Genomic DNA, 72,089 nt, shown 5'->3' on the forward strand with positions numbered 1-72,089 from the left:
CTGGAGATGAGAATAGCAATTCTTCTTCTTTGGGATTCATGAAAATTTAACATCTCCTTTTTTGTCAATCTTGTTCAGTTCTCTATTCACAGACATTTAAAAACAACTATATTGTAGTTGTTTTGATTGAATGTAATTAATATTTTCATCAATTAAATTTTATTCCACAAATGTTTACTGAGCTCTCACTGAGTACCAGGACTTGTGCTGGGTACAGCCACTGTTCCCAAGTGGCTTCAGTAAAGAAGGAAGCAACACAGTAACAATGCCTCAGATTATAACCACAAGGAGTTGGCAACAAATTGTTGAGGGAATGAAAGGGTGGGTGACATCAGTTCTGACTGGAGAAGGTGCCATAAACATTTAAGAAGAGTCTTAGAAAATGAATGAGCATTCATCAGTTCAAGTAAAGGAGAAGGCCATTTTGTGAAACAGGAAAAAATGGTCAGAGGTACTGGATATGACACAGCATAATGAATAGTTCTAGGGAAGTACAGCATAGGTAGGAAGAGTATAGATATAGAATGTCAGGCAGGATGTGGAAGCTATGAAGCGCGAAGCCAGACTCTCATGGCTCTATTCTAAACAGGTTGGACAATATCTTATGAGTAACAGAGGGCCAAAGTGATATCTAAGCAGAGGTGTACTGTTAGTAACTAGCTTTTAGGAAGATAATCCATGAGATATGGAGGATAGGCAATGGGGCAGGGAAAAGAGCAGATAGAGGCAAAGTCAGCAAGTGATGACAAAAAGACCAGTCCACCAGTAGGGAAGCTGTTTAGTTTATAAGCTTTGAATAGAAATCTAAAAATTACATGCATGCTTTGGCCTGTGCTCTGGGAGAAAACAACGGCTTCAGAGCAATAAAATCTGCTTTATTATTATTTTTTGAGTTAGAGTCTCATTATGTTGCCTAGCCGGTCTCAAAATGCTGGGCTCAAAAGATCCTTCTGCATAGCTGGGACTATAGCATTGAACCACTACGCCTAGCCCTTTTAGTTCTAACTAGATTACTTTCTACTTGACATTTTCTTTCAATTGTACTGAAACATCTATGAACTTTGTCTGATTTTGGTGTAATTCTAAAAGATTATATACCACAATAAAATAAAATCACATTCAATATAAAAGCATTACACAGAAAGATATTTTATTATTTTTAAGGGAAATGCACAGTCAAAGTAAAACTGTTATGGAAATTTATGGGTCAAATGATATTTTGTGGAAATATATAAAGAAAAAAATGATTGCAGGCAAAACGGTAAATTGACACAAGTACAATTGTAAATTAAAACATCTCTACCTTGCTACAGAACAAGTTAGGCAAATAGCAAAGACTCAGGGCATTAACCTGCTCTAGTTAAGATTACCAACAACTTTCATACCGCAAAATCCAATAGTGGATTCTTAGTCTTTAACTTATCTGAGTTCTCTCAGTAGCATTTGATGCGATCAGTCTCTTTTCCTTGAAACATTTTTCTCACTTGGTATCCAGACTCTCTTCCAACCTCATCAGCTGTTTCACCTCAATCTTCTTTGCTGTGTCCTAACTCTTTGACCCCTAAATGTTGGAGTGTCCCAAAACTGTTCTTCCTTGACCTAAATTCACTCTCTAGGTAATCTCTTCCAGACTCAGACTCATTAAATGCCATCTAGATGTTGACAACACAGGTTTATAGCTCAAGCTTGGATTTCTTCCTCAACTTCCAGGCTCTTATGTGAGCTTCCTCTCTCACATCTCCATGCTGATCACGTATAGACAACACAAGCTTAGCACATTACAAATTGAATGAATCTACTCCTTGTCCCAAACTTGCACCTCTGTCTTGTCAATCTGTCTGTTTTTATGAGCCAGACATTTTGGATTTATTGATGACCCCTCTCTCTTTCTTGCATATCACCCACACATTCAAGCTATGAGAAAAGCTTGTCAGCTCTACCTTTAAAGAGTATCCAGAATTTGACTGTTTCTCAATACTTCTTGTACCAGTCACAATCATATACCTCACTGGGGTTATTGCAATAGATTCGTAATTGGTCTTTTTACAAGTGCTCTTGCTCCACCCTCAATCCTATTCTTAAAAGTGAACATTATGTCACTTTTCCACTCAAAACCTTCTAGTGACTTCCCACATCTCTCAAAGTTAAATACAAAGTCTGTCAAATGACCCTACATGAAAATGTAGCAGGAGCAGCAGGGAACAAACCTCTTGAACACCGAACTAAGGAAGGTAATGGCTTTTTATTTGGCCAGGAGCTGTGGGGGGGCTACAGCCTCATTCACCAAGCTTCCCAAGCTGCAGCTTCTCTCCCCTTTTATAGGCTTACAATACTAAAGGGGAAACTGAGGTGGAACTATGTCATTGTCCTTTTGCTGGATGTCCAACCTTACAATCTTTTGGCTTTATTGATTTGCTAATTCATATGCAGGGAGGAGGGCTTACAGAAACAAGACAAAAACAACAAGCTGTTTGTTGGCAGAGGTGTTTCCAGGAGGGAGCCTGATCTGCGGAGACATGGGGACATGTGTGAACCAGTGCCAGGATCCAGCTGGCAGAGATAGCATTTATTTGCAGTTCTTTCGAGGTTAACAGATAGCAGAGATGCTGGGAAGTAAAGAAGGAGTAATTTTCTCAGCTCTTTGGTATTTTATTTTATTTTATTTTTCCTTCTTCACCCTCCTTCCCATCTGAAAGGGGTGGGGAGAGGTGAAATTGAAGCAGGTGAGGGGGTCTCCCCTCTCACCCCCGCTTTGAGAATTTTACTTACCCCCCTCTTTTTTGTGAGAATTCTCACTCTTACCTTCAGCCTCATTGTTGGGGTTTTCTGGCGAAACAGATTGGTAGTGGTTCATGTAATAGGACTGTGCTGACATTTTTTCTTGAACCATAGCAGTAATAAATCCTTTTACTACTTGAAGGAGCAAGGGCATTAAGCAGGGGAGCAATATGCATGCCCCTATTATTAGTAACACACTTATGATAATGGTCTTGAGCCCTCCAAACATTGATTTGGAAACCAATTTCCAAACATTGATTCAGGGTCAAACCTATGCCAGACCTGTATGGGTACTTGTGCGAATTTTGTTATGTCCCTTATAATATTTTTAACCACCTGACCCTGGTTATCTATTTGCAGGCAACAGTTAGTTAAGTTAATTTTTCCACATACCCCTCCTTCAGCAGCCAGTAAGTTATTTAAAGCCAGTTTAGTCTGGTAGATGACATTCCTCATTTTGGTCTCCTGCTGTGCCAGGGCGATTAGAGCCTGGCCATTTTGTTGATCAGGATTTTTAGGATAGCTTGCAATCGAATAAATCAATTAAGCATGTAGGTTGGAGTGCGACAGCCCCACAAACCATTCTTTGCCCACGTGGCTGGCCCATAGTATTGTATTATTCTTTAAGGGGGCCATTCATTATCTTTCCAGTCACTTATAACTAGACTTTGCTTGTCTTGTGAAGAATAGACAGGAAAACCTAACAACTCCCCAGTCTTTATGGGTAATAGAAAGAGGGCTCGATGGTGCCAAGGACACAACTGCCCATCCACTGGTTTGGCAGTTTGGTGTAGTCCCTGTGCCTGCATATCCAGTACAAGCCAGGAGGCGCTACCCAGTCCCAGTGGAGTTATGGATGGGTTCAGCCTGCCTGTAGGTGGGAAACTCTTGGAAAGGGTTGGTCTTGGTTTTATTTAAACTCCACCAAGTGACTGTTTTACTTGTCCCAAACAGTCCAGCTTTCCCACCGGGACTGCTATACCCCTTCCTATTCTGGCCAGACAATATTGTCCAATGATGGAGGTTTTTAAGATTCAGAAGCTGTTACTGAGGTCCTTTTGCACATAGGTTGTATTAGGGACAGGGTCAGCAGGCATAAGCTCGTGTGCTTCCCATGGCCACCGGTCCCCCATAGTAGTTCCTCCACACAAAACAAGAATGCACTTTTAAAGTTTTGGCCACATTCTCAGCTAATTGAAAGAACAAGTTTCTTTCTTTCTGGAACTGGTTTATTTAATATATTACAAAAAGTTTGAAACACCAGGTAGGGTGATTGTCTCTGGATATTTCCCTGAATTAGAATATTAACCATGGGGTCTGGTCGTTTTCCATCAATTCCCATTATTACAGATTCCCCTTTCCTCCAACGAGGATCCAGAGGATTGGTGATTGTTAATTTTAATGGATTACAATGGCCAGAGGTGCAGGAGGAGTTACTCCTCCCCTTTTGGAGACGGACTGGGTTATTTTTATTTTTCCAAGTGGCCCAGATGACACATGACCAGTAGTTACAACTACCACTGCACGGCCATCAGTTATGACAGATGTATTTATGTTCTGCCATATAGCTTCTTTCTCAACCAAGAGAGCCACATCCTAGACCTTTTTTGTTACTATTGACAGTGGCATAAGCATTGAATTTTATGGTGACCTGCTTAGGTATTTTTTTTCCTCAACTTTGTGATTACTTATACCCCTAAAAAGGGACCAGTTCTTAGCCTTATTTCAAATATGGTGGACATGGTCGGTTCAGATGGGTTATAACATACATTAGGTTGGTTGTTTCCTAGGCTGAACACTCTGTACTGGGTTGCATTATATATTCAAGTTCCTTTGAGGGTTCCGGTACATTTATGATAACTGTAGAACAAGAGAATTGTCGTAACCTTTTGTTCTACCTTAGGAACCTTATGTATGCACTGGGAACAATCATTAGATGGGGGATTTACATTTACCGGGGTAGCAAAGATACACGTCCATAGGAGGAGTACCTGTCCCATGGAGGCAGTCCTCATGTTTTTGCTGTGCATAGACCAGTCAGCTTCTGGGGTGTGCCTGGAGCAGGGCTTGTTGTCTTGGTTTTCCTTAAGGTGATTTTACATGGGTTCTGGGGATTTGGCTTTGTTCCCAGGTGTCTGGTGCTTCCGGTTTCACATGGCTGTGATGGATCCGCACAGGAACTCCCTTGGCTTTCACAGTGGTTGGAGTTGTTAGAATGACTGTTTGGGGTCCTTTTTACCTTGGTTGTAGGGGGGCCACGTTCCAGTCCTTGACTCAAACTTGGTCACCTGGTGAGAAGGGGTGAACTGGGGAGAATAAGCTGACAGAGCATCTTTCATTAAGCCATTCGTACACCTTCTCTGCCACCTTTTCCAAAGCCTGTAATTGCTGACATAATTCAGGTTCCCCTAATACCTGATGAGTCCCTGGGAGTCCCTGGTGAATGGGGAGAGGCCTATGATACAGGATCTCATAGGGGAATATCCAGTTTTTTTAGAAGGTGTACATCTAATCATAAACAAAACCATAGGAAGGACCTGTATCCACTTTAACCCCATCTCCTGCCACACTTTCCCTAAGCTATTCTTTATAATTTGGTTTATTTGCTCCACTTTGCCTGAACTCTGAGGCCAGTAGATGGCATGTAGTTTCCAGTTTATTCCTAGCATTCTTGCTGTACTTTGCACCAGGTTACCTACAAATGCAAGCCTGTTGTCTGAGCCTACTCACAAAGGCAGTCCAAATCTAGGAATGATGTCTTTCAAAAGAGTATGAATCCCTTTACTGGTCTTCTCAGTCCATGTCGGGTAGGCTTCTACCCACCTGGAGTAAGTATATACAAGAACCAGCAGATATTGGTTACCTCTACACCTAGGCATCTTGGTGAAATCTGCTTGCAAGTCTTCAAAAGGAGCACTCCCATAAGCCTGGATTCCTGGTGGGACCGTAGGTCCTTGTTTGGCATTGTGCTGTCTGCATGTTACACACCATTGTGACACTGTTTTTGTTAGTGCAGATAAATGGGAGATGCAAAAATACCAGCCTAACAATTTTTTTAATGGTTTCTTGACCAAGGTGGGAGGTTTTATGGACAGCTAAGATCACTGCAGGTCCTAACAGCTGTGGCACTGCTACCCATCTGTCTGGCAGGCATATTCATCCTCCCTTTATTTCCTTTTCGCCTTCAGTTTGGAGAAATTTTTTTTTTCCCTTTGAGTAAACTGGCACCAAGTCTGGGACCTGGGGCAGTAGTGGGGCTGTGACTGGTCAGGGAAGCAAAAATGTAGCAGGAGCAGTGGGGAACAAACCTCTAGAACACTGAACTGAGGAAGGAAGTGGCTTTTTATTTGGCTGGGAGCTGCGGGGGACTACAGTCTCATTCATTGAGCTCCCTGAGCTGCAACTTCTCTCCCCTTTTATAGGCTTACAACTCTAAAGGGGAAACTGCGGTGGAACTGTCATTGTCCATTTGCTGGATGTCTGACCTTACAATCTTTTGGCTTTATTGATTTGCCAATTCATATGCCGCATGGGTGGGGACCAGCAAGGGAGGGGGACTTACAGAGACAAGACAAAAGCAACAAGCTGTTTGTTGGCAGAGGTGTTTCCAGGAGGGAGCCTGGTCCATGGAGATGTGTGGGCATGACCCAGTGCTGGGCTCCAGCCGGCAGAGATAGCATTCATTTGCAGCTCTTTCAAGGTTAACAAATAGCAGAGATGCTGGGAACTAAAGAGGAAGTCATTTTCCCGGCTCTTTGGTATTTTATTTCATTTTATTTTTCCTTCTTCACCCTCCTTCCCATCTGGAAGGTGGGGGAAGAGGTGAAATTGAAGAAGGCGAGGGAATCTCCCCTCTCAATAATATCTTTCTGACCTTTTTTGTTATTCCTTTGCTTAGGCACAGAGGTCTACTTGCTGTTCTTCAAATTACCAGTCAATGTCCTGCTCAGGATTTTGCCTTCATGAACCTTCTGGCTTGGAAGACCGTCAGATATGTGTGAGGCTCACTTCATCACCAAATTCAAGCTTCTACTCATAGTCATATGCTAAATCATAGTGTTTTTCTTGACTACCTTATAATTCAGAACCACCATTTCCAGTCCCCACATCATGTATCACCATCTGACAAACACTGGATTTTACTTGTTTATTATATATCTACACTCATTAGAGTGTAAGCTCCATGAGGACAGTGACTTTTGTCTGCTTTGTTCACTTCTGCTATCCTCAGCATATAGAACAGTGCCTGAAACATAGTAGGCATTCTAGAAATATTTGTTTGAATATGTGGAGGAATACTACATGCCATAGGCTATATCTTTTTATAAGGTGATGAAACTAGAAGGGGTTGCTAACTCCCTCTAATAAAATCCACATTAGAGAGAGAAAAAAAGCACAGGCCCAAGAAATTAACAAAAAACATAAGATACTACTGAGGATGTTAAAGACTCGTGTGTGTGTGTGTGTGTGTGTGTGTGTGTGTGTGTGTGGTGTGGAATGAAAATTAGGGAGTGGTGGCACTCTCGGATAGCTGGCTTGAAAGAGGGTGTATAGGTTTGGGGGATAGAGTTTAACTTGTGTTTTTGTCTATACACTAAATTACCAAGATGATTGCCACTTGCTTCACTGCCACTGTGAAGCATAAATAAGAAGCAGTAGTTCAAATTGCTTGGTGCCCACAGGATAATATTGGGATAAGGCTAAACTCCAGCTGGAGCAAATGACTGGTGAAAACAGGTGAGTACAGACCAGGTACTGTTAAAAATTAAGTGTTACGATATCTTTCATGCCTACTTTCCCAGGACTCGTGGATTACTATATAAGGAATTTGTCTCCTCCAATGATGCTGCTTTCAAAGACTTAAGGAAGAGTCCAGAGAATTGCTCCATAGTATGGAATTAAATTAATAATCAATAACAGTAAGATCTTTAGAAAGTCCCCAAACATGCATCAACTAAATAACATGCTTCTAAACATTTATCAATCAGAAATCAAATGCATATTTAAAATATTTTTGTCTGAATGAAAATGAAAAACTTATCAGAGTTTGCAGAATGTCACTAAAGCAGTGACATTTAAATTAAAGGAAATTTATAATGCTAAAGGTTTATGTGTTATAGAAAAGAAGGAAGATTTCAAATCAATGACATTAGCTTTTTTCCTATGAATCTAGAAATGAAAGAGCAAATTAAAAACAAACTAGTCAGGAGAAAGAAGGTAACAAAGATCAAAGCAGAATTAATATAATAGAAAACAGAAGAAATCAATAGATAAAATCAATGTAACCAAATGCTGATTCTTTGTGATCTATACTATTAATCAACCTCTATAAGATCACTCAGGGAAATAATTACCAATGTTGGGAATGAAAGAGGTGATAGTATTACAAGTATTAAAATAATAAGAAGAAAATATTGTGAAAAAAACACAAAGTCAGTAAGTTCAATGACATATGAAAAAGACAGATTCCTTTAAAGGCACAACCTACCAAAGCTCATGCAAGAAAAAATAGTTAACATGGTTATTTATGTATTAAGGAAATTGAAATTTTAGTTAAAATTATCCCCACAAATAAAACTCCAGACTTCATGGTGAATTCTATTAACATTTAAGGAAAAATAATATTAATTCTATACCAACTCTTCCAAAAACAGTGAAGAGTTGAAAATATTTTTTGATTTATTCTATGAGGCCAGCATTACCCTGATACTAAAATAAGACAAAGATAATGCATAAAAATAAAACAATGAACCAATATTCCTTATGAACAGTGGTCAGCAAACATTTTCTGTAAAAGGTCCAACAAGTATTTTAGGTTTTGCAGGCCATGTACAGTCATCATCGTCTCTTTCTCCTCCCCATCCTCCTCCCCTCCCCATTCTCCTCTTCTTCCTCCTCCTCCTCTTCCTCCTTCTCCCTCTTCCTCTTCCTCCTTCTCCCTCTTCCTCCTCTTCCTCCTCCTCTTTCTTCTTCTTCTTATTCCTGTTCCTCCCCCTCCTACTCTTCCCCCTCCTTTTCCCTCTTCCCCTCTCCTCCTCCCCCTTCTCCTGTTCCCCCTCCTCCTCACCCTTCTCCTGTTCCCCCTCCTCCTCCCCCTTCTCCTGTTCCCCCTCCTCCTCTTCCCTTCTCCTCCTCTCTTCTCCCCTTCCCTCCTTCTCCTCCTCCCTCTTCTTCTCTTTCTCCCTCTCCCTCACCTTCTCTTTCTCCCTCTCCCTCACCTTCTCTTTCTTTCTTCTTCTTGTTCTTTCTTCTTCATTCTCCTCCTCCTCCTCTTCTCCTTCTTCCCTTTCTTCTCTTTCTCTTGGCCTTTCTCCTTCTCTTTAATTCTCTTCTTTTTTAATACTTTAGTATGTAAAAACCTTTTTAAGGTCATAAACCATAAAAAAAAGAACCACAAACTGAATTTAGCATGTGGGTCATAGTACCTTGACTCCTGCACATGAACATAGATATAAAAATTCTAAACAAAATTTAACAAATTGAATCTGACAAAATGCCAGAAAAAAAATCTATTATAACTAAGTGAGGTTTATTTCATAAATACAGGGTTGTTTAACATTGGAAAAATCAATAAATATAATTCAACATGTATATTAATTAAAACAATTCATGATGCTCTCAATAGATACAGAAAACACACTGACAAAATTCAATATTTATTCCTGATAAAAACTGTCAGCAAACTAAAATCAGAATGGGACTTCGTAAACCTGATAAAGGGCATGAATGAAAACCTATAGCTAAGGTTATTTTTATTTGTAAAAGACTGAATGCTTTTCCCTAAAGAAAGGAGAAGAGATAAGGTCATTTGCTTTCATCACTTCTATTGAACATTGTACTAGAGGTTTTACCAATAAATCATGCAAGAAAAAGAAACAAAAGGCATCTAGAATGGCAATAAAAAACTAAAATCATCTTCATTTGAAGATAGCATAATTTTCTGTGTAGAAAATCCAATGGAATCTACAAAAAAACTAATAGAACTAATTAGAAGTTTAGGAAGTTTGCAGAATAATATATGAAAGTCAATTGTATATTATATACTAGCAATAAACAGCTGAAAATTTAATTTTAAAAATATAGTGAGATAAAAATATGTCCTGCTTAGAGATAAGTGTTATAAAATATGTGAACAAACTTGTGTACTACAAACTATTTCTGAGGAAGATTTAAAAGGACATTTAGAAAGGGTGAGTTATCTCTTGTTCAGGTTGAAAAACTTAATAACGTCAAAATGTAAATTCTTTTTAGGTTGATCTGTAGATTTAATGCAATCTCAATCAGAACCACCAAATTTCTTTCTAGAAATTAATAAACTGACTGTAAAAGTCATATGGAAATGTAAATGATCTAGGATAACCAAAACAGCCTTAAAAAAGAAAAAGAAAATTGAAGGGCTAACACTACCCTAAGACACATTTGTAATCAGACTCTCAAAGGTCAAGGACAAAGGGAGCAGCCTAAAAGCAGCAAGAGAAAATAAGCAAATAACATAAGAGAGATGCTATACACCTGGCAGCTGACATCTACATAAAAACCTTGCAGGCCAGGAGGGAGTGGGATGATATATTCAAAGTATTGAAGGGAAAAAACTTTTAACCAAGAATACCTTATACATAAAAACTATTATTTAGCAATAAGGGAGAGATAAAAACTTGCCCAGGACAACAAAAACTTGCACATTTCTGCAGAGCATAGGGGCTGGTCCTACCCAATCTGGAAGTCATAACAGCAACTTGACCCAGCCTCAGAGCTCATCTTAAGCTGCTGCCCAGGAAGTTAGGCGAATTTCAATTATGCATTTCTATAGCTCATAGGCTTTGTTTATGTCTGTCCCAAGTAGCAAATCTGTCTAAACACAGGGCCCAGTGTCCTGTCCAGTGGAAGAACACAAACAGCAGTACTACCTGGACAGGAAATACAGCCTACAAACCTGCCTGGTCATAGATGATAGCAATGTCTATCCCTCAGTTCTCTTTAACTGAAGTTTCTAGCAAGTAGTCACACAGAAAATGGAGCCCAGTTAGCAGCCCCATCTAATGTCAGAACAAAAGTACAATCCAGTTAGAGAACTAACAGCAAGCTCTCCCTGCCTGTGGTCATTACCAGTTGGCCCATTCAGAATCCCAGGCTAGACTAAAGAGTGAAATTCTTTCCATACCAAAGACCACCTATAATGTCCAAAGCAGCTGGCTGCTTTTTCAAAAGTATATAATACAAACACACAAGGGTTAGGAAGTATCAAGGAATTATGAACACCATGAGAAAGAACTAATTAAGCTCTGTGGAAAATTTCAGAATCAGAATAGAGTCACATGCATTAAATACTCTGAAAAATAGAGCTGAGAAGGCCATGAAGAGATGGTTTACATGTATGAATGTGTAATAACAAGACTATAACAAAATATTCTGCAAAAATCACAAACTTGCACAAAGGCCATCACAATCTTACACAAAAGATACTTCTGTGAGGACATCTTCCCAGTATAAATTCACTGTAAAAGTAAGCACATAGTCAAATTTAGAATATTCTCATACTGGAATGATGGTATGTAAATCAATGATATTTTTATTATGGAGGTTAAAAGTCAAAACTGTTAACTACAACTACAATAATTTGTGAAGAGATATACATTGTGAGAAGATGTAGAATATGACATCAGAAACAAATTATGTGTGTGGAAGTGAAAGTGTAGAGTTTTTGCATGCAATAAAAATTAAGTTGTTATCAACTTCAAATAGTCTGTTTAAAGTATATGTTTATATAAGCCACATGGTAACCACAAAACAACAACCTATGGTAAATACACAAAAGAGAAAAAGAATGGAATCAAAGTCTATTATTACAGAAAGTCATCAAACCACAAAGGAAGACAGCAAGAGTGAAAGAAAAGAACAAAAGATCTACAAAAAAACCAGAAACCAATGAACAAAATGGTAATAGAAAGTCCTTATCCATCAATAATTACTAGAATGTAAAAAGATTAAATTTGTAATAAAAAATGTAGTGTCTGAATGGATAAGAAACAACAAGACTACATGCTGCCTACAAATGATTGACTTCACTTTTAAGGACACACATGGACAGAAAGTAAATGGGGAGGAGAGGTATTTCATGCAAATGGAAAACAAAAAAGCAGGGGTAGTTACACTTATATCAGACAAAATAGACTTTAAATAAAAAACTGTAAAAAGAGACAAAAAATTATTATATAATGATAAAAATGTCAGTTTGTCAAGAAGAAATAAAAAATGATAAATATATACCCAACATAAGAGCACCTGAATTAATGAAGTAAAATTAATAGATCTGAAAGTAGAGCTAGGCTGAAATACAATACTAGTAGGGAACCTTACAACTCCACTTTCTGCAATGGACAAATTATACAGACAGAAATAAGAAAACACTGGATTTGAGCCACATGTTCAGAACATTTGGGCCTAACACACATATATAGAACATTCCATCCAGCAGCAACAGAATACACATTCTTCTCAAATGCATATGGAACATCTCCAGGATAGATCATACCTTAGATCATGAAACAAGTCTTAACAAATTTAAGATTTGAATCCTAATTTTTTTCTGTATCTTTTCTGACCACAATTATACAAATAATATCTAGTATCATTTCTGACTGTGGTATAAAACTAAAAATCAATAGCAGGAGAAATCTTGGAAAAGTAACAAATATGTAGAAATTAAACAACGTGTTTCTGAACAAAGCTGATCATCAAGAATGAAAGAGAAATTAAAACATGTCTTGAGACAAAAATGAAAACACAATATACAGTACTTATAGGTTGCAGCAAAAGCAGTTCTAACAGGAAAATTTGTAGGACTAAATGCCTACATCAAGAAACAAAAGAAATCTCTCATATAAATAATGTCACATATCAAGGAACTAGAAAAAGAAGGACAAATTGAGCCCAATGTTAGTAGAAGAAAGAAAATCAACATCAGAGCAGAAATAACAGGAATAGAGACTAGAAAAAGATTAAAAGAATAAAAAAACTAAAAGCTAAGTTTTTAAAAAGATAAAATCAACAAATCTTTAGCTAGACTAAGAAAAAGAAGAGTCAAATAAGCAAAATCAAAAAGTAAACAGGAGATATAAAATTGGTAACCACAGAAATACAAAGAATAAAATACTATGAACAATTTTATGCCAAACAATTCAATAACATAGAGAAATGTATACATTCCTAAAACATATAACCTACCAAGACAGAATCATGAAGAAACAGAATATCTGCAAAGACCAATTATGAATAAAGAGATTGAATCAGTAATGTAGAAGTCTCCAATTAAAGAAAGTTCAGCACTGAATAGCTTCATAGTTGAAAGCTACCAAACACTTAAGGAATAACTCATCTTAATCCTTCTCAAACTCTTCCAAAATATAAAGGAGGAGGAAATACTTTCAATCTCATTTTATAAGGCCAGAATTACCCTGATTCTACAGCCAGATAAGGATCCTACAAGAAAATAAATTTATAGTCCAATATCCCTGATAAATATAAATGCAAAAATCCTCAACAAAACACTAGTGAACCATATTCAATAGCACCATGAAACAATAATTCATTATGATCAAGTAGAATTTATCCCTGGAATGAAAGAATATTTCAACATATGCAAATTACTAAATGAGATACACCACACACTACAGAATAATGGACAAAACCCATATTATCATCTTAATAGACACAGAAAAAGCATCTGATAAAATTTAACATCCATACATGGCATAAGCTCTCAACCAACAAAGTAGGTATAGAAGTAATGTACCTCAAAACAATAAAGACCATATGTGAAAAGTCCACAGATAACATTACCTCAACAGTGAAAAATGGAAAGCTTTGTATCTAATATCAGGAACAAGACAACAAAGCCCACTCTCACCATACCTATTGAACATACAAATCAGGCAAGAAAGAGAAATAAGAGGTATTCAAATAGCAAAATAAGTAAAGTTGTTTTTCTATCCTACAACTTTACAAAATTCATTTATTATTTCTAACAATTTTTCAGTGGAGTGTTTGGGGGATTTCTGTATGCAAGATTATGTTGTCACATATAATCATATATAACTAACATTTGCTGAAAATTACAAAATGCTTATGAAGAAAACACAGATAAATTAATAGATCTGAAGTAGAATTAATAGATCTGAAAGTGGAGCTAGCCTGCAATACAATACTAGTAGGGAACTTTACAACTCCACTTTCTGCAATGGACAGATTATCCAGACAGAAATAAGAAAACACTGGATTTGAAGCACATGCTCAGAACATAAGGGCCTAACACACATATACAGAACATTCCATGAGAAGTTTTCAGTTTGAGAAAGATATCTCACATTCATGAATTGGAAGAATTAATATTGTTAAAATGTTCATACAACACAAAGTAATCTACAGATTAAATGTAATCTCTATTCAAATGGTCTTTTTCACAAAAAAGAAAAAAAACCTTGCAATTTATATAAATCTATAAAAGAGTTTGAATAGCCTAAACAATGTTAAATATAAAGGACAAAGCTGCAGGAACTGCACTATCTGACTACAAAATATATTTCAAAGCCATAGTAATCAAAACATTTGATACTGTCCAAAACAAAAACAAGACAAAACAATAAAACAGACACATCAACCAGTTGAACAGAACAGAGAACTTAGAAATAAACCCATGCATTATGCTCTGTTGATTTTTGACAAAGATGTTACGAATACACAATGGAAAACTGACTGTCTTCATTCACACGCAAAAGAATTAAATTAGACCCTTACTTTACACCACACACAAAAATTAACTTAAAATGGTTAAATACTTTAATGTAAGATCTAAAATTATAAAGTTACTGGAAGAAAACATAGGGAAAAATCTTCAAAACATTGTTCTGGGTAATGATTTTTTGGACTTGATCCTGGAAAACAGACAATAAAAGCAAAAATAGACAAACGGGGTTGTGTCAAACTATAAATCTGCACAGCAAAGAAACAATGAACAGAGTGAAGAGACAACCTATGGACTGGGAGGAAATACTTGTAAACCATATATGTGATAAGTTATACATCTTTATGTATACATATTTTGGATATCCTTATATATCTAAAATATATAAGGAACTGAAATAACTCAATAGAAAAAATCCCAAATAACCCAATTAAAAAGGGGCAAAATGCCTAAACAGGAATTTCTCAAAAGAGCATATACATATGACCAAGAAGTATATAAAAAAGGATCAACACCTCTAATCATCGGACAAACAAAAATTACAACCACATGAGATATTATCTCACAACTGTTATGATGACTATTATCAAAAAGAAAAAAGATGATAAGTGTTGGCAAGGTTGGGCAGAAAAGGATCTGGAGATATGAAGAATAGCATGGAATTTCTCAAAAAAGCAAAAATAGAATTACCATATGATCTAGCGATCCCTCTTCTAGTTATATATACAAAGGAAATGAAATCAGTATGTTGAAGAGTTATCTGCCCTCCTATATTCAGTGCAACATTATTCACAATAACTAAGATGGAAGCAACCTTACTGCTGTTCAACATATAAATGAATAAAGAAATTGTGGGATAGGATACTATTCAGCCTTAAAAAAAGAAGAAAATTTTTCATCTGAGACAACATGAAGAAATCTAAAAGACATTATGCTAAGTAAGCCAGTTGCAAAGAGGCAAATACCGTGTGATCTCACTCACGGGTTAAATCTGAAATAAGCTGAACTCATAGAACTAGAGAGTAGAATGATAGTTACCAGAGGATAGGGGTGGGGGAAATTAGTTTTTGAGATCTATTGCACAGCATGGTGACTACAGTTAATAATAATGTATTGCATATTTCAAAATTTCTAATAGGAATTTTCAAATGTTTTTCCATTTGTGTCTTCTCTAATTTTTTTTTGAGCAGTGTTTTGTAGTTCTCCTTGTAGAGATCTTTTACATCGAGCCGGGTGCGGTGGCTTATGCCTGTAGTCCTAGCACTTTGGGAGACCGAGGTGGGTGGATCACCTGAGGTCAGGAGTTCAAGACCAGCTTGGCCCTGATGGTGAAACCTCATCTTAAAAAATAAAAAATAAATAAAAATAAAATAAAAGAGATCTTTTACATCTCTGGTTAGCTGTATTTTCAAGTATTTTATTTTATTTTTGGCACTTGTGAATGGGATTGCATTCCTGATTTGTCTGTCAGCTTGACTACTGTTGGTTTATAGAAATGCTAGTGATTTTTGCATATTGATATGGTATCCTGAGACTTTGCTGAACTTGTTTATCAGCTTAAGGAGCTTTTGGGTTGACACTATAGTCCTTCCTAGATAGTGGACCATGTTATCTGCAAACAGGGATAGTTTGACTTCCTCTCTTTCCATTTGGATAACATTTATTTTTTTTTCTCTTGCCTGATTGCTCTGGCCAGGACTTCCAATACTATATTGAATAGGAGTGGTGAAAGAGGGCATCCTTGTCTTTGTAGGTTTTCAAGGAGAATATGCCCAACATCTGTTCATTCAGTATGATGTTGGTTGTGGGTTTGTCATAGATGGCTCTTATTATCTTGAGGTATGTTCCTTCAATACCTAGTTTATTGAGAGTTTTTAATATAAAGGAGAGTTAAATTTTATCAGAAGCCTTTTCTGCATTACTGAGATAATCATGTTGTTTTTGTCTTTAGTTCTGTTTATATGACGAATCACATTTGTTAATTTTTGTGTGTTGAACTAACCTTTTATCCCAGGGATAAAGCCTACTTGATTATGCTGAATAAGCTTTTTGATATGCTACTGGATCCAGTTTGCCAGTACTATGTTGAGGATTGTTGCATCAATGTTCATTAAGGATACCGGCCTGAAGTTTTTGTTGTTTTTGTTCTTGTGTCTCTGCCAGGTTTTGCTAGCAGGATGATGCTGGCCTCATAGAATGAGTTAGATAGGAGTCCTCTTCTTTGTACATCTGGTAGAAATTGGCTGTGAGTCTGTCTGGTACTGGTTTTTGGTTGGTAGGCTATTTATTACTGATTGAATTTTGAAGCTCATTATTGTTCTGTTCAGGGATTCAATTTCTTCCTGTCTCAGTCTTTGGAGACTATGTTTCCAGGAGTTTATCCTATTTTTCTAGATTTTCTAGTTTGTGTGCACAGAGGTGTTCATAATATTTTATGAGATTTATTTGTATTTCTGTGGAGTCAGTGATAATATCATCTTTGTTGTTTCTAACTGTGTTTATTTGGACATTTTTTTTTTTAAAGAAAAAGGAAGAAAGAAAGAGAGAAAGAAAAAAAAGATTGAAGAAGAGGAAGAAAAAGGAAGAGAAAGAGGGAGAGAGAATGGGAATATTCCTTTATTGCCCAGGCTAGAATGCAGTCTAAAAATGGGAATTGAAAACCTCTTTTATGCCAATAATTGTGCTTAACAATGGAGACAGGAAGGAATAAGGGAAGAAAATAACAAACAAGCAACCAACCAATATTTCATTTAAACCTATGAAATGCTATGCAATTATTGAGGAGTGATTTACTTCCAATTATGTAGTCACTTTTGGAATAGGTGTGATATGGTACTGATAAGAATGTATGTCTTGTGTATTTGAAGTGGAGAGTTCTATACATGTTTATTAAGTTTACTTGTTCCGGGTCTGAATTCAAGTCCTGGATATCCTTGTTAATTTTCTATCTCATTGATCAGTCTAATATTGACAATGTGATGTTACAGTCTCCCACTATTATTGTGTGGGAGGCTAAGTCTCTTTCTAAGTCATTAAGAACTTGTCTTATGTATCTGGGTGCTCCTGTATTGGGTGCATGTGTATATAGGATCGTTAGCTCTTCTTGTTACATTGATCCTTTTACCATTATGTAATATCCTTCTTTGCCTCTTTTGATCTTTGTTGCTTTAAAGTCTATTTTATCAGAGGTGAGAATTGCAACTCCTGCTTTTTATTTATTTATTTATGTTTGCTCTCCATTTGGTTGGTAAATCTTCCTCTGTCCCTTTGAGTCTTTGTGTATCATTGCATGTGAGATGGGTCTGGATACAGCATATCGATGGGTTTTGGCTTTTTATCCAGTTAATAATATATATGAGTTTAATACTGCCATTTGATGCTAGCTGGATATATTTTTGGAAAGGCTGATACTGGTCATTCGTTTATATGTGTAGTGCGTCTTTCAGAAGCTTCTGCAAAGCAGGCCTGGTGATGGTAAAATCTCTAAGTACTTGCTTGTTTGTAAAAGATTTTATTTGTCCTTTGCTTTTGAAGCTCAGTTTGGCTGGATATGAAATTCTGGGTTGAAAGTTCTTTTCTTTAAGGATGTTGAATATTGGCCCCCACTCTTCCCTGGCTTGTAGGGTTTCCGCTGAAAGATCTGCTATAAGTCTGATAGGCTTCCCTTTGTGGGTAACCTGACCTTTCTCTCTAGCTGCTCTTAGTATTTTCTCCTTCATTTCAACCCTAGTGAATCTGACGATTATGTGTCTTGGGGTTGGTCTTCTTGAGGAATATCTTTGTGGTGTTCTCTGTATTACCTGGAGTTGAATATTGTCCTGTCTTACTAGGTTGGGAAAGTTTTCCTGAATAATCTCCTGAAGAGTATTTTCCAACTTGGATTCATTCTCTTCATCACATTCAGGTACACCTATCAAATGTAGATTAGGTCTTTTCACATAATCCCGTATTTCTTGGAGACTTTGCTCATTCTTTTTTATCCTTTTTTCTCTAATCTTGACTTCTCGTTTTATTTCATTAAGTTGGTCTTTGAACTCTGATATCCTTTTTTCTGCTTGATCAATTCGACTGTTAAAACTTGTGCATTCTTTGCGAAGTTCTCGTGTTGTGTTTTTCAGCTCCATTAATTCACCTATATTCCTCTCCAAATTGTCTATTCTCGTTAGCATTTTGTCAAACCTTTTTTCAAAGTTCTTAGTTTCTTTGCATTGGGTTAGAACAAGTTCTTTTAATTCACAGAAGTTTCTTATTATCCACCTTCTGAAGTCTACTTCTGTTAATGGAACGCACTCATTCTCTATCAGGGCTTGTTCCGTTGCTGATGAGGAACTGTGATCACCTGTAGAGGGAGAGGCATTCTGATTTTGGGTATTCTCAGCCTTTTTACACTGGTTTCTTCCAATCATTGTAAATTTATCCACCTGTCATTTTTGTGATTTCCGACTTTCAAATTAGGTTTCTGAGTGGACGTCGAACTTGTTGATTCCCAGTGCTGAAATCTGAGCAATCCACTGCGCCGGCCAAAACAGCAGTGTTAAGATTGATGGTGCTTTTCTGCCCGGGAATTGGCCAAAAGGGGACCCAGTCCTGCTCACTCTGCACCAAGAACTGCCACGCTGAGGCACCAGCAAAAGTGCTGCGCTGGCCACAAGAGTCGTGCTAGCGACCCTTGGGGCTCCTCCGCTGGGAATCTCCTGGTCCGTGAGCAACAAAAATTCCTCTGAAAGTGTGGCGTCCTCTCATTCTCTGCACTTTCACTAGGAGCTACTATCCCGAGCTGCTAGTGGTCAGCCATCTTGGGTCTCTCTCCATTTTCTTTTTTTTCCCTTTATTAGTGTAGTTAGTTAGTGGTCTATTTTATTACATTTTTCAGAAAACAGACTCCTGGGATCATTGATACTTTAAACAGTTTTTCATGTTTCAGTATCATTCAGTTCAGCTTTAATTTGGTTATTTCTTGTATTCTGCTAGCTTTGGGGTTGATTTGCTCTTGATTCTTTAGTTCTTTTAGTTGTGCTGTTAGGTTGTTAAATTGAGATCTTTCTAATTTTTAATGTGGGCATTTTCGTGCTATAAAATTTCCTCTTAATACTACCTTAGCTCTGCTCCAGAGATTCTGGTATGTTATGTCTGTGTTTTCATAAGTTTCAAATAACTTATTGATTTCTGCCTCCATTTATCCAAAAGTCATTCAGGAGCAGGTTATTCGATTTCTATGTAATTGTATGATTTTGACTGAATTTCTTAGTCCTGATTTCTAATTGAAAGTGCCATGTCAGAGAGAGTGGTTGTTATGATTTCAGTTCTTTGCATTTGTTGAGCAGTATTTTGTGTTAGATTATGTGGCTGATTTTAGAGTATGTGCCCCGTTTGGTGATAAGAATGCATATTCTGTTCTTTTAGGGTGGAGAGCTCTGTAGATGTCTATCAGGTCCATTTGATCCAGGGCTGAGTTCAGGTTCTGAATACCTTTGTTAGTTTTCTGCATTGATGATCTGTCTAATACTGTCAGTGGAGGAGTGATAAAGTCTCCCACTATTATTGTATGGGAGTCTGCATCTCTTTGAAGGTAATAAGAACTTGTTTTAAGAATCTAAGTGCTCTTGTGTTGGATGCATCTAGATATTTAGGACGGTTGGATATTCTTGTTGAATTGAATCTTTTGCCATTATGTAATGCCCTTCTTTGTTTTTTTTTTTTTCTTTGTTTAAAGTCTGTTTTGTCTGAAATTAGGATTGCAACCCATGCTTTTTTTCTGTTTTCCATTTGCTTGGTAGATTTTTCTTTGTCCCTTCCTTTTGAGCCCATGTGTGTCATTGCATGTGAGATAGATCTCTTAAAGACAGCATACCAATTGTCTTGGTTCTTTATCCAGCTCTAAATCCTGTACCTACCTGTTAATTGGGTCATGTAGCCTGTTTACACTCAGAGTAAGTATTGTTATGTGTAGATTTGATCCTGTCATCATGATGTTAGCTGGTTATTTTGCAGACTTGTTTAGGTGGTTGCTTTATAGTGTTATTAGTCTCTGTATTTAAGTGTGTGTGTGTGTGTGTGTGTATGTGTGTGTTTAATAGTGGCTGGTAATCATCTTTCCTTTCCATATTTAGTGCTTTCTTCAGGAGCTCTTGTAAAGTGGTAACAAATTTTCACAGCATTTACGGTCTGAAAAGGATCTTATTTCTCCTTTGCTTATGAACCTTAGTTTGGCTGGATATAAAATTTTGGGCTGGAATTTTTTTTAATTAAGAATGTTGAATATTAGCTCCCAGTCTCTTCTGACTTGTAGAAGAGATCTTCTTCCAATCTCTTCTGATCCTTTCTGCAGAAGGATCAGCTATTAGTCTGATGGGCTTCCCTTTATAGGTGATCTGCCCTTTCTGTCTAGCTGCCTTTAACATTTTTTCTTTCATTTCAACCTTAGAGAATCCAATGATTATCAGTTTTGGGGATTATCTTCTTGGGAAGTATCTTACAGGGGTTCTTTGCATTTTTTTAATTTAAATGTTGTCTTCTTTAGCTAGGTTGGGGACATTCTCATGGATGATATCCAGCAATTTGTTTTCCAAGTTGCTTATAATCTTCCCATCTCTTTCAGAAACAAAAATGAGCCATACATTTGGTCTTTTTACATAACCAGGTTTCTCCTCATCTCTTTCAGGACATGAATGAGCCATACATTTGGTCTTTTTATATAACCATGTTTCTCAGAGGTTTGTTCATTACCTTTCATTCTTCTTTCTCTATTCTTGTCTGACTGTCTTATTTCAGAAAGCCAGTCTTTAAGCTCTGAGATTTTTTTCCTCTGGTTGGTTTTTTCTGCTATTAATACTTGTGAACTCATTACGAAGTTCTTGTAGTGTGGTTTTCAACTTTATAATGGCAGTTACATTTTTTTCTATACTGGCTATTTTGTCTGTCAGCTCCAGTATCATTTTATTATGCTTCTTAGTTTTCTTGGATTGAGTTTCATCATCTCTTGCATCTCAGTGATCTTTCTTTCTATTCATATTCTGAATCCTGTTTCTGTTATTTTTGCCATCTCTGCCCAGTTCAGAACATTTGGTGGAGAGGTAGTGCAGTCATTTGGAGGAAAGAAGGTTCTCTGGGTATTTTAATTGTTAGAATTTTGGGCAGGTTCTTTTTTTTATCTTTGTGGGGTGGTGATTCTTTAATCTTTGAAGTTCTGACCTTTGCTTGAGTTTCTTTTTTCTGTTATCCTGTTTGATGACCTTGAGGGTTTGATTGTGGCATAAAGTAGGTTCAGCTGACTTGCTTCATTTATGGAAGATTTTAGGGGGACAACACTCAACTCCCAACTCCTGGATTGTGTGCTTTAATTCTGAGGGATTTGCATCAGGCCCTGACTTCATTCTCTGGCTCTTCAAGGTAAGGAATCTATTGTGCTGTGAAGGGCTGAGGTGCTTCTGGATTGATGTTCACTGCATTCATATGGGTGGTGTCTTACTTCATTCTCACACTGCTATGACAAAATACCCAAGACTGGGTAATTTATAAAGGAAAGAGGTTTAATTGATTCAAAGTTCTGCATGGCTGGGGAGGCCCCAGGAAACTCACAATCATGATGGAAGGCAAAGAAGAAGCAGGCACCTTTTTCACAGGGCGGCAGGATGAAGTGAGTACAAGCAGGGAAAATGCCAGATGCCTATATGAAACCATCAGACTTTGTGAGACTCACTTCTTATCCCAAGAACAGCAAGGAGAAAACCACCCCGAAGATTCAATTACCTCCACCTAGTCCTGCCCTTGACACATGGAGATCCTAGCGATTACAGTTCAAGGTGAAATTTTGTTGGGGACAGAGAGCCAAACCATACCATTCCGTCCCTGGTCCCTCCAAAATCTCAAGTCCTTATATTTCAAAATACAACCATGTCCTTCCAGCAGTCTCCCAAAGTCTTAACTTATCCCAGCATTAATGCAAAAGTCCAAGCTCAAAGTCTTATCTGATACAATGTAAGTTCCTTCCACATATGAGCCTATAAAATCAAAAGCAAGGTTGCTTTTTAGATACATAGGGGGTACAGGCATTGGGTAAATACAGCCATGCCAAATGGGAGAAATAGGCCAAAACAAAGGGGCTACAAGCCCCATGCAAGTCCAAAATCCAATAGGGCAGTCGTTAAACCCTAAAGTTCCAAAATGATCTCCTTTGACTCCATGTCTGACATCCAAGTCATGCTGATGCAAGAGGTGGGCTCCCATGGCCTTGAAAAGCTTTACCTCGGTGGCTTTACAGGGTACATCTCTCTTCCTGGTTGCTTTCATGGGCTGGCATTGAGTATCTGTGGCTTTTCCAGGTGCACAATGCAGGTTGTTGGTGGATCTACCATTCTGCAATCTGAAGGTTAGTGGCCCTATTCTCATAGCTCCACTAGGCAGTGCCCAGTGGGGACTCTTGTGTGATAGTTCCAATTCCACATTGTTTTTCAGCACTTCTCTGTAAGAGGTTCTCCATGTGGGTTCCATCCCTGCAGCAAACTTTTGCTTGGACATCCAGGCATTTCATACTCCTCTGAAATTTAGGTGGAGGTTCCCAAACCTCAATGCTTGACTTTTGTGTACTCACAGGACCAACAACACATGGAAGGTGCCAAGGCTGAGGGCTTACACCCTCGAAGCAATGACATGAGATGTATACTGTCCCCTTTTAGCCATGCCTAGAGTAACTGGGAAGTAGGGCACCAAATCCTGAGGATGCACACAACAGAGGGGCCCTGGACCCAGCCCATGAAACAATTTTTCCCTCCGAAGCCTCTGGGCCTGTGATGAGAAGGATTGCCAGGAAGGCCTCTGACATGCCCTGGAGACATTTTCCCGTTGTTTTGGCAATTAAGATTCAGCCCTTCATTACTTATGCAAATTTCTTCAGCTGGCTTAAATTTTGTCTCAGAAAAAAATTTTTTTTCTACCGTATCATCAGGTTGCAAAGTTTCAAAACTTTTATGCTCTATCACCTCTTGAATGCTTTGCTGCTTAGAAATTTCTTCTGCCAGACACCCTAAATTATCTTTCTCAAGTTCAAAGTTCCACTGATCTCTAAGGCAGGGGCAAAATGCCATCAGTCTCTTTGCTAAAGCATAACAAGAGTCACCATTTTTCCAGTTCCCAGGATGTTTTTCATCTCCATCTGAGACCACCTCAGCCTAGACTTCATTTTCCATGTCTTTATCAGCATTTTGGTTAAAGCCATTCAACAGGTCTCTATGAAGTTCCAAACCTTCCCACATCTTCCTGTCTTCTTTTGAGCCCTTCAAACTGTTCTACCCACTACCTGTCATCCAGTTCCAAAGTCACTTCCACATTTTCAGGTATTTTTATAGCAGCACCCCACTCTCTGTAGTACCAATTTACTGTATTAGTCCATTCTCATGCTGCTGTAAAGTAATACCTGAGAGTGGGTAATTTATTAAGGAAGGAGATTAAATTGCCTCACAGTACCACATGGCTAGGATGGCCTCAGGAATCTTACAATCATGGTGGAAGACAAAGGAGTAGCAGGTACCTTCTTCACAGGGCAGCAGGAAAGAGTGAGTGCAAGCAGGGTAAAAGCCAGACGCTTATAAAACCATTAGATCTCATGAAAGACTCATTCATTATCATGAGAACAGCATGGGGAAACCACTCCCATGATCCAATTACCTCCACCTGGTACCCCTCCACTTCAGCCTGTTGACATGTAGGGATTATAGGGATTACAATTCAAGGTAAGGTTTGGGTGGGGACACAGAACCAAGCCATATCAAGTGATCAAGTGGTGTCAGCTGAAGTGTTTTGTAGTGTAGTGGCATTAGGATCTACCTTAATTCACACATGCCAGCAGCATAAAGTGGTTTGTGGTGTGACGGCATCAGTATCTGTCTTTTCTTTTCTTCTTTCTTTTTCTTTCTTTTTTTTTTTTTTTTGAGACAGAGTCTCACTCTGTCACCCAGGCTAGAGTGCAGTGGCATGATCTTGGCTCACCGCAACCTCCACCCCTCAAGTTCAAGTGATTCTCTGGCCCTCCTGAGTAGCTGGGATTACAGGCACAGGCCACCACACCTGGCTATTTTTTTTTTGTATTTTAGTAAAGATGGAGTTTCGCCAGGTTGGCCAGGCTGATCTTGAACTCCTGACCTCAGGTGATCTGCCCTTGGCCTCCCAAAGTGCTGAGATTACAGGCTTGAGCCACTGTGTCTGGCCTAGGATCTGTCTTAATTCATATATGCCAGCAGCAGTGGCAGCAGCAGCATGTCAGCACTGTGGGGTGCACACTTGTCAGCTGTAGTAGGGTGTGGGCATTCACCACAGTGACAGAAGCAGGATGGCTTGGGGAGGGTGGAGGACCCCTGATGCTTACTGTGCACATGGTCCCACTGCTGGTGGTGTTAGTAGGAAGGCAGGGCACTGGTAGGTGCAGTTCTGTTTGTGCTCTCTTTGAGCCACAGGCAGGGGTAGTTGCTCAGAGTAGAGGAAGGTCTGCTGTTCTCTGTGCCTAGTTTCACTCCTGTGGCTGTGTTTGTGCAAGGGAATGGTGCTGGAGGGTGCAGTGCTGTCTGGCTCTGTGCCTACCAAGGTTCCAACTGCAGTGCCCGTTTGGTGGGAGGAGGGGAGGTGAAGTGCATTTCCCCACTGCAGCAGTGGCAAGATAGGGCGCATGCACACGCACACTTGTAGAGCTGGGAAGACAAAACCTACCTGTGTGCACATGTGCCTGCAAAGTGGTGCAGGTGGGGGTTGGGGGGTTGCTATGTGTCTGAGGGATGCCACAGTGTGGAGAGGGAGCAGGCAGGCTGGTGCATGGCCATGGTGGCTGCCCTGCTGGAGCTTTCTGCCAGTTAGGCATGGTTTGCCAGTGCAGGAGCTATGATGTGGGCCCCAGGGCACTGGAGCTTGCCCAGCAGACCAAGGAGTGCTCAGGTCAGACCAGCCCTGTCTGGTGGGCAAGACCACCCTGTATAGTTTATGTCCTACAGTTCCTCTAGGGCTAAAGTCTCCTATGGGAGCAAGTGAAGCCTGAGGGGATGGGCATCTTTGGCTGTGTTCTATTACAGATGCCTCTGTACCAATCCCTTTGGCCTACACATCGGCTGTTGTGCTGGTGTGTAGGCCAAAGGGATTGGTGTACTATTTCTATCACTTCTCTAAGCAGCTCTTTCTGCCAACTCGAGTGTATATGGTGGTTGAGGAGTCTTCTGTGTCAGGATTCCTGAGGCCTATGATGAAAGCAGGTTGTTCCTTGCCAGTTCAACTCATCCAGTCCCCTAGAGTTGTTGGGGAATGGGAGTGAACCCCAGTGCATGGCGACCCCATGCAGGTTCTTAGCTTCCTCTCACTTCAGCCCAGCTTCTGTGTCTTTCCTCTGTCCACTCTCAGTGCCTTCCTCCTGAAGATCTGTTATGGGTGTGCCAGTCATCTCAGTCCCTCAGTGGCAGCTGTTCCACCTGACTGTGTCTAGTAGGATGTCTTGACCAGCTAAGTCTTCATGCAAAGTCTTTAAAATTTTTTTTTTGTAGTTGAATTTATTTTGCATTATAATTAGGAAAGTTTTTCCCTCATCACTTGTGTTCCTTATAATACTTTTATAATTTCTCTCTTTTTAAAATTTTCTACATTTGGATTTCCAATTTTTTCAGAATTATATTACTGTACAGACAGGCTAAAATTTGGATGAAATTTTAGACTTTCATTTTGTTGTGTCTGCATATTGCCAATGTCATCACACTGTTTTAACTATTATGATGTTTTTAGAATGTGTTTTATATGATAGTGCTGCTTTGCACAGTCCCATGCCTCAATAGCTTTCTTTTTTTCCCCTGAATTATGGATAATCATGAATTATTATTTTTCTTGCTCATGTATATCTGATTAGTCTTGATTATTATTCTTGCCTATGTAGTCTTTAGTCAATGGAATAATGGTCCAGCCTCTCAGTCCTCTGTCAGGATGATTCTAGGGCATCTTCCACTTCCCACATAGTTCTGAACAGGCTTATGCTCCAGTTGCCTACACTATTATTGTTCTCATTAACATTTGAATTATTCGTTGCTTTTCTCCCTTTTTGGTCCTTCCTCACTGTGCCTCCTCCAGTTGCCTTCCAAATAAAGTACAAGTCTTTCCCTAGAGGTCTGCTTTTGAGAAATCCAAACTAAGAAAGAGTCATTTTTGGATTTAGACCTAGATGTAAAAGATATCAAACATTGTTATCCAAGTATGTTATACATTTGTGTGTGGTGGTAGCGAGAGAGAAAAGGAAGTAATGTCCTGTTCTAATTCAGCTGCTCAGAATGTAACCTTTTAGCTTCTTCTCCTGATTATCGCCCCATGGCCCATATCTGCTCTTTATATTCTTTAGATTTGAAACAGTTCTGGAATGCTCTCGGGAAGAATTGATGTCATCTCCCAGGGTTTGAGTTGAAGTTCCCTCTTACCTATTTTCTCCATTAATTTAATTCCATCTGTTTTATAGTTTCCAGGATTTTCTCAAGCTTTTCGTATACTACTGGCTTCCTCTCTGTTTTTCTTTCTTCAGTATCTGAATACATATGTGTGCATTTATATTGCTGAAGCAAAATTTGTTTGATGTATTTACTGGAGAAAATTTCAAAATACATTACTCATTAATGAAGAAGCCAGTAATTAGATCATTTGAGGCAAATATAAAATAACCAGGAAGAAAATTAGCTTAGATACTTTCAGTTTCTAAGTAGGAACAGACGGCCATTTCACTTCATATGGCCATAAAAATATCTCATGCTTATTAATGGTAGGGAGGACTAAATTTGGGGAATGAATGAATTAGAGCTATTTTCTAGTTGCCAGATGTGAACCAGTAATTGTAAATAAGAAGTAACATATCTGAGAAGAAAATAAAAAGTGAATGGATCTCTGACTAATATTGAATACACTTAGCAACAGTTTTGTCTTTTTAATCATCTGACAAAAAGCCAATTAGAACAGAGGCAACAATGAGAGGTCAGCACAATTAGGACTATTCACCAGCTGCCACCAAAGATACTGACCATACAGTTGCATAATTCTGTTTGGAGACAAAATCAACCTCTCAATCTCCCTTTCTGTTTCTCTCTTATCTCTCTCCCTCCCTTTCTTTGGTTTAGTGAATCTGTTCACTCTGCCATTTTCTACACATAACATATAAAATTTTACATTCTACTCTTTTACCAAAAGTCATTTAGTAAATATTTCCCAATATTACATATTTTTAATATTCATTAGTTTTAAACGTAAATAATAATCCATAGAGTGACTATATCATTGTTTATGTATTCACCTGCAAATGTGTCTTTTGCCCTTTGGAATTAATAAGTAACCTGTGAAGTGATATTTTGAAAGTATAAATATGCTATTGCTCAATAATTTTTCACCAATGACTTTATCATGCATTCATGAAACTGGCCTAAATCAGCTATAAGTATGGTGGTTACAAAAGTTTATGCTTTCTTTCTTACTAGATTGATTTGTTGGCATTCTTCTGTAGAGAACAACTTTCCTTTTCCCCATTTTTTATTTAAGTTTTGTATTGGCATAGATTCATTAATAAAAAAATAATGTATTATAATATATTCCAGTAATTATTTGTTTTGTCAAGTTGTCTCATTGGCTTCCATTGCTTTTTAAAAAACTCTTTCATTTAAAGGCTGGGCACGGTGGCTCACACCTGTAATCCCAGCACTTTGGGAGGCTGAAGCTGGCAGATTATGAGGTCAGGAGTTTGAGACCAGCCTGACCGATGTGGTGAAACTGTCTCTACTAAAAAGACAAAAATTATCCAAGTGGTGGTGTGTGTCTGTAATCCCAGATACTTAGGAGGCTGAGCCAGGAGTATTGCTTGAACTCTGGAGGGGCAGGTTGCAGTGAGCCGAGATTGCACCACTGCACTCCAGCCTGGGCCACAGAGTGAGACGCTGTCTCAAAAAAAAAATAAGTAAAAAATATGTATTTAAAGTGTGCAATGTGATGTTCTGAATACACATACATAGTGACTTGAGTTCTACAGTAAAGCTAATCAACATATCCATCTCTTGACATAATTACTTTATTTATTTATTTTTTTGAGACAGAGTCTTGCTCTGTTGCCCAGAATGGAGTGCATGATCACGGTTCCCTGCAACCTCTGCCTCCCGGGTTTAAGTGATTCTTGTGCCCCAGCCACCTAGGTAGCTGGGTGCACATCACCACTCCTAGCTAATTTTTTTCCTAATTTTTGTAGAGAAAGGATTTTTTTTCTAATTTTGTAGAGAAAGGGTTTTGCTGTGTTGGCCCAGGATGGTCCGGAACTCCTGGCCTCAAGAGATCCACCCCTCTCAGCTTCCCAAAGTGCTAGCATTACAGGTGTGAGCCACCACACCCAGCCAGTTACCTATTCTTTTTTCTTTTAAGACAGTGTGAATACTTAAGAGATAGTCTCTTAGAATATTCTAAGTATACAATACAGTATTATTAGCTATAGTCCCTGTGCTGCACATTCGAACTTATTCATTCTACACAACTGAAACTTTGAACCCTTTGACCAGCATCTCCCCATTTCCTCTACCTCCTACCCTTGATAACCACCATTTTATGCTGTTTCTAGTTTGATATTTGGATTCCACACATAAGTGGGATTATACAGTACTCTTCTTTCTGTGTCTGATTTATTTCACTTAACATGATGTCCTCCAGATTCATTGATGTTGTCTCGTATGGCATAATTTCCTTCTTTTTAAAAATTAAATAGTATTTCATTGTGTGCATGTTTGTGTGGTTTATTTATTTATTTATTTATACATTTACTGACAGGTTGTTTTCATATCTTGGCTATTGTGAATAATACAGTAATAAACATGGGAGTGCAGTATATCTTCTTAATTTTTTATTTTTAATTTTTGTGGGTACACAGTAGGTGTATATATTTATACCTTTGAGATACTGATTTTACTTCCTTTGGATATATATGCATATGCTAGCTTGCTGGATTATATCTGTTTTAGCCTTTTTTCTTTAACATTTGCAATATCTTGAGATTTTTTTTTGGTTGTTTATTTGATTAGGTATTGTGCTTAGTTAGCTTGTGGACTTTTGTTCCAACTCAATAGATTTTTCCAGTTAAATACAAAGATAATTTTTTTTCTGGGTAATAATTAGCAAGAAATTCTGCAGAGTGATCAAAAAATATCAAATACTCAGTATTTCAGAAATAGATTAAATAGGTTACAATTTTACTGATAATGTGAAAGAATATAAAAACTTGATTTCCTCAACAACATTACTTTCTTTTGTAAATGTGGTTTCTAAAAAGATGAAACAATTAAAACTTACAGGTTTTATTTTTTTCTTGTTTTTTTTGACTGAATCCCTAATGCTGCCCACAGAACTTCAGGATCTAGGTAAGAAATTTATTTGGATATTCACCTAAAGCATGACCAGTTAGGATAATTTCTATTTTTAAAATTTTGTTTTCTTTCAAGTTAATTCTTGACTTGCTTTTTTTTTTTATCCTCTCACTAATTTATATAGACTAACCAGTTGTCCCAAAATAACCTTTTCAGAATTTGTACTTTGATGGTCATATTACCAAGTCTCTATGAAGAAACAGTTGTCACATCTGAAAAATAATCAGCAGTCTATGACAGGACAGAAAGTGTTGCTGGGAGACACAATTTGGATTCTAATATTGGTATTTCTTGCAATTATGATAACAGTGGAACAATAGGGGTAAACTGGGATTTTTCTGGAACTTTCAGTTGTCCAACATGTTTCCCAACTATATCTTTATTGAATACAGAACCTAGTTCCTGCTTCAACTGTACAGTTTGAAGATTTATCCTGAGCCTGTCCAAGACCATCTCAATCTGGAGGAAGGGATGACTTTTTTTTATTTCTTCCATCCAAAGGGGAATATTTTGAACCTCATCTGTCTAGAGGAGCTGTCTTTTTCTAATCCTTTGGCCTAGAAGGAATTCCTTTATTTGACTTAACAAACATGCCCTAAGCGTGGTAGTGGCCCTGAAGGCATGGATAGCGTCTTACTCAATTTGATATACCCCTACAATACCTGCTAGTGAGAAAGGCTTGAAGAGTGGTCAGTTTTGAGTTTTCCTGCTCCTTTTCCTTTGTAACAACCTGTTTCAAAATCTTGATATTTTGTATCCAAGTTTTCCTTTTCATTTTCATTACTCCTACCAAAATTTAGATCTTTCTGATTTCTCAGTGTGACTGTTGCAAAAGTCTCCTATGGCCTTCTTTTTTTGTCCCATCCACCCTTCTTTTGCCCATTTATTTGACAATTTATTTCTTACCTTTTTCTATTTGTCAGGTACTGTGGAAAGTTCCATGACATTAGATAAACCATTACCTGACTCATATTTCTTAGTGTATAGAAATGATCAGATTTCTATCCTATATAAACATTTTCCAGGGCTCTCTATGCCTTCCAAATGAAGCCCACTCTCCTCTTTATATGCAAGACCCCTATAATCTGGATCCAGGTCCTTTCTATTCTGGGTCCCATTATTCGTTTTTATGACCCACTTCCTCATCAAAATAGATTGACTCTCCCTAAATACTTCTCAAGATTTCTTACCTTAATGCTTTTACTCACATCATTCTCTCTCCATGCAGACAGACAGGGTTCTTCATTTTTCTGCTAGCCGAATCTCTTATATTTACTCATGCTCAACTCATATGTCACTCCTCCTAGAATACTTTTTTCTTTCTCACCCGGGATTTATAAAGCATTTCCAACTTAATCACATTCTAAATTAGATTATTATCACATGCATGAGTAACTTCCACTAAAGACTGCTTAGGAAACTGATTTCAAGGGGAGATATTTTAGTCATTGTTGATTGCTTCATAGGGCCCAGCACAACACTTTGCTAAAAAAAAAATGTAGTTTATGTGAACAAACATAAATATGCTCCAATTAGTATATGTTTATTTGGGAGGAATCCATGATTTTAGGTGGACCTGGAGATGACTTAAATATCTATGACTGAGTTGTGCTATAAACTATGCTGACCACCAGCATGCTACAGCATCTCTTATCAGGCTCGGTAATGGCATTGCATCACCCATTAGTTACTTTTCATATCACTTCTCTAGTCATAAATGATAGAAATTTTGCATGGTAATGTATTTGACATTTCTATCTGGGGAGCCATCAATGGCAAATTTAAAGTTTAGTTAGATTAAGATGTATTTAGGTCAATTCAATTTAGTAAATATTTCTTGAACACATAATCGACAGTGATTAGCATTTCCTGTTTTGTTCATATGACTTATTTGTTTCTTGTTAAATATGCAACATTATCTCCTGTCATCAGTGGTCTATTTTGTATTTCATATACTTAAATGCCATGCATTGTTACTTATTTGAAAAATGTTAGAAAACCATGCTATGTAATAACCTAAATATTCTTGCCTTTCAGATAACTTCAATGTCACTCAGAAATTTATAGAAGAGAATGTTGAATACATGTGAGTTGTGCTAAATACTTTTTGATGATTTTTTAAAATAATCAGATACATTCTATAAATGTTAAGGCTTCTCAAAAGTAATTTAACTAAATATAAACCATATCCAAGAAGTAAAGACAACATTAATTATAAAATTCAGGAAAAGCCTCAAGTTGTAAAATTTATAGCCATCACAATAGATAACTTCCTGAGGCTATTCAGGATTTTCTTGTGACTTTTCTTGGCCATAAATAGAAACTCTGCAATTGATCTTTGTATGCCCCATGTGAACTGTTGCAGCACCATCATTACCTTTGCTCAGTATGTTCAGGAAGCAACCTTTGAAGAAATGGAAAAGCTGGTTAAAGAAATGGTAGAATACAAAGACAGCTGTATGGCTAACAGCATGCTCCCAAAGTGTTCAAAATTACCTGTAAGTAAATTGCTTTTGTTTCTTTTCCTTTTTGATTTTCTTTATGTATTTTATTTTTCTTTGAGACAGAGTCTTGCTCTGTTACCTAGGCTGCAGTGCAGTGGCAATCTTGGCTCACTCCATCTCCTGGGTTCAAGCAATTCTCATGCCTCAGCCTCCCAAGTAGCTGGGATTACAGGCATGCACCACCATGCCCAGCTAATTTTTTTGTATTTTTAGTAGAGATGGGGTTTTGCCATGTTGGCCAGGCTGGTCTTGAATTCCCAACCTCAAGTGATCCTCCCACCTTGGCCTCCCAAAGTGTTGGGATTGAAGGCATGAGCCACTGCGCCCAGTCAATTGCTTGTGTTTCTTAAACATACAAGATTATTTGCCCAACACTGAGTTAATTTCTGGCTTGAAAATAGGAAATAAAAGATATTCTGTGCACAGCATTTTTCTTTTGCCTAATATTGGTATTTAGAACAAGGTACTTTCCTTAGGAAAGATAATAATTCTGTATTATGATGCACAGAAGGAGCTTGCTGTATATTTGCAGTATGTATATGGTATGCCCTGTATATACAGGCAGAGGAGGAAGCTATAGCCTGAAAATGCATGTGAAAGTTAAGAGACACCCTCCTTAGCTGCTTCTCTCAATATGTATTCTATTGTCACATTCCTTTTCTGGATCTCCTCCAAGTAGAATCACCATCTGCATCTCCAAAAAAACTACAACTAAACACCACTTCTAAACACTCTACCAATACATTAACATGCCAGCATGTCCACCTTGGGAGATGGGTGGAAAAGCCTGGTAGAAGGGAAATACAGGCAGCAAGGGAAAGTAAGAGGTTAAAGTGTCCTGTGAAAAGAAACATGGACGAAGATTCTGAAAGTGCAGGATGGTTGTCAAGTTTGGGTAAAGATGCTTTAATGGGGCATACCTGCAGTTTCAGCTATTTAGGAGGCTTTGGCTGGAGGATCACTTGAGCCAAGGAATTCAAATCTAGCCTGCACAACGTATCAGGACCCCATTCCAAAGAAGAAGGAGAAGGAGAAGAACAGAAGGAGAAGGAGAAGGAGAAGCAGCTCTGCTGGTAGTGATGGGAAAATTGTTTATTGTGTTTTCTCAGAGAGTACAGAAGCTTTACTTTACCATGACTAAAAAGTGTCTCCTTTTCTTCTCTGTTGTATAGAATGATGTTTTACAGGAAGCAATATGTGCTATGGAGGGGCTGCCACAAAAGCATAATTTTTCACACTGCTGCAGTAAGGCTGATGCTGAAAGAAGACTCTGTTTCCTCTATAACAAGAAAGCTGATGTGGGATTTCTGTCTCCTTTCCCTACCCTGGATCCTGAAGAGAAATGCCAGGCTTTAGAAAATAACAAAGAATCCTTTCTAAATCAGTAAGTTTAATATTAGTAAAAAATGACTCAATTGAAGAATTATTCTTAGGCTGAATCTAATACGTATCTCAAAGAAATATGGCTGGGTTCATTAATTGATTTATTGATTGTTTCATTCATTCAAAATATACTGTGTGTCAGATTCTGTGCTCAGTGTTCAGGATATAACTATGATCAAGATACGGACCCTGCTTACAAGACCCTTATATTAATGAATTGTATCTTCCAATTGGTAAGTCCTAGAGCAGAGGTGTGTGCATAGTGTTAAATTGCTAGGATGCACAGTGGAGGAAATAATATACTCTTCCCGATGGGAAGCTGCAGTTTTCCCCTCAGGCAGACACTCAGTTATGGGATGCTTAGCAAAACATCTGTTTTTTAATAGTGCAGTCATTGTAGAAGCAGAGAATTTTTCTGGAAGGTTGGTATGCACCTTGAAATCTAAATCACAACTTTATCTGAACAAAAGTAAACAGGACCCCTGAATCTCAGATAGAGTGTATATTGATAGCTGTTCCTGAACATGGAAGAGATAACTGCTGACCAGCTGGTAGCATGCAACTGGAAGGAGAGTAGCCACAGCTCAGTGTTTAGGATTAGAACTGTAATCATCATTCTTTCTTTGGAGTGAGCAATTTCAATGATAAGGACTTCAAAGGACTCTTATCAGGAACTGAATAACGCTGCCTTATGTTGAAGTTTTCTATAAGGGGAAACCTTTCTTCCTTTTACCTTGTTTTACAACTTGCTTTTCTTGTCTCTTTCTATCTTTTCTTTTCCTTCCCATCTTACCCTCCCTTCCCTTGTCTACATTCATTGCTTTCCTGTTTCTCCCTTACCCTTCTTCTCTTTTCCTTTTTTCTTTTTTATAGCTTTGTTTATGAAGTTGCCAGAAGGAACCCATTTGTCTTCGCCCCTACACTTCTCACTGTTGCTGCTCATTTTGGGGATGTGGCTAAATCATGTTGTGAAGAACAAAACAAAGTCAACTGCTTTCAAACAAGAGTGAGTATAGCATTTGTTTCATGAAGAGGAAAAGGAATCACTCAATACCGCAGATCCAGACACTGACTTACCTTATAGCAAAAGGCTTGCTTACCATATATGATGTTCTCTTGCCACATTCAATGATTTTCAGACCATTGGTCACCAGGTGCTGATGTAAATATTCTCTTTACCTGAGACTCTTGAAAGACAGTCATTCATTTCCAGGGTCTCTCTTCTGGCTTTGTTTTCTTTGTAAATTGGAAGGAAGCCCTGGTGATTGAATGCCCTGGGTGAAAGATAACATTTTACTGTTTATCTTTAACAATTTATAGTCTTTTGACTACAAATGAAATGGAATAATCTCAGTAGAGATGGCCAAGCTCACAACATGCTGCCTCACCATGGAGCACTATGCACCTTTCTACCAAGTGCAATTCAATCATCAGGAAGACTGTTCCTACCTTTGTGATGTGCCATAAGTGCATAATTCTTTAATATGTGTGTTAACTGAAATAAAAATTCTGTAGATTTTCTTTCTCTGAACAAACTTTGTAATAGTTTGAATGAAATGTGATTAAAAAATAAGAGAATAATGAGATTTTGCTATTGTTTCAAAAGAATTTTCTCTCTCTTCTTCAGGCAGTACCTGTCATGCAATATTTAAAAGCATTTTCTTCTTATCAAAACAATGTCTGTGGGGCACTTTTGAAATTTGGAACCAAAATCATTAACTCTATGTGAGTTTTATACTATATATCTTGTCTCTGCTTACATTTCCTTGACTGTGTCCCATTGTTGTTAAATGGTTGATGACTTTTAATTTATATTCTTCCTAGTATCCAGGGGCTTTGAGGTGGGTTTGAGCCTACTTGGATAGCTCAGAACCAGGACATTAGGTCAAGATGAGAGAAGTTTTGGGAGGTGGGGAGACCCAAAGGAGAATGGTGGCTGTGTCTGAGATATATTTAGGTTAATTGGGAATCTGAACTGGTCTGAGAGTTTCAAACCAGGGTTTTAAAACCCATACATGATTTAGAAATAATTCATCCATTGGCCTTTGACTTTAACAATGAAGAGACAGCCTGCAAAGATGAATTTTATCTCTAGTGCTCACCCTAATCAATTAGTAGTGAGTACTAAGGCAATGTCTTGAGAAAAATTTTGAGATTTCAAGTTGAATTTTATCTGTGGCTGCCATGAGCTTACAGTAGGAAGTGGTGGCCTTATACAGCATGTCTTGATATAATAATTATGGAAGAAAGCACACCTCTCAGGCTTTTTTTAGTTTTTGTTTTTTTTTGCTCACATCCAGGACTTTGGGGGTCTTAAAATATCAGCCTAAGATTTTCGAAGCAATCATGTAGGCTGTGCACCATTTGCTAAAGACTTCTATAAAAACATCAACAACAGTGGCAATGCTCTTTGGAGCTATTCATATGGTACTAGAAAATTACTCCCACTTGTTCTACTTGCTGTTCAAATTATTTTTGTGGATTATCAATTCTCTTTCCAGAAATATTGCGATACTCAGTCAAAAATTCCCCAAGATTGAATTTAAGGAGCTTATTTCTCTCACAGAAGATGTTTCTTCCAACTATGATGAATGCTGTGAAGGGGATGTTGTGCATTGCATCCATCACATGGTAAATATTCTTTAAAACCAAGTTAAAATAGTGATTTTTGGCAACCATTTTTTTGTCCTCAAGTTGCCTTGATGTGTGATTACTTTACCACAATGAAATCAGAATGTGAAGTAACTTTTGAATGATAACCTAAAATAAAATATAAAATTTTTACAAATAAATCTTTGGGATTTTTTTATACTTGGAAGTTTTAAAGATTACTCAGCAGATTGTATATTGTATGGCGAAATTTCTTGATGTAAAACTTCAAGAATTTCAAAATTTTCAAAGTTTATTCAGTCCAGACTGAAGTTTTCTCTTAGATTATAAGTCCTCTTTCAGAGAGATTAGAAACCTATAGTGAAGCTCAGGGAATTACCTGTTTTTAAGAGCTGATTTCCTTGAGTTTCCTTATGCTATTCAGGTACAGTCTTTCCAAATAAGTGGATACATATTTAACTTTTCCTTTCCTTTTATCTTTTGCTTCCCTTTCCCTGACCTTCTGCCTTCCATTTTCCCTTCTCCTCCCTTTTCCCTTTCTTATCCTTTCACATTCCCTTTCCTTTCCTGCCTTTAACAGACAATTAAATATTGTATATTCTCATGGTACACAACAACACAATATATATATGTATGTATATATATCATGATATATAGGCATCTATATTAATATATACATATACATACTGTGGAATGTCTAAATCAAACTAAGACATGCATTGCCTCACATACTTATTTCTTTATGGTGAGAATACTCCAAATCTTAGCAATTTTAAAGTACTCAATATAGTGGTATGAATCATCATTGAGTCACCATGATATACAATGGATCTCTTGAATATATTCTTTCTGTCTAAATAAAATTTTGTGTCTTTTAACCAACATCTCCTCAATCCCCAGCCTCTGGAAACCTTTAAAGTGATTCTCCAAGGAAATGTATCGGTACAAATATTTTTGGCATAGTTTTAATTGTTCATGCTTTCTGTTGTCACTCATAAGTGGGAGTTGAATACCAAGAACATATGGACGCAGGGAGGGGAGCAATACATGCCTGGGCCTGTTGGGTTGTGGGGGGTAAAGGGAGAGCATCAGGACAAATAACTAATGCATGGGGGGCTTAAAACCTAGGTGACAGGTTGATAGGTGCAGCAAACCACTATGGCACATGTATACATATGTAACAAACCTGCACTTTCTGCACATCTATCCCAGAACTTAAAGTTAAAAAAAATTGTTCATGCATTCAAAGGTAATAACACTTTATTAAAAAAATAAGCGTATGATAGCTTGCACCTGTAATCACAGCTACTCAGAACTCAGGAAGCTAAGAAGGGAGGCTTGCTTGAGTCCAGGAGTTAGAGGATACAGTACAGTGAGGTATAATCCCAACAGCCTTGGTAACAGAACGAGACCTTGTTTAAAAGAAAGAAAGAAAGAAAAGAAAGAGGGAAAGGAATAAAGGAAGGAAGGGAGGGTGAGAGAGAGAGAAAGAGAAAGAAAGATAAAGAAAAAGCAAGAAAGAGAACGAAAAAGAGGGAAAGGAAGAAATGAAGGAAGGAAAGGAGAGAGAGAGAAAGAAAGAAAAAAAAGAGGGAAAGGAAGAAAGGAAGGAACGAAGGGAGAGAGAAAGAAAGAAAGAAAGAAAGATTTGACTTTTAGGCTCACAGTGAAGATAGCACGTCAATTAAATAACTTGATTTTTAGGGTATTGAGAATTGGTTATTTCAAGCAATGGACAACAGATGCTCCCAATAATTATTTTTGTTTCTAACTGTACCCAAGTTAAAGCAATTTCTTTTGTGATTTATTTTTGTATTGCTTGATTGTTCATGGTGATGTAGGTTCTATAATGTAAAATCTAATGTATTAAATTAGGATATAATTATAGATTTTCTGTGGAATTTGAGGCTGAGATTAAGGGATTATGTCTCAAATTTCCTTCTTTTTAATGTCTTTCTGGAGAAACTAGAGGAACAGCATTACAGTTAACTGAAAATAGAATTAACTTCTGAGAGAATAAGAGATGCTTTTCCTAGAACAATGATGGCATTAGATGAGATGCAAATATCTTTTTGAAGATTGGCTTTGCAGTTCTATGTGGTTTAATGGAAACATGGTGCCAATTCTCATTTCTTTTCTTTCTTTTTTTTTTTTAACCTCAGTCATGAGCTTCATCTTACTACTTATCCTCTGGGTTCACCAGAAAATTCCAGTCAGTGGAAATAGCTTGAGTAAAGTAATGATGGCTTGAAATAGTGTGGTGTGTTGCTGGAACTCAACATAGTTCAAGTGGTGATGGAACAGAGAGTGGAGATAATGAGCAGTCTCATTCTAGAGTCTGCAAGGGCCCAGATAAGTTTTTAAAAATTATTCAGCTAATGTATCAATAAGATAACCCTACCCTCTTTCTAATTCCTAACTCTCATGTAGAGGTTAGAACTGCAGTAAAGGATAGGGATGGGGACAGAGTAAAGTTTTATACTTGAATAATATTTGCTAACCTGAACAGCTTCAAATGAATGGCATCCATTAGTGAATGATATACATTAGGAAATGGTACCATGAGTGGAATAACTTATTATATTTGACGAATCATCATCTGGTAGTTGCTGTAGTTCATTAACTTGTCATTCTTTCATTCACTTATCAAATATTTATTGAGTTTTTGCCATGTGCTTGGCCACAAGAGGAGACCAGGATTATAGATATTATAGTAACATGTCTTTTCAGTGGTCTCCACTGGAAGCACAGGTGGACTTTCATGGAAAAGAAATGACATTTAGAATATAAGATGTCAATGTGTCAGTGTAGGAGGGTTATTTAAAAGACTAATGCTTAATAATGGATGCAAATGTGTGGTAGAGACTATTTTAAAATAATTACATTGTCTTAAATCCTGAGATATAAAGTTTTATTGTAAAAGTTCATGTGCATTAAGTAAATCCAAAATTTAAATGAATATTATCTATAAAATTAGTTGATGAAGTGATTCCAGGTGCTGTGATCATGACTGGTTGTGCATGCCATCATTTTATTATGCAATAAAACCCAGCCCTGAAGAAATTCTGAAAGTAAAATAATCTCTCATTCTTATTTGGTATAGAGCAAGATTATGAACCATATTTGTTCAAAGCAAGATGCTTTCTCCAGTAAAATCAAAGAGTGCTGTGAAAAGAAAATACCAGAGCGTGACCAGTGCATAATTAACTCAAATAAAGATGATAGACCAAAGGATTTATCTCTTAGAGAAGCAAAATTTACTGAAAGTGAAAATGTGTGTCAAGAACGAGATGCTGACCCGGACACCTTCTTTGCTGAGTAATATAACTCTTTATTGAATTTATAAGGCAAACAGAAAGAAACTTGTAAGATTTGACTTATGTTGGCTACTTTAGGTGGAAGGAAATGGTGCCATTTATTTCACTAGGTATCATATAATTTTTAAAAATCATGACTATAAACTATAGTGTTTTCACTTAATTTTAAGAAAAAACAACTGTATTATTAAAATAATGGTTAACATTTACTGAGCACTTAATATGTGCCAGGCATGGGACTATACACTTTATACAGTTTATTTTAATTCTTTCTATACACTTTATACAGTTTATTTTAATTCTTACAGCAATCATACAAAATAAGTACAATTTCTCCCAATTTTTCAGATGAGCGAGCTGAGATATAATGAAGTGAATTGTTCAGATTCACAGCTAAAAAGTGACAGAGTAAGAATTTCACTCCAGGAAGCCTGGCTTAACAAGTTGCAGGCTTAACTGCTATGCTATGCCACCTATAGCAGTTAAGGGGAAGACTAGTGAACTTGGAGCCACAAGGACTATATTTGAGTTCTGTTACGTCACTGGGACAAGTTAACCTTTCTGTGCTTTCTTTGTCATATATAAAATGTGTATAAGAATACTTATTCATCTGGAATCCCAGCTACTTGGGAGGCTGAGGCAGAGAATTGCTTGAGCTGGGGAGGCGAAGGTTGCTGTGAGCCGAGATTGTGCCACTGCACTCCAGCCTGGGCAACAAAGCAAGACTCTGTCTCAAACAAACAAACAAACGAAAAAACTTATTAATTTAAAGTTATGGCAATGTAATATAATCCAGGAACTTTACTGGGTTTTTATCTTCAGGAAGGCTTCATCTATAGAGAGTAGGAAGTGAGAAGAGTCAGACATAAATAAATAAGTGCAAAAAATGTTACTTTATTTCTGATAGCACCCTGTTCTAGGTAATGTAGGGAAACAGAAGAGTGGTCAGTTATATATGGGGATCCTGAAAAGGCTTGATAGGGAAATGGTGCTTGAAGAAGTTTTGGCAATCTAGATACAGAAGGTAGAGCATGAAGTGAACTATATAATGGTTTGGTGTGCATATGGCTGTGAGCAGAGTATCTGCAGTGAGAGACCAGGGTGGTGAGAGACAGCTAGGGCCAGGTCATGCAGACATGCTAAGTAATGGGATGCTGCTGAATGGTTTTCATGGAAGAATAAGGAAGGACAAAATCACTTTTAGTTTTCAGAAACTTCATCTGGAGAAAATTCCAGTTTGGGGCTTGGATAACTGGGTAGGTAGTTTTCCCATTCAAGGTGAAAAAACAGCAGGTTTTGTGAGAAAGATGATATGTTTAAGTATGAGCACATTGACTTTGAGGTGCCAGTAGAATAAGTAATTGGGACCATCAGGAGATAATTTTATATGTGAACATGGAGCTCTGGAAGGGAATTTGGCTTGAAATCTAGGACATAATAACATCTAATGTTTATTGAATACTTTGCTAAATTTTAAGTGCCTCTCATCTACTAACCAACCAAATTTTCAAAACAACCCTCTGATAGTATGCTTTTATAATCTTTATTTTTCAGGTAATAAGACAGGCATAGAGAGGTTAAGTAACTTACCCAAAATCACATATGTGGTACAGCCAGGATTCAAATGCACGCAATGTGGCTCCAAACTCCTGGTCTTATAACTACTGTCCTCTCTGGCTTCTCACGGTTGTGGATTTTAAATCAAGTTCAATTAAACAAAATGATAGATGGTACCTGACATATGTGTTTGATAGATAAAAGCCATTTTTATCATCATCACTGTTACAACATTAAAAGTGTTTGAAGCATGGGGAGAAATGAGAGAGTAACTGAGCAAGCTGAGTCAGAGTGCTCACTGTTTTAAGGTAGAGTCTTTCTGAATGTGAACATTTCAAGCATTTAATCATATCACTAGCAAATTCTTTCTTTTTATGGAGATACAATTTACTCCACAGCAGCCATCCACTTGTGTTTAGTTCTCTGTCTGGTGGCCACTCAGTAGATGTCCAATTTTATGCCACATGAGAGATAGTCCACCAAATATTTGAAGAAAACTGTTGGAGGTTTTCTTCAGTGGCTTCTCCAGCCTTGAGATCCCCTTCTTCCAGGGATCTTTTTTCACAGCATTTGAGACATGTTTTTAGGTGTGTGTGTTTTTTCCCCCCTGAGAAGAAGTCCATGGCTTACATCAGATATTAAGAGGAGCCTTGATTTTCTGAAGGTTAAGCACCACTGCCATGGGATATGGGAATATATCTCACAAATTGAACTGAAAAGCAAATGGGAAGCTGTGTAGATGGCGTCAGAGAAAACAAGACTAATCAAGAAGGTCAAATCCTGAAAAAAAAAGGGGAGAGATGGGGATGAAAAGAGTTACTTGGTCATGAAAAACTTGTGAGGTGTTGCTCTACCAAACCATGGAAGATCTTAACTTATTGTGAATGAATAGATGAGATTCTTTTTTTAAATGAAGACTGTAAATAGCTCAGCTGAGATACTTAGAGATGACATCTCTCTCTTGAGAAAAGAGTTAGCTTGGTAAAAAAAAAAAGAATGGAGTAAACATCCCAGGGGACTTAGGATCAAATTTTATATCTTCCATTAATAGGAAGGTGCTTAACTCATCTTTGGCTTAGTTTCCTCAGCTGTAAAATAGTACGCGTCTTGAGGACTAAGTGAAGTGAAATGAGAAAGTGTATATAGAATCCAGGAAGCACATCTATATCTGTTATGCTTAAAGTTTGATCCAGTGCCTAGCACCTGCTAAGGGCTTAATAACTGTTAGCCCTGTTCCTCTCTCTTTCTTTCCAAATCACACCCACCTATGCTCTTGAAGCCTTTGACAGAGGATTTGGAAGCCACTGCCAGTAATTTGGAGCTAAAGGGGTAAACACTCCAATATTTGGTAAGCAACAGGATGTAGTAATGAGCGAAGCTTGCTCACTGTCTCTCACCAAGACCACATTGTGGGTGAAAGGAAGCCATATTCCCAGTATCCCAACCTGGAAGTCTGAATGTATTTTCAAACATAATTATTTCACAATATATTATTTCCCATGTTTTATGGATCAAATCATTTCAATAATTAGTTCTAAACAACTCTACTAATTCTCTCTTCCCAAGTAAAAAACAGTTAGTTTAAAATATATCATGGAAGAGAACTTTTATAAAATGATCTTCTGTAGCCAAAATCTCCTCTTAAATTACTCTGTGACCAAAGCAGAGGAGAAGATTAGCTTTTGAAAGCAGAGTCCGTATTAGATCTGACTGGATTATAAAATAGTGGAATAGGGCTTTTTGCTCTTTCTCTAATTTCTAATATGCAAAAATATTTTACACATTGCAGGTTTAATTTTGAATACTCGAGGAGACATCCAGACTTGTCTATATCACAGCTTTTAAGAGTTGTTCAAATGTATAAAGATCTCCTGAGAAATTGCTGCAACACAGAAAACCCTCCAGATTGTTACCATTATGCGGTAGGTTCCATCATTGTAGGTTCAGAAAATTAAAAAAGAACAACTATAAAACACTTAAAAACTGATATCAGAGTTTTGCTCCAGTCTGGGGGTAGAAAATGTGATTGACTAATCTGAGTCTACTGTAGATTCAGCCTAAAAAGATAAACTGGGAAGGCCAGTGTCATCAGTTTGGCTGATGGTTTTAGACTACTAATCCAGTGTGTTAATTCAAAAATTTCTCGGCATTAAACATTTTAAAATTACATTTTTATTTGTGTATTCTGTATTTTACTAAGCCATATTGGATATTATATGATTTCAAAATTAATGATGGATTGTTGTAGATGACTAGGAAAGTATTCTGTATTTTATTAAGCCATACTGGATTTTTGATGATTTCAAAGGTAATGATTGATTTTTGTAGATTATTAGGAAAGTACCAAAGGTTACAAAAAGCCCTTTTCTAATTCTCCCACCAGGAAATAGCTATAATTAACATTTTTGTTCAACCTTTCAGTACATACGTGTGTGTGTGTTCTAAAAAATAAGATTGGCATAATTCCTAGAAAATTTTTGGGCCTGTTTTTTATTTGGTATCCTAGAAAAACTTTTTTTTATTGTTATAAATTGTGCTTCCTTGGTTTCCTGCTATTGCCACAAAGTAAGCGGCTTAAAACAGCAAAAATTTATTCTCTCATGAGATGCCAAAAGCCTGAAATGAGTCTCATGGGGCTAACATCAGGTGTCAGGAGGGCTGTATTACCTCTAGGGAAACTACCTGGACTCTTCCTGTTTCTAGTATAGTAAACTTTTTATGTCATTAAACAGACTTCAAGATATACTTCTTTTTAAATAATGGTATCCCATTATAATTATATAATTTATTTAACTGATTTCCTACTGTGCGTTGGACATTCTGGATGTTTACTTAGGATGTTTTTCATTTTGTAAGTGACCCTAAGATGAACTTCCTCTTCCATTTATTTTTATTAATTTTTATGAGCTTTTTCTTAGGATAGATTATTAGGGGGAAAATTATTGGATCAAAATATCTGAACTTTTAAAAAAACATTTGACACAAATTTTTGAGGTACTGTCTAGAAAGTTTTTGCTGGTGTCTAGACCCAAAACAGTGCTTGGAAATGTTCATTTCAATGTCACTTTTATCAACATTGCACATGGAAATTAACTTTGTTGAATTTGGAATTATATGTAAATAATAGTGGTTGTGTGTGTGTGTGTTTGTTTGTTTGTTTTGAGACAGAGTGTTGCTCTGTTGCCAGGCTGGAGTGCAGAGGCGTGATCTAGGCTCACTGCAACATCCGACTCCCTGGTTCAAATGATTCTCTTGCCTCAGCCTCCCAAGTAGCTGGGATTATAGGCACGCACCACCGCGCCCTAATTTTTGTATTTTTAGTAGACGTGGTTTTACCATATTGGCCAGGATGGTCTCAATCTCCTAACCTCATGATCTGCCTACCTTGGCCTCCCAAAGTGCTGGGATTACAGGCATGAGCCACTGCACTCAGCCTGCTATTTACACATTTTCTATGAAAAATCTGTTCATGTGTGCTACCCATTTTCTTACTAAAATTAGCGTTTTTCATATAAATTGATATGTATTTCTTATATATTATAGAAATCAATAATTTAACATTTTTAATTTATTTCTCATTACTTTGATATGTGCTACTTTTGCTTTATTAAACCAATTTTTTTTTCACTTGCCACAAACATCAGTTTATACCCATTCAAATTTGAGCAATGGAATAAGTCTTAGCTCCCAGCTCTGTAACTGTCCCTAATGAGGTGGTCTGTTTCTGATCCTTAATCATAGCATTAGCGAATTTTCTCTTTCCATGGAGCTACAATTTGCTCCACAGCAGCCATCCAGTGGTGTTTAGTTCTCTCTCTGGTGGCCACTCAATAGATGTCCAATTTTATGCCACATAAAAGAGAGTCCATCAAATATTTGAAGAAAACTGTTGGAGGTTTTAAGTTTCAAATCTAAACAATGAAAAAATCATAAAGAGCAACATGATTTAAAATGTTCTGTAGCAACACTTACAAGCTGGGGCATTCTGAGCAAGTCACTTAATTTCACAAGGCCAATTGCTTTTATTTAAAAATGGAGATAACAACTGCTCTGGCCACTTCAAAGTGAGAATTGAATGTCATTAGTGTCAACATGCAATTTAAATTCTATTTTGTAAATTGGAAGGCTCTGAAAATATGTACAAGGTGATAATAAATTTGGACTTTTAAATTTAGCAAAAAATATATTTATATATATAACTAAAAAAACTAAATTCTGACACACACATATAAAAAGTGCCCGGAATTTAGTATAATAATGAGAATTTGAAAATACTATAGAAATAAGAAATGCTATTCTACACATTGATGTAAAGCTTATGATTAAATTTTACATAAAATGTTTGTAACCATGATTATTCTTATTTTCAGGAAGACAAATTCAATGAGGCAACTGAGAAAAGCCTCAAGAAGATACAACAAGAATGTAAACATTCCCAGAATTTGGGGAAGGATGGTTTGAAATACCAGTAGGTTGCCTGAGCAAGTGGGCTAACACTTGTTACCAGAATTAAATAATCCTTCAAAGTAAAAAAAAGTTAGCTCTCAAGTCTTTCAGTTATAACCAATTCATAAACTCTTGGAAGAATTTTCTTTTTAAATTCAAAGAAGAATTAATGAACTGTCACATTAATCTTTTATTAGACATGAAGCTAAAAATAAAAGAAATACAGGATTCTGGAGACATTGATTCTCCAATGCTTTGGTTTCTGTTTGACATTGGCTTTCTCAGTGCCAGTCTAGAATCCCTGGATCCTCACCCATTTGAAAATGGGACATTGCATATTTCAGGTTGTTACAGTTTCTTTGGGGAAGAGATGGTTTGCCTTGCTTTGCCTTAAGGCTATCTTAACTGAGTTTATAGAAATAATTCTGGATTTGCCCAACACTTTAATACTCAGTTTTTTAGTGCTCTTGTGAGAATTTGTGAATAGTATTGCAGTTTGTTTGTTTGTTTCAATTATTATGCCAATGTGTTTTATTATTATCATTATTATTGTTATTATTATTGTTATTACTCTGTATTTTTGAGACAAGGTCTCTCTGTCACCCAGGCTGGAGTGCGGTGGTGAGATTTCAGCTCACTGCCACCTCTGCCTAACAGGCTCAAGTGATCCTCCCATCACAGCCTCCCAAGTAACTAGGGCTACAGATGTAAGCCATCATGCCTGCTAATGTTTGTGTTTTTTGGTAGAGACTAGGTTTTGCCATGTTGCTCAGGCTGGTCTTGAACTCCTGAGCTCAAGCAATCCATCCCCTCTTGGCCTTCCAAATTGCTGGGATTACAGCAGTGAGCCACTGCGCCTGGCCTCATGCTAATGTATTATTTATTGAAACTAAACATCTTCAAATCAAAGTAAAACACAATTAAAAAATCTTTACTATTTCTGCAATTTAGCTGTTAGCTGACAATTTGAACTAAGCTCATTAAAAATCTTAGTTTCCTTCATCTCAGATTATTCTTTTCCAACATATATTGATTAAATTCTTTCTTTAAAGTATTTTCTAATGATGCAAAGGATTTTAAGCAGGATTTTAGATACTAGCCAATGTATTTGCTGTCAGGGAGCTCCTCAAAGAAAACACAAGGAGGCAAATCTAAGAGCTTCTGAGACATCCATGAAATTAGAAAGGAAGCTAAAATAGATATAGGAAGCAAGGTGCAGAAAAACAGGAAGTAAAGACATATTTCTCTATTTTATAAGAGACCTAAGGTTCATGTTGCACTTATATTGGTTGTCCCTAGCCTTGAAGGGTCTGGACTTCAGCAGTAATTCAAGGGAAAATGGGTATCTGCTTTCCTTCAAAACCAAACAGACAAATGTTCTTTCAGTTACCTTATTAGACTCACAAAGATAGCTCCTCAGCTCTCCACTGAAGAACTGGTCTCTCTTGGAAAGAAAATGGTGACAGTTTTCACTACTTGCTGCACACTAAATGAAGAGTTTGCCTGTGTTGAAAATTTGGTGAGCGTGGCCTGTGTACCATATTCTTCTTTAAAAGAAAAAATACTTGCACTCATTGATTTACAGTGATTATCCACATTCCTTTCTTTATTGTTTTTAATATTTTTAAGCAAAAATTGTCAAGTTTTCCTTTTGGTTCACTTTGTGAAAACCCTAAGAAGTAAAAGAGAATGTCTTAATTATTTTTGGAGAGTTCTTCAAATTATCTTTCTGATTTTTTTCATTATATTAGAAGGGATTTGTTAGGATAAATGATTTAGGAATCATAATATTGTTTCAAAAGGATACAGGAAACTTTATAATTTCAAGTAAGGTTGTACATTCTTCCTTTTGCCCCAGTTGCTTCATCCAGCAGGCAGGCATTGAATACATCTCTTTAGGGCTGGGGTGGTGAGTACCTTGAGGGAGATTCCAGGAGGGGAAGAAACCCAAGGACCACAGTGTTTGATTGCCCTTTCAGTTGGCTGTTTGCAACTGTCTGTTTGCAATTGAAAGCTTGTTTATATATTACCAAGAAATTAATTTGTAAGCATCTAAGTTGCTTTGACTTGGATTTTGGTCACAATGCCATTTAGGACCCCAGCTTCCACTTTTTTTTGTACATAGTGATATTTTATGAGTGCATGTGTTTTTTGAGTGAGGTTAACAGTGATCTTAGAATGATCTAACTATTCATCTAACCAAATTTAAAAAAATTCCATTCTTTTAAGATCATATCTGAGTTGCAACTCTTGTTGGTACAGGCAGATTTAGTTCTTGGAGAGTTATGTGGAGTAAATGAAAATCGAACTATCAACCCTGCTGTGGACCACTGTTGTAAATCAAACTTTGCCTTCAGAGGGCCCTGCTTTGAGAGTTTGACAGCTCATAAAACATATGTGCCTCCACCTTTCTCTCAAGATTTATTTACCTTTCATGCAGACATGTGTCAATCTCAGAATGAGGAGCTTCAGAAGAAGACAGACAGGTACAAACAATCTCTTCCATTCCTCTTTTTCTTCAGTTTGAAGACATACTACATATTAGTGAGAAGGTTTATCTAGTGGATATGTGTTTTTGATATCACAGTCCTGTTCCTTCCACCAAATTGTCCAGGCTCTTCTATTTGGAAAAATATCAGTGCATATTTTTTTTGACATTGTTTATATCTAGCTTGTCTTTTCATTTGAAAGAGACTTGGAGTGTCCAAGTCTAACATCACCTTTAGAAAGGTTACAGCAGCCAGCAGAAAGACTCATAAGCAGGCTGTTAAGGAATTTCATTTTCCTGATAGAATGCCTGGAGAATACCACTTAATGTTTGAAAAGGAGAGGCCCAAAAGGACAGAAAATTCACTTGTATTTTCTCAACAAATGTCTTAAAATGCCAAGGAATTAGACCTATTTTTTTTTTTTTTTTGGATTTAGACAGAGTCTGCCTCAAATGTAGTGGAGACAACATTCAGCTACTGAATATGAGGGACTGGAGGTTGTTTTGGACATGAATTTTCTGGAAATACCAGAGGTAGTCATGTATACCATAATACTTCACATAATAAATGCCTAATATTTGTTTTCATTTTTAAATAGAATACTCTGATTATATGCAATACTCATAGATTCACAGTGCAATACACTCTTGTATTTTCCAGCCCATGCTAGTCTAGTCTGGTCTATTTTATTTTATTTTTTAACTATCCTGTTTTCAATTTAAAAATGAAAGTGAGAAAATGCAAACTTTTGTTAATTCTTAGATCTGAGGATGGGCACACAGGACTTATTACATTATCCTTTTTACTCTTGTGCATAAAAATGTTATTACTTAAATAATTACTCTAAAAATGTACTCCAAAATGTGCTTTTTTAAGACACCAATGGGTTGCCACCTGAAGTTTGGAATTCTAGACGTTACTAGAATATTGGAATTCTAGAAGTTATTAGAAATTAAGGAAATCACTATTGTCTATGAATGTTGTCACACTTAGTTGTCATAGTTTGTTTTTTTCAATTGCTTCTTTGACATCATTTTTCAACTGACATATAATAGTTGTACATATTTTGGGGATGCATGTGATATTTTGAAAACTGCATTTAATGTGTAATGATCAAATCAGGGTAATTGGAATATCCATCACCCCAAACATTTATCTTTTCCTTGTGTTGGGAACATTGCAATTCTTCTCTTCTAGCTATTTGGAAATATACAATAAATTATTTCTAACTGTAATTTTCCCACTATACTATTGAATACTAGAACTTATTACTTCTATCCAACTATATTTTTATACTCCTTAATCAACTTCTCTTTATCCCTCTCTTCCTCCTTGTTAATATTTTTTATATAATTTTGTGTGTGACAAAACCCTTTAAAGAATGTTACTGTGGAAACCATTCTCTAAATTTAATGGGAAAGTTTCAGGAGACCCATTCAAAGTGGGATATTTCAACTCTTTACTCTCACCCAAGCTGAGACCCAAGACATGTGATTCTGTAACAAGCATTTTGGAGTAGAGATGCTTCAGAAAGAGATTGTTAGTTAATTCTATTTGACATCTTTCGGCTACAGGCTTCTTGTCAACATAGTGAAGCTGAAGTATGAAGTCACAAATGAGGAGCTGCAGTCTTTGTTAACAAATTTTGTAAATGCAGTGGAGAAGTGCTGCAAAGCAGAGAAGGATGAAGAGAAGTTGGTCTGCTTTAATAAAGAGGTAGCTTTATTTCTTTTCTACTGAAATTCAACTGGTATTCCTGGTTAAATAAAATAAAACAGAACCCTGCAGGACCCTGCTTCCTCTCTGCAGTGTCTACCAGGACTATATTTGAGAGCACAATTGCTACACAACTAATATGCAGACATCGCTGAAATAAACTTTGAGCAGTGTCTCTGTAGTACAGAAAAAGCTATCAGGAAGACTTGGGTTCTAACCCCAGCAGTTTTGTAAGACATGCAACTTAAACTGAATGACAGTTCACCATCTGTAAATGAAGATGGTAATAATTATCCCTGAATTACATCTTTGGTTCTTATTTTTTGGTTTTGAACCACTCATTATCTTAATAAGACAGAGTCAAAGCAACTTGCAAAGAAAATCATAAGCAGCTCCAAATGAAGTGGAGACAGAAGGGTATAAAAAGTGAAGCTTTTCAGGAGTGGCTGCCTCACTTTCCCAGGCCTTGTGCTAACATCCCACAGTAGAGAATAATGAGGGAGTGAAGGGTAAGGGTAGTAGGGGAGAAAAGGGAGAAATGCCCCCTGCTTACTCTCACTCCAGTGAAGGTAGTCTGTAGCCATTTGGGGTGGTGTGAATCTCAGCGACCTGTGAATGTTAGCCCCAATGGATGGCTCTAGGGAAATGTCTCTTAACTGTTTTCCAACTTCATTTCTTACTGTTTCTTTTCTAGGAACATTCACTCCAGTCCAAACTCATAATTCATGTAAACTCACAGGCACGGGCACACAAACTCACACACAGCGTTCATTCTGGTTGTGAGCCCTCTACTTTTCTGAGTGACACTTAGTATGTGGAAATTTTTTGGGGGTGCACATTATTAGTTTTAAAAAATATACTTAATTTTAATTAGAGGACATTAATCAATATCTATAATTTATCTGAGTGATTGTGTATATTAGGGCCATGTGAAGAAAAGGATGAATTTATTGGCAGGTTAAAGGGGCTTTGGGTGTCTATTTCAAGTTCACTAGAAGACAGAATGTTTACTGTTTCCCTATGCAGTGTGGGAATGATTTAATTTTCTTCAAAATTCAGGGAAGCTTGCCTATCGAAATTTAAATTAGTGTCTTAAATTTTTCTTCCTATGTATTTTTATTTTCATCCCCCACCTCAGAGTCCAAAAATTGTCACCTGAAGCCAGATGCATGAAATATCTAAAGTAAAAAGCACCAAAGGTAATACCCCCTGCCTCAATCAAATGTCAAATGTATTTGTGGCTTATTTCGTCACCCTGTCTTCTCTCCTTCCTGCTTCATTGTCTATTTCTGGTTCATCCTACACGAACCAGACATGTAACTAACAGACCCCAATATTGTTTCTGTGTTTTTCTGGGTATCAGCCACTCCTTACGGGGTAGCAATGCTGCATTTGTGCTAGCCCTTCTCTTGCTGTTCAAGCAGTTTTCTAGATAGCTAAAGGTACTTAAGTCCTCTGCCTTCCTACTAATATATTCAGCTGTCTGGACCACAAAGGAGAGATGATGGAATCTATGAATGCTGACAGAAAGAAGAGGGGTAACTCCCTGGGGACTGAGCTGGGCAGACAGTCGTCAGTGACCCTTTCCAATCATCTTTTAAGAATATTGCTCTACTGAGATATGATTGACATACAAACCAAGAGTATTGCTATAGCATTTACATAAACAAAAAGCAATATGTTTGTGATTTCAGAAAGACATATAAAGATGTCCTCTCCTTTGTGGCTTATGTAGGACTTGAAATACAAACTTTAGCAACAAAATGTTGCATAGATATAGGAATTATATACAGTGTCAGTGAAGAGAGACCTGGACCTCAAGAGAAGGTAGGTTTGGATCTACAAGAAGCAAAGCACAATTACCCCTAATAGTTTTTTCAACTATATGACTTTCTATCATCCAAGTTCTAACATTTTCTATTTTTTTGATGCATGAAATACTATTTTTTTCTTTCCAGGGATAACCAGCTTACAGGCTTCCTATCTGTGTGGTAATGAATCTCATTTCCTGACAACAAAGTAAAAGGATTTTTCTGTAACTGTCTCCTGAAATCATATATTGCAGCAAGCAATAAACACACAATTGTCAAGTTATTTTTCAGACTGATGCTATAAACCAACGTGATCACAAAATTAAGCAATCATGGTTCATTCATTCCATCAGCATCTTTTGCTCACAAGCCTGCACCATTCCCTACTCCATGAAAAGTTGGAAGTCTGAATAGCAACTGTGTAGGCACAGTGCTCTAAGATGTCCTTGCCACTACTGGAAAGAAAACTGGGAATTTTGGGCATGTGCCTTTACTGCTACAAATACTGCTACTACTAGTAGATGACATTGAATGTTTTCAATGAACCAAACATTGTTCTAGCTACTTTTCGTACATTATTTCATTTAATCTAATAACTCTATGAGTAGGTATTGTCTTCATTTTTATTTTACAAACATGAAATCTAAGATTTGGGGAGATAAACTAATGTGTTCAGTGTGATATAACTAGTAATTGGCAGAACCAGAGTTTGAATTTAGGTTCTCTAATTCTAGAACCATATATATATATATATTTATATATATATGTATATAATATGTACATTATAATGTATAATAATATATATTACATTATTATAATATAAAATATTTTATATTATAAAATATGTAATATACAGTTCCAGAATTATATAAATATTATATATTTTATCATTTCAACTTATTATAGAGATGGGGGTACATGTACAGGTTTGTTACATGTATATATTACATAATGCTGAGGTTTGGAGTACGGATTCCATCACTTAAGTAGCGAGCATAGTACCCAATAGGTAGTTTTTCAACCCACACCCCTCTCTCTCCTTCCCCTCTGTAGTAGTCCCCAGTGTCTATTGTTCCTGTCTTTATGTCCATGTTTACTCAACGTTTAGCTCCCATGGTATTTAGTTTAAAGTTTGAAGTTAGGTAGTGTGATGCCTCCAGCTTCGTGGAACAATATTGTTAACCACTGCATACACTACCTCTTAGGTAAGGCCTCCCAGGTAGCTGGGATTACAGGCATGCACCACCACATCTGGCTAATTTTTGTATTTTTAGTAGAGATGGGTTTTTGCTATGTTTTTCAGGCTAGTTTCGAACTTAAAAATGCATGCCTTACAAAATCTGTTATTCAGAGAGGTGGAAGATTGTACAAGGCAGCAATGACAATGGTGTTTGTCTCTCTGCATTCCAAGCCAAAATTCCTGTTATGTTAGTGGTATAAATGCTTGACATTGATACCAAAGGAGCAGTAACTGAAGAAATGAAGACTGGTCATGGACTCATGGCTTGGCTCTCCTGATGGTTCTCTAAACTTTGAAGACATTTTGCATACCAATGTCTAAATTTGAAGATGATGGCCACTTAATAGATAATAATGGAGATATTCATAGAGTTCTTTTGGTATATTGTTTAGAGCATAGTCTTTGGGATTCTCATTGATTTATTCGACAAATATTTATTAGAATTCCATTGCGCGTTGACATTGTGGATACACATATGAGCCAGATAGACTTGATTCCTTTTTCTTGCTGAGCAAGGGAGAGAGACAGGAAACATGCAATTGCATTTCAATGTCATATGTGCAGGGCCTGTGCTATGGGTGCACACTGTGCAGGCACTTATGCTAAGTTGAAGGTGCAGAGTGAGAAGGGGATGGGGACGGGTGCTTCAAATCCCTACTGCCATTAATTTACTGTTCAGCCCCAGATAAGTTCCTTATACTCTATGACACTTATTTCTTTGTGTAGGATGGGCTAATATCAAGTCACAAAGGCTGTAGAGAGATGAATTAAATTACTATATAAAGTACTTAACACATTGGCCTGCAGATAACAGGTGTTTAACTCATAAAGCTATTTTGTCTTCTAACCATTTTCTCCAAACACTCTCATTTACCAATAATGATAACAAGGAAGTATTGTTTTCCTTAAACAATAGATGGTAGATTTAGAAAATGGAAGTGAAACAAAACATTATTAGTAAATTTAATTATATACCCAATACTGGATACTGCTATGTATTCAATACTGTGCTCAGAGAAGCAGATAAGAAATTGGGGACCCAGGAACTTGCTGCCATCACAAAGTTTCTATCATGGCAATGGAAACTGCCTTACAACTCTTTCTCTACTGCTATGCCAGAAAACACATTAATCAAAGCAGGAACAGAGGGAGAAGAATGGCTTCTTCCAAAGACATAGTTGCCGGAAGAGGAGGAGATTTGGAGTGGGCATGAATTAGTCTTACTCTGCATTACTGGGACAGAACTCATGCCAATGAATAGAACATACCTGGACTTGATGCAGAAAAATTTTTTCTTACACTAGAGATGCTTATACATATGATAAGCCTCCTGGTACAATACTGAATGCCAAGAATGCATTCGCATGAGCAGCTACCACCTGGGTTTTTGGTGAGATCTAATCACAGTCTTTCTAAGGCCTCTTTCAACTCTGTTTCTATGACTTGGGCAGGAATTAAGTTTTCTATGAAAATAGTATTTATTAAAAATCATCACTGCCTCTTGTACTTGCATACCTTCCATATTTTATCTTAAAGGCCAGACTGAAGAGCTTACTTTCTTATAGAGCCAATTCTGTGGTGGTGTCTATTGAGTGGTATCACAAAACCTATCTCATTGCCTTTACTTAAATAATCCTTGCTACTTGTCTTTCCTGTGGTCTGGAATTCTACCACTAGTTACAAATAAAGGACTTAACATTTTAAATATTGTCAAGAATCTCTTACTAATGGCAAATGTGCAGGTGTCTCTGAAGAAGGGTTCCCATGCAAAGCTAATTTTGGTCAGTTTTTTTTTTAAGGAAAAATTTAGCACACATAACAGTTGTTAAAAAATTTTTTTAGCATTAACTCCAATCAACTGGTAGTGGCTGTCCTGAAGCATTGTGCTGTGTTTCTAAGACTGAGCCTAAGCTCAGAGAGAAAAAGTGCAGTGATCAGACAGTGGTGTCTGCAGTGGGTGACAATCTTAGAGCATTCATCCAAAGGATTTGGCAAAAGATTGTACTTAGTTTAACAGGTACATTTCTGATAGTTCTGGAAGGTTTAGAGTAAGATTTCAAGGGAACAGCTCTAAGGATACATGACAAAAGAGATAATGAGTGTGAAGACTGTTTAGAGGACCCCAAAATAGTTAATGGAGACCTGCCAAAGACAGTCTTCCCTTTGCTGATCTTGGTGGGCTTTCTATCACCCTGGGTCATTCATATTCTTTACAATAAGCCAATGTGTCCCAAACCTAAATAATAACAGATGTTTTGGGGTTGTTTTTCAGGCAAATATGTCTCTCTCACTTGTGATATATTTTTTGCTTAGAAAACTGGTATTGAGAATATGTGAATAGCAGAATCAAGTAATATGCTGTCAGCCTTAGAGATTATTTGGTCCAAACCTTCCATTTAAAAATGAAGAAATTGAAAAGAGAATGGTTAAAGTAATAACTCATGGTCTCCCATTTTCAAAATTTTAAACTTTACATGTATAGGCATCTTAAAATTGTCACTTAATAAGTAATTACCTGTTTCCTGCCTTAGACCCAAGAATTGGTTGATAGGCAAAGCAGATAATGGCTGAGGGATATTGGTATCTCAGCTTTAACACTAGCTCTTGGGTGGTGTGAGCTGTAAAGTTAGACAGACCTGAATTTTTACCAGTGAGTCCATGAACAAATTATGTGACTCTGAGTTTTAATTTCTCATTCAAGAAATAATACCATTGTTAACTATCTGAAAGTCACATAACGTGACATAGTAAGTGCTTGATAACTTAAGTCCCATCCTTTTGGGTTCACTCCCAATGCCTGAGCTCTTAACTCCCCTTCTCCCCAGGGACGTGAAAATGTACTTAGCATTAGAACCTGAGCCCTAACCATTTATTCAATCTGTGGTAGTATATGTTTATATTCTTTCCTTCTACTTTAGAACTTTGGGCATGTCAACAATCATTTCTAAGAAATGTGGTATTGCAGACCAACATTTGCCAGGAGTGTTTATGGATTACTTTATTACAAAGTCTGCATGTTGAAATCTTGAAGAAACAAACAGATTGACACGACTTGTTTAAAAATGCAGTATTTATTAATGATTTCAATCCATCAACAATATTTCTTCATTGTCATAGATTTCCTCAATTTTGTCAGGGTCATAGTTGCTTGGAAAAAAAATTCACCAGAAAAAGTTTTCTTTATAATAGTAATTCCTTGAAAAGAATATAAAGTTCTTCATTTCTCTCAAATGATAGAACACTTTCCATAAAGGTTCTCCTGAAATAATGAAGACTGTTAAACTCATATCTTTTCTCGTTTTCTTCAGCTACATTAAATGTCAATCTCTTTAGAGAAGTTTACTAGAGGCGGGTGAGAAATTCTATTTACAATTTACATATTCTAGGTACAAGGATAAGATAAATAAGGCACAATGAATACTAAAGTGTACATGGAAAGGTTTATCTTTTTTTCAGAGGTCATTATTGTAAGTAGAATCATCAAAAATTGCAAGACATTAATTTGTGGAATGAATATACAGAGAGCTGATATATTGAAGTGACACACAGAGGAATATTCCACTTTAGCCTCACTTCCACTCTAGGTAGAGAATGTACCATTTTAAACTTATATTTAAAATTGGATAAGCAATTTTAGACAAAGTTTAATTTAGAAGTGTTAACACAAGTACATGCAGCTTATTTGTAGAACAATGATAGATTTCACTTATATAACATATTTGAATATAAGTCATTCACAGAATACAGTTTAAATACAAGTGAAGATATATTCTGAGAATTTGTTCTAACTTATAGCAAATAAAAATACATCTAGAAATTTATGAGACAACAAATATAGATAGTAGAATTGTAAAGAGGGATTTCAATTTGGAAAATTTTCTTTTTTTCTTTTCTTTTTTTTTTTTGAGACGGAGTCTCGCTCTTGTTACCCAGGCTGGAGTGCAATGGCGCGATCTCGGCTCACCGCAACCTCCGCCTCCTGGGTTCAGGCAATTCTCCTGCCTCAGCCTCCTGAGTAGCTGGGATTACAGGTACGCGCCAACGTGCCCAGCTAATTTTTTTGTATTAGTAGAGACGGGGTTTCACAATGTTGACCAGGATGGTCTCGATCTCTCGACCTCGTGATCCACCCGCCTCGGCCTCCCAAAGTGCTGGGATTACAGGCTTGAGCCACTGCGCCCGGCCTGGAAAATTTTCTTAATGCAAATATTTCACTCCATCTGGGCTTCTATAACAAAATACCATAAACTGGGTAGCTTTTAAACAACAGAAATTTATTTCTGGAGGCTGGGAACTCCAAGATCAAGACACTAGTAGATTTGGTATCTGGTCAGCGTCCTTATATTTGGAATCTGGGATGGCTCTACATTCTGGTCTATAGAAGGTGCCCACTGTGGTGTTCTAATATGGGGAAAAAGGTAAACCAGTTCCCTTGGGCCTCTTTTATAAGGGCACTCATTCCAGCCATGAAGACTCCAACCTCATACCTAATCACCTTCCCAAAGGCATCACCTACTGACACTATCACCTAGGGGTTAGATTTCCAATGTATGAATTTTAGGGAGCATAAGTATTCAGATCACAGCAGCAAACAAAATCTAATTTATTCAGCCATAGAGTATATTAATAGCCAGAATTATCCAGAGAGAATGTAAGAGACATATGGGTTTTATTATCACTATTGTTTTGTCTGAAATTTGAAATAACATTGTTTTTGGAGGGAATGGGGCTACGATGTAACAAAAAAACAATGGAGGAAAAGGATTTGAGTCTGTCTTTGACACAAATGTTATATTTCAGCCCCAACATTATGTTTGCTCAGTTTCTTCAGAAAGCAACTTATGAAGAAGTACAAACCATAGTTAGAAAGTTGAGAGATTTCAGTGAGAAGCACAGGCGCTTTAAGTCACATGGTTACCTTCAGAATGCACTCACCAATTGGTGGGTGAACTATGTTCTCCCTTTTTCTCTTTTTAAATGAGATTGCAACCAAAAGATGTTTTTATGAAGGGGACAGTTGAATAATTAGGCAAGGGGTCATAAGACAAAGATGTAGATGAGTCACATCCAAGATGTATTTGTTGTAGGTTTATACATTTTTTTTTTTTTTTTTGAGATGTGATATTGCTGGTGATGCAATTATGGCTCACGGTAGCCTCCAATTCCTGGGCTCAAGCAATCTTCCTGCCTCGGCCTCCCAAGTAGCTAGGACTACAGTTGTCCACTGCCACGCCTGACTAATTTTTTATTTTTTTTAATAGATGGGGTCTTGCTATGCTGCCCAGGCTGGTCCCAAACTCCTGGCCTCAAGCAATTCTCCTGCCTCAGCCTCCAGAGTTGCTAGGATTGTAGGTGTGAACCACCACACCTGAATCTAAACCTACATTCCTACATTTTATCAGTTCATTCCTAGGACATGAGGCTGTGGGAACCAAACACTCAAGAAAATGAATTATAACGTAGAATGCCAATTGGTTAATTTACATTGGTTACATTTGGTTACACAGAATTTACATTTTGTGCTTTTGTCATAGTGAATTCTGAGAAATTGAAGTATTAATTTAAATTTTTTTGAGAAAATACGAAAAAACCCTAGTAAATATATGATGCGAATCTTTTCACAGTAAGTAGAAAATCTTTGGAGTTATTATTGCCTCATTATAAAATGTATCTGTCTGGTGATTAGCAAATTCCATGAAAATAGTAATTCTCTTTGAAAATTCTTGATAAATACTCATCTATTCTAATAATCCAATACATATTTTTGGATCCATTATCCTCATGCTAAATAATTTAAAATGTAAATGAGTGATTTTATTTTTTGTTTATAGATTTTTAAACTTCATCTTTTGGTGCTAAAACCTACCTATCTTTTATTAGACTCTGAGTAGACATAGAAAAATTATGTCTCATTTTAAGTGAAGTACTTTTGCCTATGACTATTCCTACTTACTTTATAGTAATTATGACTTGCTTCTGCTTCAAAAGATGATGATTGATTGCCCTTTTCCCTCAAATCTGAAAATACATGTCATTTGAAGTTTACAGCATCTCATACATTTACTGCTACTGAAAGATATTTAAAAACTAACTGAATTATTACATTTTCATTTGGATATTTGACACTAAAGACACATTGTTTCGGAGTTTGATTCTTAAGGTAAGTTCTCATAGAAACCAAACAAAAAATAATTCAGAAACAAGGAAAGCAAGTATTAAATATTTCTTTTCAAAAATTTTTAAAATTCTTATGGGTACATAGTAGGTGTATGTTTATCAGTTACATGACATATTTTGATATAGACCTTCAATGCACAATAATCACATCAGGGCAAATAGGGTAGCCATACCCCAAGCATTTATCCTTTGAGCTTCAAGGCATCAGATTATATTCTTTTAGCTACTTTAAAATGTATAATAATTATCTTTTTTAAAATCATAGTTACCCTGTTATGCTAGCAGAAATACTGGCTCTTATGAATTCTTTCCAAATGTTTATTGATATCTATTGATCATCTCTACTTTCTGTCACCACTCACCTTCACTATTTCTCCCAGCCTCTGGCATGGCAACCATCCCTCTACTCTCTACTCTCTATCTCCATGAGTTCAATTGTTTTAATTTTTAGCTCCCAACGACAAGTGAGAACATGCAATGTTTGTCTTTTCTTGCCTGACTTATTTCACTTCACATACTGATTTCCGGTTCCATCTGTGTTGTTGCAAATGACTGGATCTCACTCTTTTTTATGACTAATTAGTACTCTATTGTGTATATGTACCACATTTTTTTAATCCATTCATCTGTTGATGGACCTTGGGTTTCTTCCAAATCTTGGCTTTCCCCTTTCTCCATTTCATTGCCAGCATTTCTTATTGCCTATCTTTTGGATAAAAGCCATTTAAACTGGGGTGAGATTATATCTCATCATAATTTTGATTTTCATTTCTCTGATGATCAGTGACATCGAGCATCTTTTCCTATACCTGTTTGCCATTTGTATGTCTTATCTTGAGAAATCTATTCAGATCTATATATAACATTTCTTTATCCACTTGCTGATTGCTGGACATTTGGGCTGTTTCCATATTTTTGCAATTGCAAATTGTGCTGATATAAACATGAGTGTGCAAATATTTTTTTCCTATAATGATTTATTTTCCTCTAGGTAGATATCTAGTAGTGGGATTGGTGGATCAAACAGTAGATCTACTTTTAGTCCTTTAAGAAATCTCCACACTGTTTTCTATAGTGATTGTACTGTTTACATTCTCATCAACAGTGTAGAAGTGTTCCCTTTTCTCTGCATCCCCAGCAACATCTATTATTTTTGATTTTCCAATTATGGCCATTCTTGCAGGAGTGAGGTGGTATCACACTGTGGTTTTGATTTACATTTCCCTGACAATTAGTAATGTTGAGGATTTTTCCATATATTTGTTGGCCATTTGTATATTATCTTTTGAGAATTGTCTATTCATGTCCTTAACCCACTTTTTGATGGGATTGTTTTTTTCTTGCTGATTTGTTTGAGTTCTTTGTAGATTCTGGATATCAGTCCTTTGTCAGATATATAGATTGTAAGAAGCTTCTCTCACTCTGTGGGTTGTCTGTGAACTCTGCTGACTATTTCTTTTGTTGTGCAGAAGCTTTTTAGTTAAGTCTGATCTATTTATCTTTGGTTTTGTTGCATTTGCTTTTGGGTTCTTGGTCATGAAGTCTTTGCCTAACCCAATGTCTAGAAAGGTTTTTTATGTTATCTTCTATATTCTTCATGGGTTCAGGTCTTAGATTTAAGTATTTGATTCATCTTGAGTTGATTTTGTATAGGGTGAGAGATGAGGATCAGTTTCATTTTTATACATGTGGCATGTCAATTATCTCAACACCATTTGTTGCTTTGTCAAAAATCAGTTGGCTGTAAGTATTTGGCTTTATTTCTGGGTTCTCTGTTTTTTTTACATTGGTCTATGTGCCTATTTTTATAACAATACCATGTTGTTTTAGTGACTATGACCTTATATTATAGTTTGAAGTCAGGTAATTTGACACCTCCAGATTTTTTTTCTTTTCTTTTTTTTTTTTTTTTGCTTAGTCTTGCTTTGGCTATGCAGACTGTTTTCATTCCATATAAATTTAGGACTTTTTTTTTCTAGTCATGTGAAGAATGATGGTGGTATTTTGAAAGGAATTGCATTAAATTTGTAGATCGCTTTTGGCAGTATGGTCATTTTCACAATATTGATCCTACCCATCCATGAGTATGGAATGTGTTTTCATTTGTTGGTATCATCTCTGATTTCTTTCAGCAGGGTTTTGTAGTTTTCCTTGTAGAGGTCTTTCATGTCCTTTGTTAGGTGTATTCGTAAGTATTTTATTTTTATTTTGCAGCTATTGTGAAAGGGGTTGACTTCTTGATTTGATTCTCAGCTTGGCTGCTGTTGGTGTATAGCAGAGCTTATTGATTTGTGTACATTAATTTTGTATCCTAAACTTAGCTAAATTAAATTACCAGTTCTAGGAGCTTTTCGAATGAGTCTTAGGGTTTTAGGGTTTTCTAAGTATACAATCATATCATCAACAAACAGCGTCAGTTTCACTTTTTTATCATCAGCAAACAGTGACAGTTTTACCAAGTTGGATGCCCATTATTTCTCTTTCTTGTCTGATTGTCTGGCTAGGACTTCCAGTATTATGTTGAAAAGAAGTGATGAAAGTAGGCATCCTTTCTCATTCTTGTTCTCAAGGGGAATGCTTTCAACTTTTCCCTATTCAGTAGAATGTTGACAGTTGTTTTGTCATAGCTGTCTTTTATTGCTTTTATTATTTATTTCACTTCACATACTGATTTCTAGTTCCATCTGTGTTGTTGCAAATGACTGGATCTAATTCTTTTTTATGAATTAATTAGTACAAAGTAGTACTCTATTGTGTATAGGTACCACATTTTCTTTATCCTTTCATCTGTTGATGGACCTTAGGTTTCTTCCAAATGTTGGCTATTAATAGTGCTGCACTAAACATGAGAGTGCAAATATCTCTTCAATATTCTGATTTCCTTTCTTTTGGGTATATAACTAAGAATGAGATAGCTGGATCCTATAGTAGCTCTATTTTTACTTTTTTGAGGAACCTCCAAACTGTTCCCCATAGTGGTTATACTAATTTAAATTTCCACCAACACTGTAAAAGTTTAATCTAGGAGTGTTGTATATCACCAGAAATGTATCCATTTCATCTAGGTTTTCCAGTTTATGCATATACAGGTGTTCATAGTAGCCTTGAATAATCTTTTTTGTTTCTGTGGTATCAGTTGTAATATCTCCATTTCATTTCTAATTGAGTTTTTTGAATCTTCTCTCTTCTTTTCTTGGTTAATCTTGCTGATGGTCTATACATTTTATTTATGTTTTCAAAGAATCATTTTTTAGTTCATCTTTTGTAATTTTTTGTTTCATTTTTAATTAGTTCTGTGCTGATTTCCAATTTTACGGCACTGTGGTTTGTACTTGATATGTTTTTGATATTCTTAAATCATATAGTCTATTTTGGTGAATGTTCCATGTGCTGATCAACAGAACGTATATTCTACAGCTATTGCGTGGAATGTTCTGTAAATATCTGTTAAGTTCATTTGTTGTAAGGTATAGTTTAAATCCATTGTTTTTTTGTTGACCTTCTGTCCTGATGGCCTGTCTAGTGCTGTCAGTGGGGTATTAAAGTCCCCCAGTATTGTTATGTTGCAGTCTATCTCACTTCTTAGGTCTAGCAGTACCTGTTTTATATTGGAATCTACAGAATTAGGTGGATATTTTTCTGTTGGACTAGTTCTTTTGTCATTATATAATGTCCCTCTTTGTCTTTTTAAACTGCTGTCGCTTTAAAGTTTGTCTGGTATAAGAAGGCTACTCCTGCTCACTTTTGGTGACTGTTTGCATGGAGTATCTTTGTCTACCCCTTTACTTTAAGTTTTTATGAGTCCGTATGTGTTAGGTGAGTTTCCTGAGGACAGCAGAAACATGAAAACCCTTGAAAATGAAGGTGAAGAGACTGCTCGGTCAGTAAGTCCATATGTCATTGTTGTCCACTTGGAATTTCCAAGTTCGAGGAAATTGTTCAGGCTAGGATTTCATCATGTGACAACAGTTAGCAGCACAACAGAAACAGTACATAAAAGTATTGAAATAGCTGCTTAAAGCTAGCAGAGCTTTGGTCTCAGAGGCTCAATTAAGGGACTCAATACAAACTGTTGTTTTCCATAACCCACGGTTCCTGGAAGAAGGTATGCTGGACATAGAGCTCTGGGAACAAATGGGGAAAAATCTTAAACAATATCATGCACATGGGCAAAAGGTCCCAGTAACATCTTTAACATTATGGGTCTTAGGGCTGCTTTGGCCCTGCTCTACACAGAAGAACCTAAAAAGGGAAGGGAAGAGGGAGTGTCATCTACCTTACTGCCTCCTCCTTCTCCCTCAGCCCTGGAATTACCTGGTAAAAATACCAAAGAGAAAACAAAGGTTTTGCCTGAGTCCCCTTCCCCAATAAATTGGTAAAAAGACGAGGGATACGCTACAGCTATGGGACCTTACCTTAGGCAAGTGGAATTAGAAGGGGAGCTATTGGCCTGCCCAGTAATGCAAGATTGACAAGGCAATCAGGTATATGAACCCATTTCTTTTGATGCTTATAAAGAGATAAGAAAAGCATTAGAAAAAATGGAGCCGCTAACCCATTTACAAAAAGGATTAGTTGAAGCCATAGTAGACAACGTCCATGTGACTCCATGGGACTAGCTAAACCAACTTGAGAACCCAATCAATACCTCCTCTGGAAGGCAGAATATGAGTTGTGTGAACTACAAGCCAACCAGAATCAATTGGCCAGACAAGACATAAAAGCTGCTATCCACCTGGGGTGGTGCCCTTATGCCAATGTACAACAACAATTAAATTTTGTTCCCCAAGCTTATGCACAAGCGTCTCTATGTGCTCTCAGGGTTTTGGATTGAATTCCCAAAAGTGGAGTTTAACAGGGATCTTTTATAAATGTTTGACAAGGGCCTCAGTAGCCATTTGTTGAAATTATCAATCAGTTAACCCAGACAATTAAGAGATAAATTAGTCATGCCCAGGCCACTGATATCTTATTGTTGCAGTTGGCTTATGAAAATGTTAATGTCGACTGCCAGCAAACAATGCTGGCAATCAGAGGAAAGGCAGTTACAATTGGGGAACTTATACGAGCATGTCAACTGGTGGGGACTGAAACACAAAAGTCAAAATATTAACTATGGCATTAAAGCCTCCTAAAGTGAAAAGGGAAAAAAATCCAAATTGCTTATTTATTGCAGAACCTTAAGACAGCCCTCATTAAGTCCACTCTTGAGCCCACCCTCCGTGCCCTTTTTCTTCAACTTCAGTAATTGCTAGATCTATAAACACATCCTATTTTTATCACACATATTTGAGCTCACAGCTCACTGCCTGACCCACTGGCTTATGGCAATGATCAAGCAAACCTGCAGGTTATGATGTCACTGCTTGACCAGGCCACCCAAATCACATCATTTTTTCCACCAAAATTGGAGAAACTTAACTAAACAATTTCAGCTTACCCAAAGACTAGCTAAATAAATTATCCTGCAATGCCCAGATTGCCAGCTCACGTCCCCTCCTGCTACAGGTGTTAACACTGGAGGACTAGAACCTAATCAGTTATGGCGAATAGATGTTACACACATCCCTGAATTTAGAAAACCAAGATATGTACATGTATTCATTGATACCAATTCTTACCTAATTAGCACACATGCTCTTCTGGGAGAGTCCACCCAATGTGTTATTGAACATCTTCTTTTAACTTTTGGGTTTATGGGGTAGCCCACAAAAATTAAAACTGAAAATGGTCCAGCTTATGCCAGCTTGCAATTTCAACAATTTTGTCACACATGGTACATCCAAAATTTCACAGGCATCCCATATAACCCCCAAGGACAGGCCACAATAGAACGTGCCCACTACACCCTTAAAAATAAGTTCAGAAAACAAAAGGGGAATTGAGTCAGGACTCTGAAACACTACAAGCACAAGGCTTATTTACCTTTAATTTCTTAAGTTTAAATGACAAATTTCAATCAGGTATAGAAAAGCACTTTGCTAAAACCTCTCAAGATACAAAACCCACAGTTTTATGGGAAGATGTGAATAGTAATGTATGGTGTGGCCTAAACAATTTGGTGACATGGGGAAGAGGATATACTTGTGTTCAAACCCCCTCAGGGCCTCTTTGGATTTCAGCATGACCCATCAAACCTTACCCAATCGAGTACCAGAAATGAAGGAACTGACCCTGCAGGACCTGCAGACCTGGACGATGTGGCCTCCTCAAATGACACAACCCCAAACATTACCTGGGGATGCTAAAGAGGACAACTCAGAAGGCTGAGCAAATCCTGCTCCGGACATAGACACCATTCATTTCAGATAATTTGTTCCTTTTTCATTCTTTCGCTTTGCCTGCTACCTGTACCTGCTACACTCTATTGAGCCCATCTTCTAAATCTGCCTTTTTTCCACCTGTTACTTAGGCAGACACTCCCTTACCAGCCTTTAACGATGTGACTGCTAGGAGGAATTGACATACCCCTGGTGGGGTCTCTCAATAATGGCACACATTGGACTAAGGTTCCAGGTAACACTACATATCACTCTACTATCCTCCCGCGGTGTGTAAGTTATAAAAGTTCTAATCCTTACTGTATACCCACATAAACACAATTATGGCTTCATCAAGGCAAAGGAAATGCCTTAACATATTTGGTAGCAGGTAGTCTCAAACCGGACAACGCAACCAGTGCCACTTTCCCCAACATTCCTTCCTGTGCTAAAGAATGAAGCTGGGAAAGTAATGGATTCCACTTTGGCTTGGAGGTCTGTCATAGGGGACAAGCCCGTAGGCTTCAGTTAGGCAATTCTAACATCTTAGACTGGAGCCTCCACAGCCATTTTCAGGGCAACCATGCTGATGTCCACGTCCATTGTGACATCAATCACAGTTTTGTAGCCATGACCCATTCCCCTATGATTTGGGTCCATGGGGCAATGGGGTATCCCAGAAACCAAGTAGAGCCCATGCCACCCCAAGGCAGTTTATGGCACCTGTGACATCTTAGCACCTGACATGGGACATATCATAATTCCAGTAACATGGGACATATTACTGGACATATCATAATTCCAGTAACAATTATACTATGACCTTTATTCACAATCACACAGATTAGTGACTAATTTGCACTACCCATCCATATGTTTTCCTTATGGGAACCAATATTTCCATTACACCCCAAAACTCCATGTTTGTGACCTGAGTGGAGGGATAGGCTTGGTTCACCACATGTGAACTAATAATCACTAATTACAATATATCTGATTTAAATATTACTAGTGTCATGGTACTAAGGAGACACTCTGAGGCATTCCTACCAGTCAATTTGACACATAATTGGCAAGGTTCCTCTGCTCTTGCCATCTTAGAATGTGTCTCAGGTCAGACACAAAAGATTCATAGGTACACTTATAGCCTTTATAGTCTCAGCCATAGTCATTGCTAGTGTTGCTGTGGCCTCTATTACTGAATCAGTACAAATAGCTATGTTTGTAGATAACTTGGCCAGAAATGTGTCTAATGAATTTCTCCTATAGCAGGGTATAAATCAAAAGATTCTTGCATGTCTGCAAGTCCTCAAGGCTGCCTTGGAATATGTAGGGGAGTTACAAGATGCATTGTCATTCCGACAGCAATTAAACTGCAAGTGGGAGCATAAACATATCTGTGTCACCTCTCTACCTTGGAATCAATCAGTACATAGTTGGGATGAGGTAAAACAACACCTGTGGGGAACATAACATAATTTAATAGCAGACATGAAGCAACTTAAAACTAAGATTCTAGAATCCCTAAACACCATAGCTCTAAACACCCTAAACACCAAATCCCTAAATACCAAACATCATACACGCCCAACAAACAGCCATATGGAAAGATGTGCGAGAACATCTGTCCTGGATAGGCCCCCACTCTTTGGGGTCCCTCCTTGATTGGAAAAGAATGTTACTGATTATACTCATGGTTGTCTCCTGTTATTTACTAATTTTAGGATGCAAAGCTGGAACACAACTTATAATCGCTGTGCCTGACAAACCTGTTGCTGCACACATCTGTACTCTTCAATCAACAAAACCTGATGCAAAAATCGGAAAAGGGGAAATGTAGGAGATCAGTCAGGGTGATGGAAAAAATTATAAAAAAGAACATAAACCTTCTTGGAAGGCCAGGAGGTTTTGCAAAAACTTCAGGAAAGGGTTATGGTTGAAGGCAGCCTAATCCTCTTACCTTGAGCTAATGGCAGCAGGCAGATAACAAAGGAATGCAAAGGAATTTACCTAGATAAGTTTGTTTACCTATTTTTCTGGAAACGAACCTTTGATCATTCACACAGGACTGCCCCCTACTTGGGAGGTTGACAGTGTTAATTACCCACAAATGGTGTTTGCTCTAGTCCTTTGTCATTAATTCTGTACTAAATAAGTGTGAGCCTCTCCAGCTTATCTGGTTGCACTTTCTCCTTGGCTGTGCTAAACTGTGTGGTCCTCTACTCCTGCTCACAGGCAAAATTATCTGTGTCTGTGAACTCCGTTCATCCGTCGCTCTGCCAGAGTCTGCAGGACAGACTCAGCACAGACTCACAGTTTTCCACTGTTTCAGGGAGCCTCCAGGGTAATCCAATTCCTTTAAATGGATTTTAAATTTTCAGCTTTCCTGGTGTGTTCCCGCAATAGTTCTTGGAGCAAAAGTTTACAATGTGCTTAAACTCCACATGCTACTCTGTCTGTCCGAGTGGGAGCTGCAACCTAGTCCTGCCTCCTTTCTACCATCTTAATCTGTTATAGTCATTTTTGATTGGTTTATCATTTAATCTTTCTACTTAACAATTATTTATGCATCACAGTGTTATAATATTCTGTTTTTTTCTGGGTACTTACTATTACCACTGAGGTTTGTACCTTTAGATGATTTATTATTGCTCATTAATGTCCTTTTCTTTCTGATTGAAATATTCCCTTTAGCATTTATGTAGTACAGATCTGGTGTTGATGAAGTCTTTCAGCTTTTGTTTGTATGGAAAAGTCTTTACTTCTCCTTTATGTTTGAAGGATATTTTTACTGAATTTACTATTCTAGGGTAATTTTTTTTTTTCCTTCAGCATTTTAAATCTGTGGTACCACTTTCTCCTGGCCTATAAGGTTTCCACTGAAAAGTCTGTTGTCAGATGTATTAGAGTTCCATTGTATGGCATTTTTTTTTTCTTTTGCTGTTTTAAGGATTCTTTTTTATCCTTGGCCTTTGGGGGTTTGATTATTAAATGACTTGACATAGACTTCTTTGGGTTAAAGCTGCTTGGTGTTCTATAACTTTCTTATGCATGGATATTGATGTCTTTCTCTAGGTTTGGCAAGTCTTCTGTTACTACCCTGTTGAATAAATGTTCTACTTTTATCTCTTTCTCTACCTTCTCTTTAAGGCCAATAATTCTTAAACTTGCCCTTTTGAGGCTATGTTTTTAAGTGCTTGTAGATATGCTTCTTTCCTCCTAATTCTTTTTCCTTTTGTCTCCTCTGACTATGCATTTTCAAATAGCCTCTCTTCAAGCTCACTAAGTTGTTCTTCTGCTTGATCATTTCTGCTATTAAAAGGCTCTGATGTCATTTGCATTTTTCAACTCCAGAATTTCTGCTTGATTCCTTGTTTGTTTGTTTTAGACAGGATCTATCTCTGTTACCCAGGATGGAGTGCAGTGATGTGATCTCAGCTCACTGCAATCTCCACTCCCAAGCTCAAGTCATCCTCCCGCCTCAGTCTCCTGAGTAGCTGGGACTACAGGTTCATGCCACCATGCTTAGATAATTTTCTTTTTGTGTATGTATGTGTATATATATATGTGTATATGTATATATATACATATATATGTATATACACATATATATATATATTTTGGTAGAGATGGGGTTTTGTCATGTTGCTCAGGCTGATTTTGAACTCTTGGGCTCAAGCAATCTACCCGTTTCAGCCTCCCAAAATGTTTGTACTACAGGCATGAGTCACTGTGCTGGGCCTTGCTTGATTGTTTTTAATCTTTTATCTTTATTTTTTGAGACAAGGTCTCATTCTGTTGCCCAGGCTGGAGTGCAGTGGCATGATCTTGGCTCACTGCAACCTCTGCCTCCTGGGTTCAAGCAATTCTCTGACCTCAGCCTCGTGAACAGCTGGGATTACAGGTGTGCACCACCATACCTGGATAATTTATGTATTTTTTGGTAGAGATGTGTCTCTCCATTTTGGCCAGGCTGGTCTTGAACTACTGATCTCAAGTGGTCTGCCTGCCTTGATCACTCAAAGTCCTGGGATTATAGGCATGAGCCACCATGTCTGGCCTCTTATTTTTCATGCTGTCTTAGGGTGTTGAAGCTAGATTCTTTTTAATTATTTCAATATCTTAAATTTATCTGATAGAATTTGGAATCCTTCTGTTTTATCTTGAATTTCTTTGAATTTCCTCAAAACAACTATTTTAAGTTCTTTGTTTGAATGATCACATATGTTTCTTTCTCCAGGACTGTTCCCTGGTTATTTAGTTTATTTGTAATGAGGTTGTGTTTTCCTGGATGGTGTTGACGCTTGTAGATGTTCATCTGTGTCTGACCATTGAGGAGTTAGATATTTATTGTAATCTTTGCAGTCTAGGCTTCTTTGTGCCCATCCTTCTTGGAAACACTTTCCAGGTATTTGGAAGGACTTGGGTACTGTGATCTAAGCCCTGTTTTCACTGGGGGCGCTCCAAGCCCAGTGATGCTGTGGGTCTTACTGACTTTTAGAGGTATCACCTTGGTGGTTTTGGATAAGATCTAGAAGAATTCTCTTGATTATCAAGCAGAGACTCTTGTCCTTTTCCCTTACTTTCTCCCAAGCAAATGGAGTCTCTCTCTCTGTGCTGAGACACCTGGAGCTTGAGGTGGAGTGACACAAACACGCCTTTGGCCACCATAGCTGGAACTGCACTGGGTTAGACCTTAAGGGAGCACAGCACTGGGTTTTGCCTTAGGCTCACTGTAACTACCACTTTGCTACCATTTGTGCTCACTGAAGGCCCTGGGGCTGTACAATCAACAGGTGGTGAAGCCAGACAACCTTGCTTTTTTCCCTTCAGGGTGGTAAGCTCCCCAGACCCCAGATGGGTCCAGAAATGCCATTTAGGAGCCAAGGAGTAGAGTAAAAAAACCTTTAAAATCTACTTGGTTTTCTACTGTACTTCTGCCGAGCTGGCTTTCAAATCATGTAACACAGTCCTTCTCACTATTTCCTCCCTTTTTCATGGTCAGGGGAGCCTCACCCTATGGCCACCACCACCACAGGCTCACGGAGAGTACCGTCAGGCTTCCACCAATGTTCGCTTAAAGCCCAAGAGTTCTTCAGTCAGCTTGTGGTGAATGTTGCCAAGCCTGGGACTCACTCTTCCAGGGTCCCCTCTGGCCCAGGGCAGGTCGAGAAATGCTGTTTAAGATCAAAGGCTTGCAATCAGGAACCTCAAGAGCCTGCCTGGTTCGCTACCCTACTGTGGCCAACCTGATACCTAAGGTACAAGATGAAGTCCTTTTTACTTTTCCCTCTGCTTTTCTCAAGCAGATATGGCATCTCTCCATAGCCACCACAGCTGAGGGTGTGCTGTGCCTCACCTGAAACCAGCAAGTTTCAGTCTCACCCAAGGCTAATGGCATACTACCTAAGTACTATTGCTGGTTATTCAGGGCCCAAGGGCTCTTTAGTCAGCAGGTGATGAGTCCTGCCATGACTGGGTCCTTCTCTTCAGGGCAGCATATTAACTATGGCCCAGAGTGTGGCTAGAAATATCCAGGAGCCAAGGCATGGAATGGGGCTTAATGACTCTGATCAGTGCTCTATCCTATTGTAGCTGAACTGGTATCCAAGATGTAAGGCAAAGTCCACTTTACCCTTTCCTCTCCTCAAGTGGAAGGAAGGGGTCTCTTTTGAAGCTGTGAGCTGTGAAGCCTGGGATTGGGAGAGAAAACACTCTTTTAGCTGCCCTGGCTCATGTCTCAGTAGTTCGTGGGCCTCAGTAGTTTTTTTGGTTAGTGCTTCAAGTTTCTTACAAAATCTGTCATCTTTTGTGACAGTGCCATTATTCTGTATCTGGCTCTAGTCTCCTGAGAGCTGGCTTTGTGTCCAGCTCAACACTAGGACTCACCTAGGAATTGTAGTCTTTGTGGCCTAGACTTTACGTGGGGCCCCAGAGCACTTCAGCTCCCAGTGGCAACGCTTCCTGAAACTCAAGTTCCAACTGCTAAGATGGGCAATTTCCCTGTATCTAGCTGGTCCAAATGCTCCCTCCATGGGCAAGCATTAGCTAAGTACAGCCTGGTTCTGTTTTCCACTGTGACAGAGAATCATCGAGTTCATTGCAAAGTCTCATAATCATTACACCCTCTCTTCGCAGCATACAGTGCCATGCAGCCACTGCTGGTGGGTAGGAAAGGAATGGCTATGGGAATTCAACACCTTTTCCTGGGCTTTCAGTACCTATTTCAGTATATGGAGTTGAATAGAGGTACTGTGTGTGATTGCCCACCTGATTTTTGGTTCTTAATAAGGTATTTTTTGTATAGATGGTTGTTAAATTTGGTGTTGCTGTAGGGGGTAGGGGGAGCAGGTGCTCTTCCCCAACCCTGAGAATAACCTACCTTATCTTTCTTGGTGGATAGTTCTCCTTAAAAATACCTTGTCCTGCGGTCCAGCTCTGTGGGGGAGGGGCGTCCTCCATTGGGAAACACCCTGCAGTTCCGGGGCAATTTTCCGTAACCAAGACAACCCGCCACTACAGAGACTTCGTCACTACAGGGGCGGGCCAGCATAGCGGAAGCAGTTCTAACTACACTCACAGGACTGCAGGGAAGCTCACACGGAAGCTGGGCGGAGCCCACAGCAGCTCAGCGAAGCCTCTGCAGGCTGAGTGTGACTAGACTGCCAC

The 72,089-nt window shown here is 37.5% G+C and overlaps 1 protein-coding gene across 1 annotated transcript; it reads left to right on the forward strand.

The window, feature by feature from the left end:
• The first annotated feature begins 29,697 nt into the window (after nucleotides 1–29,697).
• Nucleotides 29,698–52,069, forward strand: AFM (afamin). Its single transcript, XM_012464405.2, has 15 exons — nucleotides 29,698–29,904; nucleotides 31,948–31,996; nucleotides 32,276–32,408; nucleotides 33,587–33,798; nucleotides 34,671–34,803; nucleotides 35,425–35,522; nucleotides 36,299–36,428; nucleotides 39,511–39,725; nucleotides 43,071–43,203; nucleotides 45,652–45,749; nucleotides 47,114–47,246; nucleotides 47,990–48,213; nucleotides 49,791–49,932; nucleotides 51,071–51,131; nucleotides 51,891–52,069. The coding sequence occupies exons 1-14, from the start codon at nucleotides 29,817–29,819 to the stop codon at nucleotides 51,089–51,091; spliced, it is 1,809 nt and encodes a 602-aa protein (XP_012319828.1). The 5' UTR covers nucleotides 29,698–29,816; the 3' UTR covers nucleotides 51,092–51,131; nucleotides 51,891–52,069.
• Nucleotides 52,070–72,089: the final 20,020 nt, after the last annotated feature.

Source organism: Aotus nancymaae, unplaced genomic scaffold (genome assembly GCF_030222135.1).
Source record: "Aotus nancymaae isolate 86718 unplaced genomic scaffold, 86718_ANA_hifiasm-v0.15.2.pri h1tg000006l, whole genome shotgun sequence".
NCBI classification, from domain to species: domain Eukaryota; kingdom Metazoa; phylum Chordata; class Mammalia; order Primates; family Aotidae; genus Aotus; species Aotus nancymaae.

Excerpts from the sequence above, each read along its gene's own strand:
- AFM (XM_012464405.2), top strand. The coding sequence starts at position 29,817 with ATGAAACAATTAAAACTTACAGGTTTTATTTTTTTCTTGTTTTTTTTG. Across the intron at positions 31,997-32,275 it reads GAAGAGAATGTTGAATACAT|CACCATCATTACCTTTGCTC; the intron begins GTGAGTTGTGCT and ends GAACTGTTGCAG. Across the intron at positions 32,409-33,586 it reads CAAAGTGTTCAAAATTACCT|AATGATGTTTTACAGGAAGC; the intron begins GTAAGTAAATTG and ends TCTGTTGTATAG.